At 32.6% G+C, this 55,119-nt stretch overlaps 8 protein-coding genes and 1 pseudogene across 12 annotated transcripts; 4 read left to right on the forward strand and 5 right to left on the reverse strand.

The window, feature by feature from the left end:
• Positions 1-1,659: 1,659 nt before the first annotated feature.
• LOC114399807 (universal stress protein A-like protein) lies at positions 1,660-4,888 on the forward strand. The gene is made up of 4 exons (XM_028362020.1): positions 1,660-2,357; positions 2,433-2,527; positions 3,879-4,000; positions 4,482-4,888. Exons 1-4 carry the CDS (start codon positions 2,171-2,173, stop codon positions 4,567-4,569), a joined length of 492 nt encoding a protein of 163 aa, XP_028217821.1. The 5' UTR covers positions 1,660-2,170; the 3' UTR covers positions 4,570-4,888.
• A 2,437-nt stretch (positions 4,889-7,325) lies between these two features.
• On the reverse strand, positions 7,326-13,183 carry LOC114399808 (serine/arginine-rich-splicing factor SR34-like). Of its 3 annotated transcripts, XR_003663833.1 has the most exons (16): positions 13,032-13,183; positions 12,696-12,790; positions 11,768-11,833; positions 11,614-11,688; positions 10,628-10,736; positions 10,499-10,545; positions 10,339-10,396; positions 10,047-10,096; positions 9,873-9,929; positions 9,660-9,787; positions 9,418-9,558; positions 8,649-8,736; positions 8,348-8,558; positions 8,118-8,151; positions 7,732-7,808; positions 7,326-7,595 (listed from the first exon to the last, which is right to left on the reverse strand). XR_003663833.1 is itself a non-coding variant. In XM_028362022.1 (14 exons), exons 2-14 carry the CDS (start codon positions 12,780-12,782, stop codon positions 7,585-7,587), a joined length of 930 nt encoding a protein of 309 aa, XP_028217823.1. In that variant the 5' UTR covers positions 12,783-12,790; positions 13,032-13,183; the 3' UTR covers positions 7,326-7,584. The 3 variants fall into 3 exon arrangements, 2 of the variants coding, with proteins under 2 accessions (XP_028217823.1, XP_028217822.1); XM_028362022.1 differs by lacking the exons at positions 8,348-8,558; positions 8,649-8,736 and having other exon boundaries at positions 7,742-7,808; XM_028362021.1 differs by lacking the exons at positions 8,348-8,558; positions 8,649-8,736.
• Positions 13,184-14,826: 1,643 nt separating this feature from the next.
• LOC114399809 (NADH dehydrogenase [ubiquinone] iron-sulfur protein 5-B-like) lies at positions 14,827-18,044 on the reverse strand. Its single transcript, XM_028362024.1, has 2 exons — positions 17,813-18,044; positions 14,827-15,205 (listed from the first exon to the last, which is right to left on the reverse strand). The coding sequence occupies exons 1-2, from the start codon at positions 17,960-17,962 to the stop codon at positions 15,107-15,109; spliced, it is 249 nt and encodes an 82-aa protein (XP_028217825.1). The 5' UTR covers positions 17,963-18,044; the 3' UTR covers positions 14,827-15,106.
• A 6,676-nt stretch (positions 18,045-24,720) lies between these two features.
• On the forward strand, positions 24,721-29,057 carry LOC114398045 (UDP-glucuronic acid decarboxylase 2-like). The gene is made up of 7 exons (XM_028360158.1): positions 24,721-25,444; positions 25,543-25,690; positions 26,642-26,721; positions 26,819-26,902; positions 27,012-27,086; positions 27,861-27,953; positions 28,517-29,057. Exons 1-7 carry the CDS (start codon positions 24,875-24,877, stop codon positions 28,727-28,729), a joined length of 1,263 nt encoding a protein of 420 aa, XP_028215959.1. The 5' UTR covers positions 24,721-24,874; the 3' UTR covers positions 28,730-29,057.
• A 386-nt stretch (positions 29,058-29,443) lies between these two features.
• LOC114398882 lies at positions 29,444-32,121 on the reverse strand (annotated as a pseudogene).
• Positions 32,122-33,848: 1,727 nt separating this feature from the next.
• On the forward strand, positions 33,849-36,587 carry LOC114399451 (putative S-adenosyl-L-methionine-dependent methyltransferase MSMEG_1480/MSMEI_1444). Of its 2 annotated transcripts, none has more exons than XM_028361640.1 (7): positions 33,849-34,125; positions 34,650-34,801; positions 34,944-35,064; positions 35,575-35,705; positions 35,824-35,952; positions 36,048-36,212; positions 36,294-36,587. In XM_028361640.1, exons 1-7 carry the CDS (start codon positions 33,948-33,950, stop codon positions 36,363-36,365), a joined length of 948 nt encoding a protein of 315 aa, XP_028217441.1. In that variant the 5' UTR covers positions 33,849-33,947; the 3' UTR covers positions 36,366-36,587. The 2 variants fall into 2 exon arrangements, with proteins under 2 accessions (XP_028217441.1, XP_028217442.1); XM_028361641.1 differs by having other exon boundaries at positions 33,851-34,125; positions 35,581-35,705.
• A 1,644-nt stretch (positions 36,588-38,231) lies between these two features.
• Positions 38,232-44,955, reverse strand: LOC114400197 (U3 small nucleolar RNA-associated protein 14). 2 transcript variants are annotated; one of them, XM_028362530.1, is made up of 11 exons: positions 44,414-44,955; positions 44,062-44,221; positions 42,719-43,209; positions 41,633-41,854; positions 41,166-41,492; positions 40,554-40,907; positions 40,385-40,465; positions 40,195-40,269; positions 39,732-40,115; positions 39,129-39,260; positions 38,232-38,846 (listed from the first exon to the last, which is right to left on the reverse strand). In XM_028362530.1, exons 1-11 carry the CDS (start codon positions 44,693-44,695, stop codon positions 38,682-38,684), a joined length of 2,673 nt encoding a protein of 890 aa, XP_028218331.1. In that variant the 5' UTR covers positions 44,696-44,955; the 3' UTR covers positions 38,232-38,681. The 2 variants fall into 2 exon arrangements, with proteins under 2 accessions (XP_028218331.1, XP_028218330.1); XM_028362529.1 differs by having other exon boundaries at positions 40,195-40,272.
• A 2,498-nt stretch (positions 44,956-47,453) lies between these two features.
• Positions 47,454-48,376, forward strand: LOC114399354 (indole-3-acetic acid-induced protein ARG2-like). The gene is made up of 2 exons (XM_028361537.1): positions 47,454-47,651; positions 47,905-48,376. Exons 1-2 carry the CDS (start codon positions 47,578-47,580, stop codon positions 48,125-48,127), a joined length of 297 nt encoding a protein of 98 aa, XP_028217338.1. The 5' UTR covers positions 47,454-47,577; the 3' UTR covers positions 48,128-48,376.
• Positions 48,377-53,862: 5,486 nt separating this feature from the next.
• On the reverse strand, positions 53,863-54,737 carry LOC114399469 (uncharacterized protein At5g01610-like). Its single transcript, XM_028361671.1, has one exon. It carries the CDS (start codon positions 54,560-54,562, stop codon positions 54,104-54,106), a length of 459 nt encoding a protein of 152 aa, XP_028217472.1. The 5' UTR covers positions 54,563-54,737; the 3' UTR covers positions 53,863-54,103.
• Between the last annotated feature and the right edge of the window lie 382 nt (positions 54,738-55,119).

Genomic DNA, 55,119 nt, shown 5'->3' on the forward strand with positions numbered 1-55,119 from the left:
GTACATCCTTGGTCCAATTGATCGCCTTGCTTGGGCTACTGGGCTCACCTTGATGATATATGATCACTAAATATGAAAGCTGGGGGGAGTCAAACTGTTAATAAGAGCTTAAATCAAGCCAATTTTTTTTAAGCTGCAAAATTTTTTTCTCTATTGCATTGGTTTAAACTTGAAGTCTTGAACAGTTACCCATCAGAGCCGGCTAATGAAGGATTTGTGGAATTTACATGAAATTATAGGTTCAGACTTTGTTGTTATTATTATACAACACAAAAAAAAGACTTGTCGAGCTTTGTTTCTTCTTGTCATTTTTGTAAGTTCACATAAGAAGGAGAATTATTGATAGAAGAAGCATATCATAGCTTTAGATGGCATCATTTCTTTTATAATTGAACAAGAAACAATAATCTTTACCTAACGAGAATATAAATATTCTCTTATATTATAAAGAGATTAATTTTATTTTTATTGTTAAAATTAAATATTATAAACATTGAAGAGGAATTCACCTTATTGCAATATACTAATATCATATTAATAGAAAAGATGACATAATGAAGTGATTAAATCGTCAAGGGATCTAATTCTGATCGAATAGAGTGCATAAGTTATTGCAAGCATCCTGGCACGGTCTTTGATTACCAATAAAAAAAAATAAAGTGATGAAATCTTATTAGATGCATCTAAAGGTGTTTCACATTTGTTAATATATAAATTAAACTCTATAATAAACTCAAATTACTAAAATATTACATGTAGGATGATATCACGTTTGTTGTTTTTTTTTAAACCTGTTTCTAAACCTATCAAATTAATATTTTTTCCTTAATTCGTAATTTAGCCCAAGATTATTTTTCCTTTAATCAACATTATATTTACAAATCATAACTAAATTAACCTTAGATCAATTAAAAAAAATTTAAAAAAAATTAAGCCTAAAAATTTCAAATGGTTATATTTCATATTTTATTGATAAAGCAATATTTCATTAATCAAATTGTTATTTTATTAAATATTTTACTTATATTTAAAATTACTAGTTAACATGAGGTTAGTTTAAGTAAAATTGAGTTGCATTCTTTTATACAATGTCTCAAGTTCAAACATTATAAATAAAAAAACATAATTGAAAGGAAATCAATCAAGTTCTTTACACAAATTAGTTATTAGTAGAATTGATACATTGATGATACGTGTCCTTTTCGAGCAAGGGAAGCTCCAGAGAAATTTAGGAAGAGGAAGAGAACGTAGCAAGCTAAACTGAATTCATTATTTTCTGATTTTTTTGACAGCACCGTTACAATCCATCTACATAACCGTATACTACACTAAGAACAGAATGAAGTAGGAATGCTAACAATTGTCAAATGCTTTCTAGAACCTACTTGCTTATTTACTTGGGCCTAGGCCTAATATCTAACGGTGAACATATGAAAATATTGGGCTGGACTCATGACCACCACTCATGTGCATACCCAACAGTGGTCGTATGATACATGCTCTACGTCAATTGAAAAAAAAAAAACACTAGTATTATATGCAAAATATCTATCAATAAATGTGTTTATTTCATGAATATCTCAGGAACCTGAAATTCCAGACGATTCCTTTCTTTATTTTTATTTTTATAATATTAAATTTGACATATAGCCTAAGCCGGTGAGAAAGACATATACCAAATGTAGGTTCATATCAACATAACAGAGTTTCTGCATAATTTACCTTCTTTTTTTTTCTGTCCTCCCCAAGATGGATCTTTCTTCGACCAAAAAAAGAGCAATGCCAATTGGAAACAACTAGAGCTTCGCATCAATCATGGTTAATAACAGGTTTATGACTCATTCGGTACAAAAAAAAGAAGAAAATAACTTACGTGGTCGGTTTAGGTTGGTGAAGTAAAAAGCGTGCGGTCCGTAATCCACTGTCCAGTTTCCACCTAGTGAAGTCTAGAACAGAATCCCGAATAGTACGACGCTGTTTGTTCCACGAACCCGATTCAAATGCTCCTGTAGTTGTAGCTTCTATATAACGCTTCCTTTGAATGCGAATAAATTCCAACATCAAGTAGCGCAAATCGCCACATGGTAGTAAAGTTAGCGTAGCACGCAAGTAACTCCCTTCCGTAATTAACATAAACACAGAATCCAAGAGGTATTGCAACTGGAATTCCATGGCGACGAGTGGGTCAGAGACAAAGCAAGTGATGGTGATTGGAATCGACGACAGTGATTTCAGCACGTACGCTCTCCAATGGACTCTGGATCACTTGCTATCCCCTGCAAATGTTCCTAAGTTCAAGATTTTTCTTGTTTATGCCAAGCCTTCTGTTGCCTCTGCTGTCGGTTTTGTTGGCCCTGGTAACTAACCCTTCATTGTCGTTCTTGTTGTTCATGGTGTTGGTTTCGTAATTAACGATGATGTTTTGCTTGCAGGAGCCGCTGAGGTGTTACCTGTTGTTGAGGCCGATTTGAGAAAAACAGCTGCCAAAATCACTGAACGTGCTACAGAACTATGCAAGAAGAAATCCGTATGCTATTTAATTTGATCCGATCGGTTTCTATTTCCAAACTTTAATTTGCATGTTTTTCAACCTTGTTTATGCACATATTTGTACGCTGTTTGCTTGCATGCATGCCACTTGTTTGGATATAGTAGAAAAGGTTAACAACGGAGAGAAGTAGACAAAGAACATAATAATCCATTACTATATAATTAATGTATTTTGTTAGTATGTGTTCTTCGGATGTGTGTTAAATGATTATAAAAAAGAAAAGCAGTATAAAACAAACAAAATAAATGATTAATACTAATTTCAATCCTTAACAATTTTTTTTTCCTGAAAGGCTAATCCTTAACATATTACGTAATAATACGTATGTATAAAGAAAATATTTTTTTGATACTCCTATTCTACCTGCTCGCTTAATTGGTAGTTATCATCTTTAATTGTACAGTTTTGATACGTTTATGTTAATTTTTTTTTTTTTAAAAAAAAACACCAGACTATAGTATAGTAGACATGCATGTACAAACAAATTTTTTTTTGAGCAAAGACAATTGGGATCACCTCTTTTGATTTCTTATCTCATTTCTTGTTCCCCCAATTAAAAAATGACATGATAGATTTTGTTTTTTTTTTTAAGAGTTATTCCCTAATCGAGGTTTGATTTCCATGATAAATCTTGTTTATTTAAGAATTTGAAAGTAATTAACCCTTTCTTACCCGAATCCTTCTGTGATCTTCATGCTTCCCTTGGAATTTGGAAGGAAGTAAGGGGGAAAAAGTATGAAAATTCTTATTTCTCATATATTGCCTAATGCCTGTCGGGTTTATTTTGCGTTTATAAATTAATTCTGTGACTTGTGAGGCATATATACCATATCCTCTGGTTCTGGACCCACGCTAACAATCTTCGTTGTGCTCCACGTGGGACATGATTGGATCTCACTCTATGGTACCAACAAGATGTAGCAGTAGTAGTTCAGTACTATATATGCTGTTCCAATTTTAACTTAATGATGCATCATTCTCAGAGCTGCAGAGTGGTACCTCAAATACCTTTTGTCTTCGTTTAATGAAAGAAGCTAATATCATTGTCAGGATCCGTCACATCCTAGTTCCTAAGCCATGCCCAAGTTGCATCTCATGGTTCATTAATTTTAATTAATGGCTTCAATAGTGCACCCATCCTTCTAGGAAAATGTGATTTGCCTTTTTAGTTTTCCAGTTTGAGGGAAAAAAACAAAAATACAGATAAGATATAATGTTGTATCAATTTACTTCATTTTTTATGTTGAAGAACAACAAAATTTTATATATTATAATGCGTGGCCTGTGTATACCTGTGCAATTACTATCCGATGGCTAATTTAAACAGGTAAATGACGTAGCAGTGGAAGTGCTAGAAGGTGATCCTAGAAATGTTCTTTGCGAGGCAGTGGAAAAGCACCAAGCTTCAATGTTGGTTGTGGGTAGTCATGGTTATGGGACTTTAAAAAGGTACAAATTCATTAATTTTGGTCCTAGTAATTATTTTTATGTTGCTTTGTAATGATATAGGTCATATAAGAGTATGACAATTTTTTTTTATGAAATTTGTGAACGGGCTAAGATATAATTCCATGAATATAGTAAATTGTGTTCTAACATTCTCAAAAAAACCAACATCATGCAAACTAAATTTGCCAAGAACATGAGTAAGATATTAGTTATCACACCTTAAATCCATGGGAATTATTGGCCGCTCCTTTGTTTTATTGTTTGTTTTTTTGCTGCAGAAGCCAGATTGGCAGTTTTAGTCTTCGTAGTTAGCACATAGTATAGTTTTTGGGCTCATCTTTAACAGATATCTACAATCATTGTCACTTCAATTCATGGAAACTTTTTCACACGCTAGCTATTTTAGTTGTTTTATGAAAGCCAGGTCTTCACTTCAAAATATCTTAATTCAGCTTTGCTTTGACACTACCTTTATTTGCAGAGCGGTTTTAGGTAGTGTAAGTGACTATTGTGCTCATCATGCTCACTGCACTGTCATGATCGTGAAGAAACCAAAGCACAAACACTGATCTCAATCGTTGGCTCCGATTAAATAGCAGTGCACATAAATCTTTTCAGCAACAGGGAAAATAAATGTTCTTAAGAATTCATAATATTGTTTTCTGCATGCCTAGCTGACTTTGTGGTTTAAGGTTCATTTACTTTTTTATTTTCAAAGTTACAACCCACAAATAATGTATGTAAGCACAATACTTTTTCCTTCACGGCCACTGGTGGTGCTTGGTTTATTTTGTTCAAGAGCAATTTATTTAAATAAATGTCACTGTTGTGTGTGTATAACTCATGAAAGTTGTGAATTTGTCGCATTAAATTGACTTGTTTTTTTTTTTTTTCTTCTCATTTCTCGTATATAAAATTTATGAATAGGGTCGATTCAATCGACAATTGCCAATTGGTCATGTAGTTTAGTTTTTTATGGTAAAATGGTGGTAATGAGATTTTGAAGTTATTCAAATGTTCGAACCCTTCATTCCTAATGACTTAATTTATCATGCAGTATAATTCAGAAACTAATTTCCTCTGATTCAGAACTTCTAATTATAGCCTCAAAGCTTTTTTTTATTATTATAAAATTAAGGTTAGAGTGGTGAGAGACGAAAGGGAAATCCCAACTAAATTGTATTCCCCGAAAGATCTCATACACACACAAACTCAAAAGAAAATAAGAAAAAAGTTAAAAATTTGGAGGACTATATCAAAACCCATAAGAAAACTAACGAACCTTAGAGTTAGATAAAAATTGTCTCTCTCTAAAAAATTCGTCCTTTAGATTTTATTAACGTTGTTGTAAATTTCTTGATGCAGTGAATATAGTATAGTTTTTATTATGAGATTTTCTGTCAAGTTAAAAAATTTAATCTCCTTTTATGTTATAAATATTTAATTACTCTTCTGTTCCTTGTATTTATTATAATTAAATTATTATGTTATATTATTTTTAAATAAAATTAATATTCATCTGGTATTTCAAATAAAGTTTGATAGCATTCCAAATTTGAAACTAACATGGAAAATCTAATCAAATAGTGACCTTAAGAATCAGATAAATGAATTAACCACACTTGAATCAATAAACAAAATAAGATAACTACTCTTAATCTTAATGGCATAAGTTAAGAGATATCTTCAAAATATTCATGAATCTTGTTTATTGTTGAGCAAACAACTCCAAAGATACTCATGGGGATAAGAAATGATGATCTACTTGAATAATTTATTGCTTATTAGCTTTGATCGATCACATTTACTACTGTCGATTAAATTTGTAAGAATTTTTTTAGGAGTGAATTTAAGATATTTAAATCTAATTATTAGAAATAGTGTGTCTTGTGCAACACTAGTTTATTTCTTTTTTATCCACAGTGAAATAGTGTGCCAAGAGAGATAGAAGGAAGTCAGAGACATAGGTGAAATGAGTAACAGAAAAAAAGAAAGGGGTCCATGAGTGATGAAGGACCAAAGGAGGAGTGAAGAGGAACAGCACATGACATGAAATTAAGATAAAGCAGAACCACACAAGGACAAGCCAACAACCACCAGTGAATGTGATGCTTCGTCATCAGTCACCCTTCCCTACTTTTAATTCAACTTGTCCCTTCATGCCATCCCCCTCTAGCACTTCATTTCCTTATCTCGACAATCTCCATAAAACACGCAATCTCTTGTCCAAATATGAGCAACAAAAACACACAAACGCCTTTGATATCAAAACTCAGTTACTTTCACCCCCATACAAAAAAATAAAAATCATTGGCTCAAAGAGAATAATACACAACCATCTTTCAAGTCGGAATTGAGTGATTTCTATTTTTCACCTTTGCCAAAAATAAAACATTTTGATCTTCTGTTTCATTCTTTTTGTTTCAATCATTATATTTTTCACTCATTTGAATTTTAGTCCTTACACTCAACGCACTAATTTTAGTCCATACATTTTCACTCGGCTGAAAAATAAAAATGTCATGATAACTCGACGCCTGCCTAATATTTACGGGTTTTATTATATAGAGAGATAGATATGGAACATAACCCCGAGAGAAAAACTCGATTGATCAAAACGTAAATGGATTATAGAAGCATTTTATGGGAGATAAAAAAGTGATACAAAATTTGTTTAGACAAGGACCATGGTGGGCAGAAACAGAGACTCAATTAAATATAAGGATTTCGCCTACACGTTCGAACGAGTTTATTATCCCAAATTTATTTGTAAAAAAAACTTACGGACTCTTATTGTTATTCAAATCAAATCCAACTAGTAAAGTTTTCGGGTCTTTTAATAAAGTGTGAAATTATACACACACAATGTAGAGGGGGACCGGGACTCATCAAGGGAGAGAAATAAATAAATCTTTAACCATTTCATATAAATAAACATAACTAACTTCACAATTTAATTTTAACCCTCAAAAAATACTTCTCTAACTTCTCTATATCATACATTCATCTCACATTTGTAAATTCAAACCATTCAATCATACATAAAAGGTCAATATTTAAAACTAATCAATCATAGCATGTTATCATCTAAGTAACTTAAACCAATTTTTTTTTAGTAACTATATTATTGATTCAAAGTATCTATTGATTTTACCGATGATTAATCCCTATCGGAAAACTTAGCTTATCACTTTTAGTGAGATTCACCCATCCTTCCAATCACTGATTTTTCATCCACAAAACTCGAATTTGAGACCTTTACTTAAATAGACCGAGTCCAATACCACTTGAACCAACAACTACTTTGAAAACCAAATTATACTTATAAATATAAGACAATATCAAATAAACTGGCATAATTAACCAAATAGCACATGTTTTTGACATTTAACAGTCTATTACAGAAATCTAGGGTCCTTCAAATCCTCAATATTAAAACTAAGACGCCAATAGGTCAGAAGTCTCAAGTTCAATTAAAAAGAAGATCAAATATAAAACCCAAATGCCTTTTTTGGCTAATGTCAATTTTACTAGAAAAACTTGGTAGCACTCACCATCATCCACAACTTCTTCAATTGCAACAATCAGAGCTTACCTGCCAGACAAAGGCCCAATTAAATCAAAACAAGTTTGAGTATAAATCCAACACCCAAACAAAATTTAAATTGACTAAGCCAAAGAACGCAAAGGTAAAATCATCCAGAAAAATATCAGCAATTTAAGATAGAGACCGAGACAAACTCTTGCTCCTGCTCCTGCTCCTACTTGGACTCCTGCTAGCACTGCGTTTTTTGGGGCTTTTATTACGCTGGCAAAGAACACAATTAATTGGGGAAGGCATAAGATTGACCCAGTGTACCAAAACTGTACAGAAAAACTTCAAAATATGCTTTCTAACGCACTATACAATACCCACCCTCCACAGTAATACCAAAATTTCTTTGAAGCCACAAGAATTCACCATGTTAAAAAGCCCACATGTTTTGCCATTATACATGGCTTAAAAGAGTAAAAAACCAAGCAACACATTCTATTATGCAAATCACATCATCTGACTCAGTCAAGACAAGACATTCAATATAATAATGTTCAATCGATGTTGAGAAAATTCACTCACCGGAGGCAATGGAGACCTGGACCTGGACCGTGATCTGCAAAAGTTCCACAAACAACAGAATTTAAAATCCACAAGTTCCCTTATCAAATTGATCCGACAGCCTTGATGCCTCTCCCATGTCACAGTTAACATATCCAAGGAGGTAAAAACAAGCATCATAAAATATAAAACAGACTAACAAAGAGAAGACAAAAAAAATAGACATTGATGGAAAAGTAATGAAAATAGACCATCTCAGTGTGACATTAAGGCACCAATTATCGGGAGAAAAGAAATCTTCCCTACAGCACCACAAAATCCAGAGAATCCAGATAGTGCATCCTATTGGCTTGGCAAATCCAGATAGTCCCTATTGCTCATTGGTGGTGATTTTCAAATCCAATTGCCTTTATACACAATCCAGCTCTAAAATGGCAATCCATGATCTCCTTGGTTCCCAATCTAGCACCCATGGACATTTACATGCTAAAAGTATTAGAACAGATGTACTGTGAAGGTATCCAAAGTCGCCCATTCTAAAAAATATCATACCTCCACAACAAAATGAGTTGCAGACAATTGAACCAAATCCCACCAAGATCCTAATTTCCAATTTCCAGTATGCTGCAAGTTTCCATATCTAAGAAAAAAAAACATAGGAATCTTCACAAAAACAAAAAGGAAACTGAGAGAACACTCCGACACCGAGGCAAGTTTCACTAAGTTTCGCACGAACAAAGAAAGACAGGGAAAAATTGACAGGGAGGGAATGTGAAGAGAGCAACAGTTTTGTGTCTGGAAAAATTATTGAATCTGAAGTTCATAGAGAAAAAATGATAAATAATAATTTGTTTACAGGCAAGGTTCTGATGACTTTCAATTTCAACGAAAGAAGGGTGTAAATGAAACAAGTTCCAGCCTTTGATGCCTTTCAACACAAACAACAGACTGTTAAACAAATGACCTCAGCCAGACAAATCAAATGAAATTAAGTTTGTTCATGCTAAAAGTTTGCTATAGGATATGTTTTAACTTAATAAATTCATGATTGAATCTCTTATTTACTCCTATTCTATTAATTATCATCACTCATAATTCCCTAAGTTAGCCACGTGCAATCTATTAAAATGCCTCTTCAAGTGGGCCCTTTTCATCCCTGCAAATACTGAAGAGGCTAAGAAACTCTAAATAGATCAGTAAAGGGATCAAGTAGCTCAACCATACGAAATAATTTTACCAATAAAAAAATACTTTGAAAGATAAGTAACCAGACAAATAGTACTAGACAAAAAAAACTAAACACATTCAAAACATTTCATACCCTGATAACGAACGGGACCTTGACCTTGAGCGAGAACGAGAGGGAGATCTTGATGGAGATTTAGCAGGTGAACGCTGTGAAGACTTTCCTTTTGGAGATTTAGCAGGTGAACGCTGTGAAGACTTTCCTTTTGGAGATTTGCTGCATAAATACAAGAAATTGATTGAGAAAAAAATCAACAGTTTAACAATGAATCTTAATATAAGGAATGATTTTTAATTTAAAATACATATTGCAAAGACCTTTGGCTCCGGTCCCGACTGTAACTATGGCTACGGCTACGACTGCGGCTATAGCTCCTTCCTCTAGAATGAGATGGGCCATGACTAGGACTTCTAGAAGAATCCCGCCTTGAATCATATTCCCTCACCTAAATGGAGATAAAGAGAAAAATATCAGTATAAGTAACATGCACTACAAAATAAATAAATCAAAATATCAAATTCATGACATACCCGAACATATCCCTTGGAAAATGCATTCCGGAACTCAGAGTCATCAAGCTTCTTAATCTGCAGCAAAGCAAAATACCAGAATTGAAAGTTATTTAGGTATTTATTAGAGATGACATTGTGCAAAGCTTCCTTTAAAATAAATAAATAGTCCATAGATGTAAATAAGTAACTCACAGCATATTTCATATCATCATAATTTGTGTAATCCACAATACCGGTAGTACCTGCAAGCCAATAATTATACATCAAAGAATCCAGCAGACAATATAAACTAAAATCTAACAAAAAAAAAACTCAGACTCTTTGTAAATACTCAAATGCCATCTCTCAAAAAAAGAATCGAGACAAGAGAAGAAAGGACTAAGGAGGCAGAAAAATAGAGCAGTTTAAAAACTGATAAACTACCAATACATTCAAGCAATAGAGTATTATTAAGAACCAGAAACTTCATCCAAATATTCTGTACCCCTTCCATCATGAAAAACTTGAGAAAAGCAAACATCCCCTGCCTTGCGCATGTGATCCTGCATTTAAAGAAAATCAGTGTTTTGAGACAATTTATCCATAAACTCCCTAAAAATAATCTGAAAGAACTGAAATGAAGACAACTCTGTTTAACAACTCACCTTAAGATCCTGCCAGGATGCCGAAGAGGGCAATCCAGTGACTAGAACTGCAAAAGGATATACGAAAAATTTAGGAGCACACCCAAATAGTCCTAATAAAATTAATAACTATTCCAAATATCTACACACCACGATATTCAGAGCGCCTAGATACCCCACGTCCACCTCGGCCATTGCTGTGACTATTGTGCCGATCTTTTGAGGATGAATGACCACGCCCACCATGGGCAGGCTCCACCTATAAAGATTCAAGTTAAACAGTCTTGGTGAGTTATTTTCAGTCATCTTACTAATTGGCCACCCTAAATACGCTATACCAGGATAACCACTATTGTGCAGTCTAGAAAACAATATACATAATTTATAATTTTATATCATACACATAAAAACTGAAAAATAGAAAAATACACAAAATTAAAGAGCAGGTGAAAAGGTTTGAAAGATTAAAAAAAAACAATAATTGATCATAATTGAAAAGGTTTAAATCAAAATTGGGACAGAGTTTTAAAAGACAATAATCGATAGAGGCACGGGGTAAAAAAAATATACAATTATTTTAAAAGACAGTAATAGATAGGGGGCATTACTGCATAAAACTGAATTGATAGTTGAGTCATTACCAAAGACTAAAGAAGGGGGGCTAAAAAAATTAACAAAATTTTACAAAACCATAATTAGTTGCATACAAAAAACAAATCCTTTTCCTTTGAAGAGACAATAATTGATGAAGGAGGTGGTAGAGAGGGGGAATGTGTGCATAACTGAACAGTTTTATACTTTAAATGATGAAAAATAGATTATATAAACAGATAAGAAAAAAGATACAAAATTCAAAAAAAAAATCTGAAATGGTAATCGCCCCTGATTCAAGTGCAATTGAAAAAGGAAAAAAATGATTTTATCAGAAAATGGCAATCGTGCCCAGTTCCATGCAAAGCTAACGCAATCTTCCAAAATATATGGCTGCAACCATTGCTATCATGAACCTGAGTCACACCACAGAATCACGTTGCACAAGCTTCAAAACCACTAACACTTTTCACATTTCACTGCTAACGCAGCGCTATTAACTACTTAACTTAGATTAAAGCATGTAGTTGTAAGATATAACCAACCCGTAACCGGTGGCCATCAAAATCATAGCCATCACGACCACGAATTGCATCCTCAGCATCTTGAGCATCTTCAAACTGCAATAATCAGTCATCAATCAGGATAGAGGGTGGAAAAAATGGAATTTTATGACAAACTGAATGGCTCCAAACTCACCTCTACAAATGCATAACCAGGTGGTCTTGGGGGAACCTTTAGGTCGATGTGTGTTATGTGTCCGTACTACAAAGTGAAATTTATGCATAAACAACAACCAACTTCATAATTATGAAAGAGTGAAAGAACCAACATTTGCACTAAACATTAATCACATGGTACATACAACAGAAAATCATTAACAGTCACATGTACATATCAGGAGCACATTCAACCTAAAATGTCCTAAAGGGGACCATGAAAAATGGTATCTTACTGCAATTACCATTCATTGCTATACCTTAATTTTAACCCACCACCTTAACCGTAAGCATTGATCACTTAAGCCCACAATCACTTTAGTCCCTTGACTTCACAATACCCTCACAATAGTCCCTCCCTATGAAGCACAGACACTCCAGTCCCTTGCCGTGTCTGTGTCCGACACGCGTCCGTGTCAGTGTCCGACACGACACCCGTACTACGTTCTATATTTTGGACATTACAGGTGTCCACGTGTCCGTGTCGTGTCCAGTGTCCGTGTCGGTGTTGGTGCTTCATAGGTCCCTCCTGACTTGGCAAAACATCATTCACTTGAGTTGTTTTAACTACATTTTTCATTGACATTAAAGACAAAAGTGAATGACATTTTACAAAAGTCAAGAACCAAAGTGATGACTTGCAAAGTCATAGCTTACAATCTTAGGGACTAAAATGGAGTTCACTCCCCACTTTAACAAATATAAACCAAACGAACTCCTCAAATAACAGAAGAATGGAAATGTAGGTATAGATCATAGCAAGCAAATGACTTTCAATCCCAAATACATGTAATATTAATCCCAAACGAAACCCTTATCTAGTTAGGTGTAACCCACATCCCTAAGCTTACAGCAAGTACCAAATTTTAGATCAAAATGCAGACAAAACAAAAAAAAAATCAAAGCACCTTCAGAAACAAATCTTCAACTTCTCTTTCACGGATATCACCGGGTAGATTCCCAACGTAGACAGTTCTGCTCGAGCGTCTACTCATTTTCTTTTCTGCGACACAAAGAAAAATCGAAAAATAAGCAACAGCATGCTACAATTAAAAAACTAAATATTATTTTCCAAGCCCTAGCGCCCATTATAAGACCCATGTTGTGAAGATGAAAACCACAGTAGAGCTAATTCAACGAGAAATTTAAAATTCTGAATAGAACAAAAATATCGCAGCAAAAGGGGAACAAAGCAGTTAGAGTAAAGAAGCAATAAGGTGTGTAATTGGGGGACAGGAACTCGCCTTTGATTAGTGGAGATAGGGAATCGGTGGCGATGCGGTGAAAGGTTCAGAAGTTAGGGTTTTTTATTTTAGAGAAGAAGACACGACACGACACGGGAGAGGGAAATTGGATGACAAAAAGCGTGTAATCTTATACTACGACGCCTTTGAGAGACCATGGTCACGCCTGATTCTTGATATTTTAGTAGTAAATTTTTCGTATATTATACGAATTTTTAATTTAAATAATAATATTCTGAAAATTAAATATTAATTTAAAAAAATATATTTTGGAAATGTAAATATTGGGATTAAGAAAAAAAAAGGATGAAATCTTACATTAAAAAAATAATTTACTGTTCTTATATTAAAAATAATCTTGGGAGTATGTTGAAGAAAGAAAGAAAAAAATAATGCATGTGCTTATGTTAAAAAAGAGAAATTAAATTTATAATATATAATTTAATTTTTTTTACAAATTGATTTTTTTTACTGAATAATTGAACAGCTTAATGCAAGCTAAGGTAAAACCAAAAAACAAGGATAAAATGCATACATACAATTCCTTTAAGAAAGTATTGTTAAATTTAAGGGTTAAATTTTCATTATGTAGTTAAGAACGCTAATGAAAAAACAATTTAAAACAAATGCTCAAATTTATAAAGTTAAGAATCAAATTCAACAACCAAAGCGATGACTTGCAAGTTACAAAATCATAGCTTACAATCTTAGGGATTAAAATGGAGTTCAGTCCCGACATTAATGTAACCAAACAAAATCGACTCAAAGTGATTGATTAATAAATTATAATGAAATTATTTTTATTTTCAATGTACTAATAATCCCTTATAATTATAACTTTGTGTACAGTGAGAATGTATTGTGAAGGTGCGATTAACACGTGATTAAGTATATACTATAGATACAGATTTATCATATTTTATTATTATGTAACTTTTTGAGAAATAACTAATTAAACACTCTCATAAAAAATTGATATTACATTAATAATAACTATTCCCTTTTAACTCATATATAAATAAATTTAACTTATTTTATCTTTTTTAATAATATCATTTTTAAAACACCCTTCCTTTAGTTTTAATTTTATTTTCAATGTCTTTTTTATTTATGGTAACAGGTTCTAATGAAGAGTATTTTAAAAATAACCTTATATTTTACTCATAATTAAAAAATTAATTAAAGTCAACTAATTTTTGTTATTTTTGCTTATATATGAATTTGGAGGAAATACATTATATATTAGTGTGTTGTTATTCATATTAATTGTTATACACTACACTGCTAGTTTTATGCTTATGCCAACTATTTATTTGGGTACCACATCAATATTAGAATTTTGGTGATATAAGATTTAGGGTGTTTTGAATTTTCAGTGAAAGTATCTAAAAGCATGTTTGAGAAAAATATTAATTTGGGGTCAGGTTTGGTTACTTCCCAAAAATATGTTTGAATGTAAAACCTTATCTAAAAACTCAGTTTCAGAAAAACAAAATTTGATATACTTTCACAAACTAAGCTAGTAAACTTAAGTTTAACCCAATTTTAAAATTAAAAACTTTAATCTAAATGTGTTGCTCGTCGAGGAAGAAATAAATATTTGGCAAAGTACTAAGACCAAAAATAATAAACACATTGCTATTCAAATATTCAATTAGAGAGATAAAGCAGAATCCTTGATAATAATCACGAAGAGCATGGGAAGATTTAGCCTTAATCCATTGTTCTTAAGATTTTGATGAATCCACCCTTTTTGTAAAATTAGAAATGTAGTCCTACGCTCTTCCTCACAATCAAGATTTTAATTTGTTGATCTTTTTCATTTAGAGAATTTCAATCCTTTTAACCCATGTTTACATCTCAAAGACATTTACCAAATTCACTCAGCAAACTTATAGTGAAATTTGCAGTCCTAAGTTGACTTCTGAATTTATTGCACAGGGAAAAGAAGCCCGCAACATCAAAAGTATAAAATATGGGCTCACAGAACATGCAGGAATACCGATCCAAGCAAATCACAAACATTTTATCAAAATAATTGTTCAGAAGCTTAGATTGAAAATTAACTCCAGGTTCTAATGATGATGTTCATTAACCCCATCCTCCTGGCCTTTCCTGGTAGCAGCCCTTAGTTTGCGCTGCTCCTCCTTGTAAATCCGGTTTCGTCGTTGAAACTGCATTAAACAAACAAAATCAACATCAGCAATTTAGTAGCCTATCAAAATCTTGTATCTGAAGAAGGAAGTTAATTTTCATCAGTGGCAAAGTAAAACTGACAATTTTTAATAATATGGCATTCTCAAATACCAGTATATACTTCTGTCACCAAAGTAAGCTTCATTGAGAAAACATTATAAATAGGATAGCTATGTAATCAGGAATTCTTTATACTAAAAGCTAAACACTGGTAATTTTCAATCCTCCCATATTACCCTTAGTATCCCAAACAAGTTATACAACTTTCACCCCATATTCTGATTCTTGCCAAAAGCAACGTCTTCACTGCTCCCAAACATAAGAGTTTTCCTTTTAAATAAATAAAATAAGCACTCCATGAGTGTGCTTTTGATGCCGAGGGACTATATAAACAGCAAAATACAAATAGTTGAGTTACAATTCAACTTTTTGACTTTTTGTTCTATTTTCTATTTGGTGGATAATGCATAGCATAAACAATTTTGAGGGAGAATTAGGGATGAAAGGTTGGAGGACAAAGACTGTGAAAGAGAAAGGGTTGGGTATTTTTTATTTTTGAATGGTATTGTGTGTGACACAAGGTTATCCCATGGCTCAGAATTGCTGTGATGCATCTTTTGTTTTGTCATGTCCCATGGCTATGTTAGAAACCAAACATGGAATAAGAATTGCTGTGTTGTCCAATCCTTTATCCATTAGCAAATCAATTCAATCCCAAGAGTATACATAATACACAGTACCTGATTACTAGATCAAACCATACAAATGATAAACTTGACTACATTAGACAACAGGCTTTAACCAGATAATAGCAACAAGAAAAAAAAAAGGGACAACTTTATCACTCTTGTAAATTTTATTTAATATTTTCATTAATGATATACCACTATGTATAGTGTTGTGAATATAATGACTCAGAACGATGGTTAACCTGTGTAATTTTTCACCAGAAGTTTGAAATTCATACACTAGATTAGTTATTAGGAGTGGACGAACAGCAAAGTGTCTAACCATGTGATTAAGCAGCATTATATGATAACAGCATAAAATTTCAGAAACTAACCACCATCTTATTGTCAACCACATGATTATACATTGTCAGAGTTGTATCTTGACTATATGAATAATTTTAAGCCAATCAGTTCAGCTAAATAGCTAACAAACAACTGATATCTCATTATCCATTGTTAATTGAGTAAAACCACCGTATGAGCTACAAAATAGATAGATAAAATATGTTGTGAAAGTAAGAGAAGAAATTAAGTTTAGAAACTTCAAAGGCTTACAGTCAAATCAAATATTGAAAGTCCAGTTGTAATTCAAAGTTCACAATCCATGGCCAAATTCTGTTAAGCAACAAATACCATTGGTCACTAGCAACAAAATGAACATAGTTGTCATAAAAGAGAAACACAAACGAAATCAGAGAATCCAAAGTAGTCAGCACAAACCCAATGTTGTTTTCATAGGGAACTCAGACTGAAATAGAATGTAGATTAAAATATGATTGCTGCAGGGAAAAGGCAAATAAAATTTCAAGATTTAAAGGAAACAGTATGTTGAAATCTTCAAAATCACCAATAAAGTTTTATATTAAAATCAGGTCAAAATATAACATAAGTTAACTGCAAAATATACAAAATTTGAATTGGAGCATAATGGACTCAGGAAGCATAGAATACAGACATATCACTACCCATACTTTACTCGCTATGTCCTGATGGCTTCATTCGGGAGAGGCAAACATTAGACACAGAATAAATGGAGTGAAATTAGCAGTGCAAGAAATTGAATGTATTACAATAGTTTGCAAGTCCTTTCACAGGAAACTCTCCATTTCAGTTAACTCACCGTGTTGATTTATTAAACTGCTATTAGGTAACAAGCACACACACACACACACAAAAAAAAGATAACAGTAAGGCTTTACCAAGTCCATAGTCTCTAACTTATTGAATGGACATGTTTTCTCAAACAACCAAATGCCTTTACAGATGAGCAACAAATATAAAGGGGGAAAAAAGAAAGATCTGACTAGTTTTAGATCAATTCTAAGCGCAGAGCTAAAAGAATTTTTTTGTTTTTTCTTAATGCTGCTGTAGTAGAATGATATTCCACAACAACTACAACAGATAGTGAAAAGTTTTACTTTTTACAGTAACAGTGGCCAATTCAATCACTTACCATTCACCTATTATTAGGACTTTCCTTTTCACAATAAATAAATGAGGTGTAAGTCCAGTTCCTTCCTTCTTGAGAAGTTCTTAGAAGCCACATTCATCTTCATTTGATGTGGATATAAGCAGAAGAGGGAATTTGCAAATTCAACTCTAGCTTAAACACTTCCACAGATGTCTCCTTTCAATACAGTAAATTGAATCATCAAATAATTTAAGATCCCAAACACAGGACAAACTTCAGTCCGTCAGATTAATGCACTGAACCACAAAAGTCGATCTAAGTAAAATGAAAGAGACAAGATGTGAAAGTCGCGTAATCGATAGGGTTCGTAAACGAGGGGAATGAATGCATATGAGTAGAAATTAGGGTTTCGAAAAATGAAAGGGAGTGGTTAAGGAAAAGACCTCTTTGGAATGGTGGAGGCACTCGAGGTAGTCTTCGCGGAGAAAAGCACAGTCCTTGGGCTCACGGCAGCGAGACATGCACTCGCTGAAATCCATCCAGAAATCGTAGCAGCGACCTTTGTTTCCGGTAATTCCCCAGCCCGACGCCATCTCTCTCTCTCTCTCTCTTTCTCTTTCGCTGTTTCTACACCCAATTTCTCCTCAGCTCTCTCGTTGATGTGACAAATTGCTCCTAAAAGAGGAATATTTCATATTTAATAGCTATACAAAATCCATGATAAAATAGTGCTGAAGTAATTTAATAATAAATTAGTTTTTAAATTTTTAAGTTAATGTTAATTTAATCTTAAAAAATATAACTTGTTTTAAATAATAATAAAATAATCTCATATGACTAATTTAATAAATATGATTAATTTATTTTATTTGTTTATATTTTTAGAGATTAATTTTGTATTTTTTTTTATGATCAATTTTATCATCGCATGATATTTTCAAACACAAATTTGATTTTTTTTTCTTTTTTTCACCGTGCTGTTTTTTTAATTAAATTGATAAATTTAAATTTAATTAAATATATATATGAATAATGAAAATATATTTTATACTACTATTATCATCTATTCTTATATTAAGATTAGAATACATGATATTCTTATATTAAGATTAGAATACATGAAAAACAAAAAGAGGTTTTCCGTGTGAGTTAAACATTTTTTTTCATTTATAAGTAGGCATGGCAATGGGTCCGAATCCGTGGGACCTGCTCCGGACCCGCCTCAATTTTGACGGGAAAGATCCGAGTTGACCGGGGTCGGGGTCGGATTTTTCCCGATAACCAACATCGATTTCGGGGCGGGGATTGATTCTCCCATCCCCGACCCCGAAACAGTACTCGAACCCGTCCCGCTAATTATTAATATATATCACACATTGAAATATGAAACTATTAGATTAAATTTTATGCTAGTATTGAATTAAATTTTATGTTTTATTTAAAATTATATTTTTTAATTAAATTTTATAAAAATGTCGGGGACGGAACGGGGTGGGGAAAACCCAACCCCATCAAGGACAGGGATGGGATGTAAATATACCCCCGTCGATTTCGGGGACAGGGGCGGGTAGGGAAATGGGGAGTTGGGGCGGGGGTGAGGTAAACAAAACCTGACCCTGACCCGCCCCGCCCCGTTGTCATGCCTATTTATAAGTGCATTTCACACTCAATCTTCACAACTAATCAAACATTTTTTCTCACAACTAATCAATGAATCATTGTACTCTTACCGTTGATTTCAGGTAAATGTTAACAATACACTCTTTTAAAAAATTAAATAGAACTATTCTTTTAAAACAAATTTTGCTCATCATATTATATTTTTTTAATAAATTTTAACAATAAAAAAAGTATGTTAGAAGAAATATATTATTCGCAGTCATCTAGTTTGTTTATTTGCTCATTTTAGATATCTATTCCTTTTGTTATACGATATAGATATGCAAAAATTTAGAAAGACAATTCAACCACCCGTGTTTATTCTCTCTTATTTACATCAACAATGCAAATTAAATAAAGTAAATATCTTAAAATAATCCTAATATAATCAAGAAAAATCAAACTAGAGGTTATCTTCGATGTTACTCTCAGTAAACCGATTCCCAGATGGAATTTAATATTGATTGGCCTGTTAATGTTGCGATATGAATAAAATCAAAGAGTCCAGAGCAAAACTTCTCTATCTGTCTAGAATGAATGTGTCTCCTGCCTTAGGTAATTAATGAAGAGAATTACAAGAGATCGATCATTCTTAATTAGAATCCTGAGAATGTGACCCCTACCCAAGTAGTATAGGTTGTCATATCAAATATGGACGACCAAGATAACACTGTAAGTTGAAGAGGGATTCCTCCTGAGAATAACATTACCATTGGTGACATGGTGAATACGAGTGTAGGTGTAGCTTGATCAAGCGGGTGATGTGGTTAGAACACTCTACAACTCTCAAGTACCAAACCTCAAAGGTGAAGACAGTATGATTTTTTTCAACATAAATAAAATATTCATACAAAAGAGGAGGAAAAGAAAAAGAAAATATAGAAATTATATATTATATATGTAACATCCTAGTTCCTTCGTACATAAGATAAACGGGGTTAGCACATAACATTGATAGATCAAAATAGGAAATTGTTTTTGTACCCTTCGGTGTACTCCAATTGTTTTTAGCCGAAATTCACACATTTAGTTTCTTTATTCTATAATGTTTGAGATTGAGAGGATGTATATTATTTGTTCTAATTAGGTTGATCTATCAAAGAGTATTGACTCAAATCCGGAATAATCTGTTGCATATATAATATTATTATATAACTCATACTAGATCTAAAATAGGAGACACACTTAAATGTTTTATTTTTTCTGAGACACTATTTAAAGATTTCCTCACATGAGAGGTAGCAGTCCCTCAGAACGAAGACGGTCTGCCACCTCTACTTTACTAGCATATATATACTTAATTTGGACGAAAGAGATAGACGCGTCTCTCATAACCTGTCCTGTGATAGCTCTTAATAAATTAAGAATGCTTAGCTTAGTTGAAAGCTGGCTTATAGATGCAGCTTTTATGGGCCTCATGATGTCAAACTTTGATTGCGTTGAGCCTAGGATGTACTAGTAACGTGTGAATAAGTTCAGTCGACAAACCAGAATGGGAAAGTAAGTAATTACAAGTCCAAAATAGGAGCCAACAAACACTCTCACTAGTCACTAGCAGCTTCTCATACCAAAAAGCCTCTCTCTATTAGTGTGGGCGTTAGGTGTTTAATAATAATTAATTAAATAGCTTCGTAATTTATTTTGGACCTTCCTTCCTTTCCCTTCGCTTGAAGCAAAGGCTCGTAGTACACCATTTACACCAAATCAGTTTTTATGCAAGTTAGTAGTTTCCCAAAGCTGTGATCAATCATGAATCCCACACCCTGTTATTATACAATTCCACCTTTTCATTCTTACGACCAAATCTTTTCTCGTCAACTAATCAAACTTTTATCCTCATAGATTTTTTTTCAGGATCGGAAATTAATTCAAAAGACGCTAAGAATGAGTTTTTTTAGTGAACAAGGAGAAAAAGTTAACTATTTCTCGTCAACTATTTCGTTATTATATTTTTTATATTAAAATTTGTTTTTTTTTTATTTCTTTTTTCTCAGAATATGAGAATTTTTTAAATCATAATTTTTACTTTTAAAAATAAATGATTTTAAAATTAATTTTGTATTGTTAATTTTAAAATTATAAAAATCCATTTTTAAAAATAGATTTATAATTATGTGGCATTTCCAGTTTTTTCTACTTTTAGTTTTCTAAAATTTATTAATTTTTTTTTTAAAAAAAAAAAAAAATTAAAAAAAGAATTCTGCTTTTATTTTTCTAAATTTACTCTAAAATTTATCATAATTTTAAAAAGAAGTCAATACTTTAAATTTACTTTTTCTTTTAAAAATATTTTTCATTTAACTAAAACGGTGGATTAAACTCACTTCCACAGTTATGGGTATGTAGTTTTAAAATCTATTTAATTTTAAAAAAGAAAGAAAACTTTAAAGCTTGAAAATTGAATCGGATGAAGATGTAGTTTTTTGTTGATCCTGATTCAGTTTTAAAATTAAAATCATAATTTTTACTTTTTAAATGAAAATTAAAAAATTCATTCTTAAGAGTTGGTTTTAAATCATGTTGCATTTCAAACGTTTTATTTTGGATATGTCAAGTGAAAACAAGTAATAAAATACTAATTTTGATACTATATATAGGTGCCTAAAACAAAAATAGAATGTAAAAAAGAAAAAACTAATAAAACTAATAATAGAAGAGTACAATGACACTCTTTTTCCATCGTTCATCAAGATCCATGTTTCTTGTTTCCATTGAAAAGGTTCTTCGGGATATTTGTTTTTTTAGCAAATCAAGATGCATTTCTTTTTTTCGGTTTAACTCATAATGTACAAAAAAATCATTTTATTTTTTAAATATAAAACAACGTTGCACATACCTTTTATTTTTTCCAATGTGATTTCTTTCATTGTTTAGACATGCTTTTGTTTAAGAGGTTTTCACCGTTCCCTGTAAATGTTTCAAATTGATGAGATAGAGACTAATCAAATTCTCCTTTATGAGTAAAATAAAATATCTTAAATCCAAATTAAAAATTTGGGAACAGGAAGTCTAAAATGAAATATTGGAGGAAGTACAATACCAAAATTTGATGTCCTAAAATGCAATAGATCTTAAGATGTTTATTAGTTCAGCCCAACCTCTTTATATTGTTTCATTTGTACATGTAAATACAAAAATTGACTTGAGTTAAAACTAAGGTAAAAGAACACTAAAATTATGCAAATAGAACAAGAAAAAGTTGAAGAAAGATATTAAAGTTGAAATAGCTACCATGTTTAATCCAACCATAATAAATCCAAATAAAAATGCTTCAAAAAATCGTGTACTTACATGGAACAAAATGTTTTTAAAAACAAAATAAAAATCACAAAGTTCATTAGATAAAAATAGAAATGGATAAAAAAAAATAACAAATATAACAATATTATGTTTTGCGATTCGAGTTGTGCAAGATGAAGTGTGAGAGATGAAAAACTTTATATCATTTATGAAAGTAAGAGAAAATAATTAAATTAAAAGTGAGAGAAAATTAAAAGATAATGTGTGGTTATTTGGGAGAGAATGATGATATGCAGTTAGTTAATGTTGGAGGAAATATAGGGTGCCGTTATTTGCTTTGGTTAATAATATATCACGAAGTGGTCGGACTGAAATTTTGATACTTCTTTTTGAGGAAATTGGGTCAGTTACTTATTACATCAAATTCACTTTTACTTTACCTTTTTTTCCTTTTTATCCTTAACTAAAAACAGAGATTTATTTATGAAGATAATTTATACATGGACATAAATGTCTTGTAAAAAGAGAAACAAAAAAAAAAATGATTAGAGGTGGCATCTTTTTTATCTATTGTAAACACAGGGATTTATTGGTTTCATTAATTTTAAAAGAGTTATTGTTTTTTAACAACTTTTTCATGACTCGTTTTTTCTTTATTTTTATTTTCATCATATTATTCGTTTTATTTCATTTCTTTCTTTCTATCTGTACTTATATATCATTGATTTGTTTAAAAGCATTAGTGTAGACTACCAATTAACATGTATTTCACACATAATTACATGTAGGCAATTTTTAATACGCAAAAAAAAAATACAGTTAAAAGGAAAATCTTTAATATTATAAAATTATATATAATTAATTTAAATAAATATAATGACAAATAACCAAATTTCAATACATTAGGCCAGGGCTAGTTATATGAAACAAATGACACCGTATTTTAATCCGACTATACATCAAACTATTAAAAATACTTTGTTGAATTATTCCTAAAAATATTTTTTTACTTGAACCAACAAAATCTGGTTCCAGTTTAAAATTCTTTCAAACTCAACCTAAGCCATATTTCTCCCTAGTAAAAGTATTAGTCTTTAAAACCCGCTAAATACTTCAATAAACAATGATAATTATTACACACAAGTACAAGTTGATTATAGATTTAATGTTGTTCTTATTGCTAAAATGAGGGTAAAATTATCATAGCATCTGGTACAGTGGATTGACAGCCATTTAGAAATCGTTTCTATATATTCTATAATTATTCTTATTTTCTCTATTAGGAATTAGGAATGGGAACTTTTCATTTTCATGTCACTTCTAAAATTGTTAAAATATATTTTTTTTTTATCATGCGGTCATTTTAAGTTACCACTTATTGTAAAGATCTCTCCTAATTCTTTACTTAATCATTTAACCTAAGATTTTTTAAATTTAATAATTATTTTAAGAAAATAATAATTTTATGATCAATGTTTAGTATAATAAAATATTCACAAAATGACTGGAACAACATAATAGGATGTTATTAATTAAAGGAAAATAATCCATAGACATCTAATATGTCATATGACACTTAGTGAGAGTGAAGAAAAATAATATAAATTATATATAATGGGAGAGAGAGAGGAATAGAGAGAAATGATGAATATTGATTAGATGTTTTAAAAAAATGAATGTCCATTTATTATTATTCTTAATTAAACTAGTATTTTAAAAATAAGTAATGATATTTGAATACATTTGTATTTTAAACATCCCAATATAACTTTTTTTCATATTTCTTCCTATCACAATTATTCACTTATCAATTATCATATCTATACTTTTTTTTCATTTTCTATTTATGTCAAATAACATTTGAATCTTTAATTATCTTTTCAATAATAATACATAAATCACTATTAATCTTAAACACTTAACCAACATCTTTTATTTTTTTTTATTTTTCTATTCCTATCAAATCATAAATTTTATTATATCTACTTTTTTTTTTCTTTCTATATTCGTAGGTATAGTAAGATAACATATGGATGTATATCAAATGTTTTTCATATCTTATTCCTTTACATGTTTTCTGTCATATATATATATATATGAGATAAAATTACATTGATAACAATTATTTTATTATTTTATAATTTTTAATTGAAAAATATTTTCTTAGTTTTATTAAATTAAAAGTTTATTTCACACAAATTAATTATGTAACATTTTATATTAATTCAAAATTATTTTATATATTATTCTTATAGATTAAAGTCAACATAATATAAATATTTCATAATATATTAAAATATGAATAATTTGATTACTTTTTCTTATTATTTAATTTTAATAAATATTTGATATAAATATAAATTTAATGATTGAATGAATAAAAATGATAAAATGATAGTATAATTTAATCTCGTCTGGTACTTCTTAGTATATATCTACATGGGACGATGGAGCATAAAAGCTGGTCAGTTTATAAAGACCAAAACGCACGCACCCCTACCTTGGATCTGATGAGGTGACTCTCCCTCCCTCCCCGCCTTCTCCGCATTCATTATTTCTTTCTTGGTATCAAATTCAGATTGGAGATTGTGAATTAGCTGGCGAGAATGTCTTCGTCTACGGGCTTGATTTTCCGAGGGCACGAGGCCCAACCCATGGACGACGCCTATTACCCGAAGCCGCAGAAGCCATGGCTCTCCTTCCGCTACCTCCTACGCGAACAGCGTCTCCACTTCCTCCTCCTGGGCATTGTCCTCGCCACCCTCTTCTTCTTCCTCCTCCCCTCTGGCCTCCACGACCCATTCCCCACTCCTTACTTGGAGCCCACCCGCTGGCCCACCAACTCCCCAAGCTACGACGTCGTCTCCGTGCATTCCGTCGGAAAAATCCCTCTGGGGATTAAGCGGAAGGGTCTCCGGATCGTTGTGACCGGTGGGGCCGGGTTCGTCGGTTCCCACTTGGTGGATCGCTTGATTGCCCGCGGAGACAGCGTCATCGTCGTCGACAATTTCTTCACCGGAAGGAAAGAAAACGTCATGCACCATTTCGGCAACCCCAACTTCGAGCTCATTCGACACGACGTCGTTGAGCCTCTCCTGTTAGAGGTCGACCAGATCTACCATCTCGCCTGCCCCGCCTCCCCTGTCCATTACAAGTTTAACCCAGTCAAGACTATCATATCCTTTTCTTACATTCTATTCATGTTTCTTAATTATGCTTAACAATTTTATTTGTTTCTTTTGGAATATTCTTAATTGAGCTAGTGTTAATTCACAAGACCAACGTGGTGGGAACGTTGAACATGCTGGGACTGGCTAAAAGAGTGGGGGCCAGGTTCTTGCTGACCAGTACCAGTGAGGTTTACGGAGATCCTCTGGAACATCCTCAGAAGGAGACCTATTGGGGCAACGTTAATCCCATTGGTCAGTTCCAACCTCTCTCTTCTTTTCTTTTTCTTATTCTGGACTGTACTTTAAGCAATACCCTATGGTCCGAGATTCACATGCTCTGAACCATAGTAGTTAGTTTTTTAGATTAGACTTATTGCGTCACGTGAGAACCACGGTGTTGCGACACCACACCTCTGTTTGTGTGTTTTCCTTTTCAAACTAGGTGAATTGAGGAAAGGAGAGTCAAACCAACCGAGGTTTTTGGCTTGTGAGACACGTGGGACATCATGAGAGGACCACGTTTCCCATACCCTGTCAAAATTCTCATGGGCAACGAGGAATCCCTCACTCCAGGGTCCACCCAACGGAGGGTTCAGACTTCAGATCTTCGTTCCTTGTTCTATAAGATCGTATATAATTCGAATTGCAATCATCACAGTACGTTTCACTATAAAAAATCCTTATCGCCAAAGGTGAAAAACTGAAAAGGGTTGGTACTTGGCTTTTTCACTACCATAGCGGCTAACCTACATACATAATGTTTGGTGCGGTAAAACGAAAAAGAAAGAAATACTAATACAGTATTCATTATATCAACGAAAAAGAAAAAGGAGAGATACAATTATATTTGAGAAAAACATTACATATTTAATAGTGTAAAACAGGTATAAAAGTGTTTTATGCTACTAGTACGTACATATTAAACTCATTAAATAAAAATGAGATTAATTAGGCTTTTTTTTTTGGCAGTATTACGTTTTCGTGTTATAAGAATAGAAATGTGCGTGAATAAAGTATATGTAAAATACGTCATAAAAATATATACTTCCCATTTCATCTTTAGTTTCCAAATTAGAAGGATTAGAAATTGAAGGCTTGGCCAAACTTTGACTTCAAATTATTTGTTTTCCTTGTTAAATAGTACTTCATCCTCTCATTCATTTTCTTTAGTATTAAAACGGCATACCAAATATTAATTGATAGGTGTTCGAAGCTGCTATGATGAGGGAAAGCGTACTGCTGAGACGTTGACCATGGACTACCACAGAGGAGCTGGAGTCGAGGTCATTTAAGTGTTTGATTTTCTTTGCTAATCAATTTCATTGTTCTAGCAAATAAAAAATAATCACAAATTTTTCTTTTGTATTTTATTTTTTTCAGGTGAGAATAGCTAGGATTTTCAACACCTACGGGCCACGAATGTGCTTAGATGATGGTCGCGTTGTTAGTAACTTCGTTGCTCAGGTAATTAAACCAATTGTTTTCAAGTTTGGAAATGCACCTTTCGTTACAGAATGGAATGCATATCGTGGCTTTCTTAGTCAAGTGTCGCTAATTGGTGGCGTTAATGCAGGCACTGAGGAAGGAACCTTTGACCGTTTATGGGGATGGGAAGCAGACTAGGAGTTTCCAATATGTTTCTGACTTGGTAAGTCATATACTTCTTTTTCTCTCTCATCTATTAGTAATTAGTATGCTGATAAAACTAAGTCTTATCTAATAAGTTTTGTGTAATCAAATATAAATTTTAGTACTTTCACACACACACACACATATATATATATATGCTTTATTTGGAAGTAGCTTGACTTTCAATCCAGAAACACGTGAACTTTCCCCTGTGCATACTGCATATATACACAACAAACAATTCTTTTCTTCCGGGATCCATTCACTTGTGAAAGTAGAATTATGGTTGAGAATCGTAATTTCAATTCTAATTCAAGAGAAGTGATGGTGGACGCAAGGGTACGTGGTGACAATTACAATTAACGGTAACAGTGATAACAACATTTTGATGATAATACTGACTGTCACATCAATAGTAGTTGTGGACCAATGGTGATGGAGACGAAGAGTAGTTGTGTAATTTGTAGTAAGTTAAAAATTGTAATTTAAATGGAAGGGATTAGGAATTGAGAATGGTCAATTTAGTTATATTACAATTCTATAGAATTGTATTTTGAAATTGCCATTTTAATTTTAAAAAAGACTTCAAAGTTTCATAATTAAAATTATGGTTAAATTATAATTTCAAACCTTGATTTCATGCTCTTTGCAAAGGGCCGAAGGCTACACCGTGTGTTAAGGCCTAGATCAGTACCAGTGAGATTACTGGTACCTTGTAGTACATTTGGACCATTAGCTGTAGAGCCCATATGCTTCTTTTTGCTGGATTAATGAGGTGTTTATGTTTGCACAGGTGGAGGGGCTGATGCGCCTTATGGAAGGAGAACATGTGGGACCTTTCAATCTTGGAAATCCGGGTGAATTCACCATGCTTGAACTTGCCAAGGTAAAGTTTAGATTCTTGCTCTTATATAAACTGATAAGAGGATGCTTCCTTTTTTTTGGTGAATAAAACTTTCTTATTTTTCACTATGCTTGTAATAATTCCAAGAGAAATTGGCTACAGAAATAATTGTCTAAGGGCTATGAAGGAATATAAAACTACTCATGATCATGCACATTACGTGGACAAAACCAAAAGTCAGAATCATACCTCTATATGTTAAATGAAACGAAGCTTACATATAAGAGGAAAGCATTTAGGTATCATTCTTAGCAAGGACGCCAGTTTATTCTGCTATTCTTGTCTCCTTTTCCTATTCTCTTAACAAGGAATAGATGACACTTGATGCAATTTGTCAAATTGTCTTATTTGCCTTGTCGTTTTCCCACCAAATCGTTTATTCATACACATTTCGATGAATTGCTGTGCCAAACAAATGGCTCTACTAACCCACCCACACAAATATAAATGAAGAATGCCAATTGGGAAGAAAAGAATTGTTGTTGTGATAAGATGTTCTATGGTTTACGAGGGATAATATTATATATCTGGTGATGTCGATGCAGGTGGTCCAAGAAACAATAGATCCAGAGGCTAAGATAGAGTACAGGCCCAACACTGAGGATGACCCGCACAAGAGAAAGCCTGATATTAGTAGGGCCAAGGAGCAACTGGGTTGGGAACCCAAGGTGGACCTACGCAAGGGACTCCCTCTAATGGTTTCTGACTTCCGACAACGCATTTTTGGGGACCAAAAGGAAGGAACAACCTCTGCCTAATTCTTGCTAGGATAATGGAAATTGGAGTTTGTTCTACAAAATATACCTCAGATTGAGTGCAAAAGGGGATTGTAGTTTTGCATTTTCATAGCATTAGCCAGAAAACAGTTAGTGGGATTTCCCATCTCTTCATAGTTCATTAGTCAGCTATATATACATAAATTTCCCCTTTATCGTTTGTCCTTTATAAATTTTTATTGTATGTGCTATTGATGTCCATATTGATATCCAGTGATGATTATATTCCTAAAATTCGGTACAAAGTATAGGAGAAAGTTTATAAACGTCTAATGATTAATTGTGAAACGGAAATATGTCTGAGAATTTACCTTTGGAATGAGTTGCAACTACATTGAACATCATGGATATGTGCCACATATCGACTTATTCTTATAAAACAGACACAGGATAGTTTTAATTCTCTTTTCGTCTGCATCTTTGTTATTGCTTTATGGGGTCTTATAGATTGCTTTTGCTGGTGTTATTATAACTTTATAAGCTTATTAGCCTAGTTATAATATCACTCAATCTTATTATCGATGTTCCATGTGAAAATTTTGTGAAACGATGCTACTTGGAGCTTTGCCACATTTTGTAAACAATTTAGACTCCTATCAATTAGGCAACCACGGGAAAATGGCCATAATAGAACGATATATAGGTACATGCCACAAGGTCACAGTCCCTAACTCCCTACCATAGTACGACTACAATTTAAATTGCTGAGTGGTATTGCAAACGGTTTCCTTTCAACCCACAAAGATAGCTTCTTAGCCCGTTTGCTTGCTTTACAATCTTTGTTGATGATGCAACTGTTGTAAATCTCTCAATGCCATAGTTGTAAGTCTCAATTTGTTGTGATGAAGCATGAGTGCCATTGCTCGTGTGCTTGTCTAGCCACATTATAATGTCTGCAAAGACTTTTTCGATGTTCTCATCGGTCTCCCCCGATGTTAAGCCATGCCACATTCCTGGGTACAATTTTATGGTCTTGTCTTTGCTACTGGCTCGCTCATATAATGCTCAGCTTACTTCTGGCTAGCTCAAAACTCAGCCAATGAACCGAACAAAATCAGGTATAATAAGTATATTTAAGAAGTGGTAATTTGATCGTGAACTAGATTCAATATAAAAACGAACGACTTTATAACCTTATAGCTGTCTTCAAGGCTCATGCTGATTCTCAACATTTCTAATGCTGTTTTCAACCTGGGCTTGACCTGGGTAAACGGATCTAGGTCCATGGACTGGTCCGTGAGGTTCACGGTCTGCCCGGGTTACGAACCAATTTTTTAAACGGTACATGATTATGTCATATTTTTTTGTTCGCCCCGCTTAACCCGCAGACTATGCGGGTTTGGCCTGCGAGATCCGCGGGTTGTCCGGCAGTTCGCATTAGGTTTGATTGGTGTGGTCTAACTCAATTATATTAGGTTTGATTTTCTCTTTTTCACTTTAAACTTTTCTTTTAAAATAACAGATAAAAAAATATATTAGATAAGATAAAGATTTAAAGATAAAAACAAAAGATTTAAATTAAAAAATGATAAAGATAAAAAAGGATAAGATAAGAAAAATAAAAGAACAAAAATCAAAGATTAAGATAAAAAAAGATAAATGATAACATGCTAAAAATCTTTCTTTTTGATATTTTCTCTTTTTTTTTCTTTTAATCAATCTTTTTCATATCTGCAAGTCATAAATAATAAAAATATCAATTCTTATCATTTAAGCTAAAAATAATTGTTAAATAAATATTTTTAAAGACATTTCAATATATTTTTATTATAAAAAATAGCTCACATCATATTTAACCGTTTTCTCCTCACGGTTTTCCTCCACCACGCAATCATGTATGCGCACAAGTCATACAACTCTTTCCATTACAAGAAAAACAAAACGCGACTCACACTCACGCAGTCACGCGACACACTACATCGGCATAGTCTCGGCCCACCACGCAAAGTACATCTCTTCTCTCTCTAGAATTTGTTTTTATCTTATTTTTGTTGGGATGAATTCATTGTTGTTGTACTCTTAAATGTGAAGATGGAGAAGACTCAAGCTACTTCAAATATGGAATCATTTGTTGTTGGAGATGTTTAAATTTCATATTTTAGATTTATTGCTTAGATTTTCTTTTGTTAAGACATTCTTTATTTTACTAATGTAATTGAGTAATTATTTAGATTTTATTTACATTTGCATTTAACTTTTTATTAAAATTAAAATTCTTTTAAAACTAGGCCGGCGAATCTGCTCGTTTGATTCGCGGGATCCACGGGACAGAGGTGGACCCACCAATTTATTTCGTCCGTGTAAAAAGTGGGGCGGACTGATCCGATCTGCTACAAATGCAGACTTATGTGAACGAGTCTTACACGGAACGGGCCAACCCGCTTACCCACCCTTAGGAATGACCCTCAAAGGAAGAGGCACATTAATTAACTCTAGCACTAAATCAACAAGATTTCAAGTCATTTAAGTAAGCATCTCAATTACAATATAAACTTCACCCTTTCACGTTTGACAGGGTCTTTGAAGGTTGAATTTGATCCGATCTGCTACAAATGCAGACTTATGCAAACGAGTCTTACACGGAACGGGCCAACCCGCTTACTCACCCTTAGGAATGACCCTCAAAGGAAGAGGCACATTAATTAACTCTAGCACTAAATCAACAAGATTTCAAGTCATTTAAGTAAGCATCTCAATTACAATATAAACCTCACCCTTTCACGTTTGGCAGGGTCTTTCAAGGCTGAATTGATGGCATCCTTTGTGTGAACTATCTTTCACTTTGGGATTATATCTTCCACTTTAGTCAATATGTTGACCACCACCGGGTATGGCTTCACCACCGGATATCTGGCTTATTGTTCCAACATTTGAATAAGCCATGTTCAATTTTTACGTAGCAAAAAGTACTATTCAATTAATGGAGTTGATAGAGTTACTCGAATTAATTTTATACCATTGGCATGATCTATTTTTCTATACTAAAATATTGTTAAAAACATTCATTCCTTACACATGGGTGCGACGAGAACTGCACCGTCCCAGAATAATGAAGGGTCCTTTTTATGTAAAACTAGGCTCACTGCCCCTCCCATACAAGAATCTAGCCTTACCCTTATACTCTTGTAGCTCTGAAATATGCAAAGGAATCATAAAGCTGAGCAGAAATGTCTCAGGTTTCAATAGAGTTGAGAATTTAAATTATTTGGATCCATACCGCTAACTGACTTGAAAAAGTTATAACAATTGTTAACGATGTTATCAATTTTTTTAATGTAACAACGAGCACCTTCAGAACGTCCATGCTCCTCATAATCAATACCGAACAGAGCATATTCGTCACACGCTAGCCGTACACCACATTCTACACCCATCATGCAAGCAAACCAACAAATTAATTAACTGTATTATTAGTTTTAATTCTAACATATGCACATTCATAACGATATGCTTTTCTCCGCACAAATGCACATTAAGTCTAATGGTTGGCTAAATTAGTTAGGTTTGGGCCAGACATTTTTTATTTGGTCCAATCTCGCGTTTTTGTCATGCAAGAGTGTTGTTCTAGATTGGCGAACACATTATGGTCATTTGATACTTTTTTAACAATGCATACTTGTGAAAAGAAATAATAGCAACAATCTTAATTATTCCCCATCTTCACTTAAAGCCTTCCATATATATTATTGTCAATGTTTGCTTAAAATATCATTTCAATTATTCAACACATAAAATATAAATTAAATAAAAAATTCAGTTATAACTTTTGATATAAGTGTAAATTTTTCACGTACTGTTGATGTAAATATTCTTACATTACTAATTGATAAAAAAAAATGTTAAAATTATTTATATATAACTAAAAAATTTCGTATACACTGTACAAATATAGTTGCTAGTGATAAAATGATATGACTAGCGCCTTCTGTGGGCTTTACTCGCGCTGCCTCTCTCTTTTTGCCCTCTTGTTTTAATAATAATAATAATAATAATAGTTTTACGAAAATAGTATTAAGTTTCCCTCTAATTGTTGAGTCAGGAAGGAAAAGAAAAATAAATTCTTATAGGATAAGACCTCGGTCCACTACCAATCTGCCATTGGCATGTTGTCTATCTCTGCCCACAAAAATGACGAGCACGACCCACTAAGATGAAAATGCAATAAGTATTTTCAGTACGTATAATACATCATTCTTTGTGCTAGCGAAAAATATTACTATCACAGTTTTTCAAAATTTCTTTAACTTGATTTTTCATTGGTTGAATTATACATGTGTGCTATTAAATATATAAAATGTGAGTGTAAAATATTAAACATTTAGTGAGATGCATAAATAAAGTATTAAAAATATATTTCCTGCTACTTGTCAAACTTTTGTATATAATTTTTTTAAAAAAAAACATAATTAAACATACATAGCTACCTATTTTTTCATAGTACTGTAAATTTTAGGTTTTCGTTTGTGATGAAAGAGAACTGAAAATAAATTAAATGAACAATAAAATAAAATATAATTTATATTTTTTATATTCTATTTTAATTCAAAATTTTCATTTTAAAATTCATGTTCATCTAATTTCATTTTATTGAACGAACTCTTAGTTGGATGATCCAGTACCATAGATCTATGCAACATGCACCAATACCATAAATAATCCTTTTCAGTCCAACTGTACCCTACGTGGCTCAATGGTGTTATTATTATACATGAAAAATGGGATGGCACACCAACCAAATTGCATATATATATATATATATATATATATATATATATATATATATATATATATATATATATATATTTTGTAGTATATGTTATACAGTATAATCTTTTGGCTTAAATATACTTTTGCTGTTTATAAAATATTTTTGTTCATTTTTAATTTTTATAGCACGAACTTATAAAAATTATAAATAAAAAAAATTAAAATTTTGAAGGGATTAAAATTAATTTTTTTTACAAGAATTAAAATTAAAAAAATAAATTTATAAATAAAAAATTAAAAAAGCGTTCACTTATCGAACAAAAGCATAATTTAGTCAAACTTTTGGAGACATTTTTACAACACTACTTTTCCTTTATTTATTTTCCCATTACATGGATTATCTTATCTTAGCTCTTCTTATTTCTATTTGGTGCTTAAAAATACATACATGCAGTGTATCTAGGAATCCTTCTCCTCTGTAAACTCTTCATTCATGGGTTGTGTAGAAGCTTTCCCCGTAACTTATTATATTAATATGCATCCCTCACTCATATGCACCTCTAAGAGGAAACTGTGTGTTTCTACTGCGAAACTCAACGGCGACAATGACCCATTGCTCCTTGCTGCCACTGCCTCTGCTTCTCTTCGTCACCAGGAAACTCTTCGACCAGGCAAATTAACCCATCTCCCCCTCTCATTCCATCACACGTTTTTTAGAAAATGCTATCTCTTTTAGACATTTCATCGAGCATTTCAAGGGTGATCATGAATATAATACATGAGTGCGGTTGAGTTTTCATGCTTCAAAGTACAAACCTATATCTCTATACAGAATTGTTCAAGAAACGGTAGGTGTAGGTTCATCGTGCTAAGCTAGCATTTTATAGCCCACCATTCGAAGCAGGTTGTTTTAACACTTAGAGAAAGAAACAGAGAGAAGAGAGAAATGTAGGTATGATAGATAATATGATGTGATAAAAACAGATATATGAACAGAAATTATAAGTATTGATTGTTTTTGATATACAGAAGTGTCTATATATCATTACTCGTGTATGTATATTCTCCGCCATTGTTATTTATTACATATTTGGAAAATAAAAATAAAATTATGCCATTTATATGCTACATTTTGTCATGTCACATAGTGGACAAGATCAACATGTCTCATAGTATCACTTCTTTGCAAGTGCAGAGCCTCTGTTTCTAGATCCATATGCTGGTTGTTTTGTCCCTCATAATAGTCCCAAGGATGTGATTCAGGACTTGCATCCCTATTGTCTTGCAACCAAGTTCATTGATGATAAGCTGCTTCATACAGTGAGCCTTATTGACGGACTAAAGCAGGTACTTGCTCAGCGTATGTATGTTTATGAGAATAATTCTATATCCTCTTAAATTACTATTTTTCATTTAATATTTTAAGTACTCAGGCGGTTTATTTGAGGATATTGCATAGTTTGATTTGGAATTTTCCTTTTAATTGCAGCTAATTTTGTTGACTGATGGCATGGACACACGGCCATACAGACTTCAGTTGCCCTCTTCGATCCTAATATTTGACATATCCCCAGAAAGTGTATTTAGAATTGCAGCTGAGAAACTTAAAGGTGACATTAGTTGATTTAGTGAACGATGATCTTTTAAGCATGTATCATTGCCAAAATTAAATATCATTAGGCAAAGTTTATCATAGGGACAATAGTGAGCAGAAAAGCTGGTAAGTACACATGCAAGCTAGATGTGCCAGGATTTGGATTCTCTTAGTCAGGTTTTTAAATGATTACATCATTTGAAAAGAAAAACAGGCACAAAGTATCCCAAAATGTGTTATGCAATATATGTCTATTTTTCTCTCATGTAAGGGGAAAAGCTTAGGAAACAATCCAAATCCAATTGGAAACTGTTCTTCAGACTACAACATTATTATTATTATAAATTCAACAAAACCAGGTAGTGCTTAGTTAAAAGAGTTATGCCTCACAAAACTCTGTAAATAAGGCTTGTAGCTTGTTTTCACAATTTCATGCATGTCATTCTCCGCACCTTTCATCTTTATTTCCTTTTATTTTTGTAGTGTGCGATCTAAGACGAAAACATCTAATTGTGTCTTTTTAAAGCTTCAGGTGTTGGGGCTAAGATGCCCAAAGGTTGCATATTCTACCATATTCCACTGGAATCATCTGACATAGAGCAGGCTATGCAATTTAAAGGCTATAATGGTAGTAGACCTAGTATATGGGCCTTACAGGTGATTAATTCTATCATTTTTCTTCCAATTAGTAAAGTCTTGGAATCAAAAGCAAAGTGTTGGGGGAAAAAGGAGTCTTTGCAAGAGAAGTTAGTCATACGGGTTTATTCATGCTCAGGGATTTCCAGTGATGACACTGGCAAATTTTGAAGAGGTTTTGTCAATGATAAGCAGTTTGGCCATGAAAGGATCTCTTTTTGTGGGAGAACTTCCTGCCTGCGTAGCTGAGACAGACATAGAAATTAAGGTTAGTGTGCAACTAATTTAATTAGTTTATTAAAATAATTTTCTTCTTCCAGAAATAGAAAGGAAAAATAGAATCTTTTCTGGTCCCTTGCACAGTCCAATACAAGGCAATGGGTGGATAAACTATTCATGAGCAAGGGTTTTCGGGTGGAAATTATCAACTACAAAGGGTTTGCAGAGAGAAGTGGTAAAGATTTTGTATCAGGACACTACAATAATATACTATTTGTTGCAGAACAGCTGCTACATTCTGATGATCAGGTGAGGCACTTCCTGTTCAAATTGACATGCTATTGCATAGTATTTTGTATAAAGCATAACCAAGCATTGATATTCTGGCAGATGGAGTCATGGAGACGAGAATTTCAAAGGATAGAAAATGAAGGAGATGAAGAAGGTTTTGAAGAGTTATAGAAGAGCATATAAGCTTCACCACACCCTCATTAGCCTTAAAAGGATATCTCTCTATTGCTACTAGGGTCTAAACTTAGTAGCATTGTCCTCTATACAATTGTCTGTATGCTTGTATATCTTGAAGGAGAGTGTTCAGATATGAATTCAAGTGCAATATAATTTAGCTTAGCAGATTCAAATTATTAATAATCAAATACAGTAGCAGGTTATATCTGCACGTCAGTAAGCTTCATCATGACCCACAAATGATTGTAAAATTTGTTGTCCATAGATGAGTCCATGTGCCAGGCCGAAATTGTTTACACCACTGTGAATTATGCACCTTAACCTATAAAAATGTGCTCCCCAGATCCAACTCTTGAATAGAGCAACAGAATGTAACAAAGGCTTCTCAGTGTCTCAACTCTCATAAATGATTGAACCATGTAGGAAAAACCATGTTAATGTTGAAATCCATATGCACTATACACCGTGGATCACTGCTCACCCCTACAAAGAAAAAGTGGGGAAGACAATAAAAGTGATCCACCAATCACTTAGAAGCAAAGACATGATCTACAAATCACTTACCAGTGTCAACAGTAAAATAAAAGCTTAATTGTAAATTAGATCTTTTTATTTATCTCAGCTCACGAATTTAGTCCTGAATTTAGTCCTACTGGTATTTAATTCACAAATTGAGTCTTTCGTTTTTTTGTAATCTAATAATTTTAGTCCCTAACCCTGAATGTTGATCGTTAATTGCTTACGTTGACAGTCACGTGAATTGAGATAAATAGGAATACTAAATTTGTAATTAAGCCTAAAACAAATTAGCTAGGATAAGAACTACCAGTTTTTCAAAACGATGGTTGTTTGAAAATGGTCAAACAAAGTTATACTCAAACAGATAATAACTTGTCCTACAAACAAAACGGGAAGAGGTGGAATTGACTCGACCAAAGGTCCCAAAGGTCACATGCCAGAACGTTACACGTAGAAAAAGACGGAGCAATTCGAACTCGTGGTTCAAGAACATTTAGCACCCCTCTTGGTATTGGTTTAACTTCAACAACACACATATTACTAAATTTTCACATCTAATTTACGGAAACGCCGAAGCAACAAATGGAAGCGTTGATATTGATGCAGATCAGAGTCATCCAACACCAAACCAAACACAAGGTCAGTACTTAGTATTAATTGAGCAAAACAGTGGCACCTCCATCCGGTTGATTTACCAAATACCACCACTGCAATTGATACTAACATTTAATTGTTTCCATTTTTCAATTCAGTTGTATGATTCATTACTTTTTTTTGGCACAATATCTCAAGTATTTTTCATGAAAACAATCCTGCTTAGCCGAACAAGACTACTTCTGAGTTAAGGTAAATACCAGTAAGATGTATTTCTTGCAGGGTCTAGTTCTTCTAAAGTAGTTAAAAAAGAGTTTGATTCATATGCATTACGATTGCAGAATTTTTTTTAAACAAATCTTTCTCTATTATTACATCATATTAACGAATAAAATAATATGGCTATAGAGGAAATTTCTACTGAATATCTATTAAGTATACTTATTTTCAGTAGAATACGCTAAGAGATAAAGATTGTTTAAATAAATTTTAACAAAACATTTTTTAATACGATATTATTTCATATGAATCCCATTAAGGGATAATACCAACATACCAATGAATCCTATATAATTAATAAGTCTCATAAATTGACTTTAAGAAAAAAAAAATTACTATGACATTTCAACTTCGATAATTTTAAACTAAAGTAATGGTTAATAAAATTTTAAAAACAGTGCATAAATGGTACAGATGTTAAAACTTAAAAGCTATGCTAGAGTACATCTGTAGAAAAGCCTGAGAACTGAGAAGAGGGATAATCTATAAAAAAAAATAAAAAATTACAATGAAACAATGAAATCTGACGGCATCTAGAAAGAGAAGAAATCTGTCAAAGATAAATAACACTCTTTTCCACTTCCTTGGGATATTTATATCAATTGGGGACAAAATTAAAAAATAGCATTTTCGTTGGGTGTGAAAATAATGAATAAATAACTCACCAAAAAAAAAATGAATAATTCAACCTGAACGATAATGCAAAAGGAGAAACACCCCCGCCACCCCCACACAAAAACAAAACTCTTGCTCTTAAATTCTGTTTTCTTCAATTTCTTGCATGCCATAAGCCTCCGTGCCTACTAAATTCTCCTCCTTTTTCATTCTTTTTTCTTTTAACCTGGCACAGTTTATTCTCTCCAAAAGACAAAACTGAGAATATTTCTAGAACTGGAACAGAACCAAAACTCCTGTCAATTAACTTTTTCGTCCCACCTTCCCCTTTTTCATGGGATTGTCAGCATTGACTTTATTTTTCTTAAACTTACGCTTATCTCCTCCACTCCGTTGCTCTGTTTTTTCATGAGGATTCACTTCTTCGAACTCTATTGGTTTTATAATAACACCTGGTCTCTTCACCACCTGCACATGGAAGATTATATTTACAAGACAACTAGAAAAAAATGCACATGCATCTTATAGTATTTTTCCTGAATAGTATCATTAGGTAAAAAGACAAGGAACCCACTATAACCTACTAACAGTATCCAATAAACTAAGGTCTTCCCTCCCCCAAGAGAGAGCAAGACTGTCTAAATATTATTTTCAATTACTATAAATAAAAGCTATAGCATGATACTTTTTAACACAAGAAAAAAAATCAAGGATAGAAAGTTTGCCAATCAAGTGTTAGAAAGCACTTACTTCCGGCCGGTTAAGAGGACCAATTGCAGTTGCTGGATTAAATTCAGGTCCGATGGGCACACGCATGCTCTGTTCAAAGACCTCTTGGGAAGTAAAAGGGTATGGCAATGATTTAGTATGTAGTTTCTCAGCCTGCCATATTCAAAAGTTAGAATAAAATTAAAATCAGCTCAATTTACTGGACAGAAAAAAAAAATTAGGAACAAGTGGCAGCTGGCAACATTATTTGAGCCACTAAATTATAATACTATAATTAGAGCATGAAGATCTAACGAAAAGAAAAATTGAAGCAAGAAGAAAACACCAAAAAATAAATACAGGAGTTTTGATTCTTTGGAATAATGAGGTAGGAGTGAGCAATTCACTAATAAGAAGAAGAAGAAGAAGAAGAAGGATATCCATTAATAACTATAATTACAAATCATAATCTGGAAGAAGGATATGCAAAGTGCAAACACCAATGATTAAAAATATGCTGACCCAGAACAACTCCACAAATTTCTTATACGAAAACAAAGATAGTTGTGCACATTGAATCAAGTTGATATCTATAATCTGAAAAGAGTACCAAAGGTTCAAAACCTTGTATTTAATGGCACTAACCTTCTTGTCTATCTTCTCAGATATAATCACATTTTTTAGCTGAGCATCCTTCCTTTTTTTGAGGGCTTCTGCCCTTTTTTTCTGGGCATCTTCATGTTTTTTCAGCATCCAAGATGGTAAACCTTTCTTTTGCTGTACATGTGTCCACTGGCCCCAGCCAGGAAGTAATAGAGGCTTCTCTGGCTCAGGATTTTCTTCGTTGAGGATCTCCTGCTTATCTTTTTCAAAATCATCATCTACATCATCCCCAGCAAAAGCTTGCCGAATGAGCTCCTCTTGAGAAGGAAGTTCATAAGGTACTTTAGAAACAGAAGACAGAATTCCATCCACCATCTGTCCTTCACAATCTGTATCACTATCCTCTCCAAATTCCTTTTCAGTAACCTAAGACATAAAAGGACAAAGGTATAAGGCTAAACCAACAATGCGCTTTATACTCTTAACAAATAGAAAGAGTTCATACTTTTATAGCTTGCATATCTAGTTCTGTAAGCTTCGGAGACTTCTTGATAGTCATGTCTTCATTTTTGTTTTTTGCCTGCTAATCATAAATACATCAGTCCAACAGAACGCCCACTTCAAAAATGAAAGATATTTCTCTTCGATAAAAGATTAAATTTTAAAACAAAACAATATATTAAAAGCATTTGAACCTTTTTCCATGTATCTGAAACAAATATGGAAACATCATATGTAGTTTTTGGCCCAGGATTTTTAATAATCTCATCAATATTCTGTGAACAAAAAAATGCATTGTGTCACATATCTATCCAGAAAGATATTAACTTAAGAAAAAAGTTCAAAAGTTAAGAATTTCATCACCTTAAAAACTGATTCCCGGTGAGTATCAGTGTCATCTTGAATTACAACCAAATCCTTGTTTACATCCGTATGCAAAAGGTCGCTTCCCTCATTCTCTATATTGCCACTTTTGCTGATCCCCAAGTCATCCTCACTATCACTGCCATCATAGCAATTATCTGATTTTACCTTATTACTGGTATCAGACATCTGGGCTTTAGCCATTCCAAATACTCTTCTGCCACTGGTAGAAGCAGCTTTCAGATCTTCTGAGCCACCAGTATTCTCCAACTTCTTCAAGGAATCTTCATATTCGTGGAAAGCAAGGTTGGCTTCTTCAACAGCTGCCTCTTTTCTTTTCTCCAATCCACGCCTCTACATCCGAACAAATCAAGGGAAGACCACAAACCAATAAGAAAAACTTCCCCGGTGACAAATTTCAATCTCTAAATTGGATACTAAAGAATATATAAAAACAAAAGTAACAGAAGCCAAAGGTAATAATTCATTTAACAAGATAGTAATTCATGTAAAAATAATTGAGGTATTTATCAGTCTTCTCAAGCTAGGTTACACTAAAATTTCCTTCAGGGAAAAAGGGAAAAGGAAGAAGAGAGCAGGAATGGATATTACCATAAAAGGCAAAGAAAGCAATCCTGATTTGGGAACTTCATCCTCTTCCTCCAACACTTTCACTGTTTTTTCTTTAGCTTTTCCCAAAATCTTGTAATCCCTATCCTGATCAGAACCAGCAGAGTTGTCATCCTCATCCTCATCACTGCTATCTTCACTGCTACTGCTGCTACCCTTCATAGACTTCATTTTTCTAGTCAATTCAGCATGCCTTTGAAGTTGTTCATGTATGGCAGCACGAGTTCCTTCATCTTGGTTATGTAAACCACGCTGGATAATACGTGCAGCCCACGGATTATGGTTTTTGTGTTTCAGCGTCATGCGTTCCTGTAGCAAGTTGGGAAGTGAGAGAAGGATTAATAGAAATAATTTTTCCATTTTAATCATGAAGATACAAGATATATCAGTAAACAGCATATGTTAAGAAAATTTTCTTGATCTCTTATTTCTCAGGGATGATGATATACCTCAGCCCTTTGACGCTCTTGTTTCATGGCATATTCTTTAGCAGCTTCAGGGTCCATTTGCATCTGAGAAGCTTCTGCCTTTAATCTATCTTTCTTCAACAAACGATGAAATGTTCTAGACTTAATCTTTTTAATATGCTTTGCCTTCATTTCATGACGAAAAAGAAGGCTCCGCATTTTAGCAATCCGATTTTGCCTATCCTTCTCATCTTCAATAGAGACCTGTCAGACATAATAAACAATACAAAACAATTAAAAAGCACTAAAACACCAATAGTTCCATGCCATATTGCATAAAAACATGGGTTAAGAAGAATCAGTAAACAGACCTTTAAAGGTGTAGTCAGTGCAAATTTTATTCTTAAACTCCAACAGGCACACAAGGAAACATTGTATGGCACTTAAAAGTTAAAAATAAAACTGAGATAAATTGAAGGCATCACTCTAGTTGAGACATATGGTTTATCTACCTCCATATCTATTGCTAGAATCATAAAAAGTGGTGAGGACTTATAGTTGAACTTTATGAACAAGCCCGATCAAAGTCTCCACTGTACGGAAAGTGATTGGACTTGTGGGACTGAGCTTCATGTTGTTACTTTATCCAAAATGCCTAAGGCAATTGGACTTGTGCACCTCCAGCTTATATATAAATCCAATCTTTTTAAGCCCATCACTGAAACAAGTCCGGCACCACTCACCCCACCCCCTCCCACACACAAAAAAACAGTTCAGTCCAGAAAAAATACCATTTAGTTACTTCCTCAGACCCTCAATCATGTCAGTTAGGTTGAATTGACCTATTTTAAATCTTAATAGGCAGAAGAAAAAACTTATTTGAATCAAATGTATTTCACAACAACATCCAAGCACTTTTATTTAACAAACAAATTCAAGTTTGACTGTTTGAAACTAAGTATGCCAAACCACAACTGATTCAACTTTATGAATGACTAATCAGAACATTGCCACATTGGTATCATACAACAGACACATGGAAAGCATGGGAATCAGAACAAGACAACTTAAATCAGATTCTAAATTCAATGATCAGCTATTATCAGTAATATCAACTAATATTCATACCTTGTTCATTTCAAGAAGCTTAGAACCATCCTTTTTATGAGCTTCCATAACTTCCTCATCATAAACTAGTGCAGCAATTTTCTTCTCAAATTCAGTTCTGGGTTCAAATTCAGAAGCTATTGCTCCTACAGTTGAAAACCCTAAATTTACATTTTCATCAAAGAAAATAGTTGGGGCCTCTCTATTTCTCTGAATAATATGCTGCCACTTGGTGACATCTTTCTTTGATATTTCATATGCTGCCTTCCTCTCTACCTTAGCTTGAACTGCCTTTGAAAGTGGCACATGAATAATTTTAGCATTCTTCTCAATTTGTTGATATCTCTTCCTAAGTTTTCCATAACCAGATTTTTCACGAAGAGGATTCAGTAGGTCTTCTATGCTAATGCGTCCGTCACCATCCACAACATCACGACTAGGATTATATTCAGACTCTGGATATAGCTCTGGTATAACAGTGTCCTTCATCACCTTCTTTTTCTTCTTATTCTCTGCATAGTTATTAAAATTTTCAAGTGTATCATATCACGGTTTTGAAAACAAAATAGAAAGGGCAACAACAGCAGGATTCTCTCTGCTGTGGGAATCATTCATGTACAAATCTGCTTTGGCATTCATGAAAAATTAAAGCAAAGATATATGTGTGAGTGTGTGAGTGTGTGTGTAAAGGATTAATTGACACCAAGTGTCAAACTTGACAAAAATGACGCCTTCTATAACTTTGTATCAATCCAACTGTTGCATAGAAAGTTCTCATGAAAAAGATCAAGTCTATAATTTCATATCATTTCAAAATTGATATTTCATTACATCACTTTATTTTGAAATGTTACTTAAATATATAAGTTTTCTACCGATAGATTACATGTCTATGAATAAACTTCGTACCCCATTGCTCAGAGGCTCTTCGCTATGCGAAAGTATGGGGGAGGGATATTGTACGCAGCCTTACCCTTGCATATGCAAAGAGGCTGTTTCCGGATTCGAACCCATGACCAACAAGTCACCAAGGCACAACTTTACCGCTGCACCAGGGCTCGCCCTCAGATTACATGTCTATGAATGTCTAAATTATTTAAAATTTGGTATACATGACCATTAGTATATTATCGTATAATTCAATAGTTGCATCAATAGAACTTAACATTTGTATAAAGCTATTAAATTAAAATGTGTCAAGTCAAAAACTATAATGTGATATTAAAAACTTCTTCATATGCATCTCTAATAACTAATTATGATTTCCAATCTATACAGAAGAAAATTAGCAGCATGCATGCTTATAAGTCTAAGTTCTAACAAAAATAATGGATAACACAAAAGTTTAACAGCAGTTTTCTTACCTTCAAAAGCCTCACTCGGCATGCCAGTAATTGCTTGTAGCATCCTTGCATGCCTATCATCGTCTTCCTCTCCAGAATCGTCACTTGGAGCATTTTCATTCCTCTTTGTCCCGGTGTAATCATCATCCTCACTTTCATCATCAGATTGCACATTCTCATCCTAAAATGCAATTGAACACGTGTATCACAATTATCCAGTACATGGATAAGTTGAAAATTGTAATATATAAATTTAATAATCAAGTGGTAAAATGAGCTTAATCTAGATGTTTCAAATGCTGAAACAAAATACGAACACTAATTAAATTTCAAATGAAGAGTTTATATTGCTGAAAAAAATAAAAATAAAAACCTCAATATCTTGAGCAAGGTCATCGTCGACGGATGCAGGGTCGTAACGCTTGTTTTTCTTGGACTCCTCCTCAGCCCGTTCTTCCTCGTACTCGTAAACGTCATTGTCGTCATCGGAATCGACGCTGTCGAAGGAAGTGGTGGGGTTTAAACGGTGGAGCTGTTTCTGAAGAGATGAGGGCAAACGAGGGCCTCTCTTCTTCCATTGAGTGTTTGGCTTCTTCTTCGGCTTCAGTCTTTGGCGGTTGCCTTCGTCCCTCTCCTTCCGCTTCTTCTCTGTCATGTTTGCGCCTACTTGGTGGTTACTTTCTATAATAATTATGTTAGTTTTAATCTTAATCTTTCGTTTAGGTTGTTGGTGTGGATGGTATTGTTTTGTTTTGAAGGTTGTGTGTGAGACAGTGAGGTTTCCCGCGACAGAGGTAAAGTAAAACCCTAGTTCTACTCTACAAGGCGGGGACGGAGCAGGTGACTTCCAAAACTATTGGCCTGTTTTGGTGTGGGCTAATAATCTCTATTTTGTTTTGAAGGTTGTGTGTGAGACTGTGAGGTTTCCCTAGTTCTACTCTCCAAGGCCACGGCGCAGGTGACTTCCAAAACTATGGCCTGTTTTGGTCTGGGCTAATAATCTCTATTTGTAGATTAACTCTCTGGCCCAACTACTGACTAAGATTAAGAAATTTTGTTGCCAATATATTTGTGGTGTGGGCTAATGATTTGTGCCAATATATTTGTTACTTTCTAAGATTAAGAAATTTTTTAATTATTTGTTTAAAACTTTCTTATTTATTGATATCTCATTTAAATACTTAATTCATTACTAATGAGTGTTGGATATAGGGGAAGAGATTACTCCCCTTGTCCAATGATAATTGTCATCTAAGAAAAAAAAATTAAAATATTTGTTATTTTAATTTTTCAAAATAATATTAGTGATTATTGTTCACTTATATCTTTTATAATATAGACAATGAACAATAAAAATCTAATCTTTTATAATATAGACAATGAACAATAAAAATCTATAAATAAATTGATGATAATAAAGTAAATTTTGTGAAATTGTCACTCTCTTTTAATATTTATTAATTTTTATTGGTTTGTATAAAAAAAATCTAAGATGACAAATATCATGAAATGAGAAAAATAATTATTTATAATGTGGCAAATCAAAGTTTTAATTCTTTATAATTAGAGAAATTGAGTAATTTGGGATCATGATATCTAAAAAAAAAATGATTTGGGACCATCATATCCCAAGCAAATTCTATATAACACAATCAAATATTATTTTTTTTCCCATGTAAATTGAAAAGCTAAAACATGCGGGTCATGTAGATATTGACTATAAACATATAGACATGTATGTGGTGACACATGATTATCTAATAATGTATCCTCTATGAGAAGTATCTGTGTTTAACACCCAACAATATTTCAAACAAGATTACCTAAATTATTATTTGACTAAAGCTAATCACCATAAGTAGTATGATTGAAACCATATTTTACTCGATTTAAAACATATTTAATTTTTGTAGGAATATTTTTTAAGGTCATCATCTCTTCACGAGATATTTAGAAAATTGTCCCATGATGTTGCGAGTAGCAAAAAAAATAATTTTTTGTTTTATCAACACCTATTTAATTTGTGATGTTTCATAATTTTTTTAATCAAATATGAAACAAAAAATATTTATTATATCCAGTATCATATTTTTTTATAAAATCTAACAAACCCATATATCATAACTTCAAAATATCCTCACATTGAATTTAAATTTTAATAATAATTGTTTTAGTTCACAATCACATTAATTTTAAATTCCATTTTTCAAATTTGAGGAGTCATTAGTTTTTTTTAAGTAAAGTATTTTTGGGTTAATGTAAAATTTGAAAAATATTATTTGGATCCTCATAAAATTTTTCATATTAATTTGTTCCCTATAAAAATAAAACATATTTTTTATAATCTCAATGATAATTTTATTAAATGGATTCTCTTAAGTAACTAATGACTTAATTACTTTTTCTCTTTATTCTTTTAAACACACTCATAAAACACCAAAACTCATTATTGCTCTATCTTTTCCTCTAATTTCATTAAAAAGTGACAAAAAGTTATAATTTTTGAAGAGTTTTAGCAACATTTTTTTTTAATTCATTTAAAAAGTTTTAACCGTCACAAATTGCTTAATTCATTTGTAATCAGATCGTACCTATAAGTTTATTAGACATACTACTATTTAACAAGATCAAATTAATACAATTTTTTATAATAATCAAATTAATATTTTTTAAATTTTACATGAATCTAAACCTATTTTACCATTTATTTTATTACCCATAAAAGCTCTAATACTTAAATCAGTGCAAGTCAGACTTAAGCGATAAGAGCAAGAGAGAATAATATGTTTTGTATATATTGGCTAATTTAAGATATTTGTAATCTCGTCAACCTTATCATTAAAAAAAATTGTTATATGTATCTTACCATTAGAGATGAATTGATTATCTATATGTTATTGTTAATTAGAGGAGAAGATAATCGTTCAGATCTTATTATATTATAGATATGTTTGTTATTAGAAGAAATAGATAAGTTTCTTATTTATGCTTTTTCATTAGAGATCGAACCTGTTTGGCAAGTATGTTGGTTTAGTGGACCATTATAGACTGAGATTGAAACATATTTGTTTCTTTATTCACATCAACAAAAGTATTCTTTTATAAAAAAAAATATCAGCAAATGTTCCATGCTTTAAATAAGTATTAAATAAAAATAAAAGTATGTATCACAAAAAAAGTTTTAATATCCTAAAAATTCAAATTTATAACAAGAACTGATTCTCCCATTTGCCATATTATTATCTTTTTGAAAACCGTAGCTGGCTTTCCTTAGATTAGTTTGAGCGAATTTGCCAGGTGGCGGCAAACCATAGGTTCCAGATGAATATTTTTTATATTTTGACTCGCTTAACCATTCACTGAGATTATCTTTTACTTAATCGTATCCATTCTCTGCCCTATAAATAAAGGCCCCTCCCTACAACTCAAATTCAAGAGAGAGCGAGTCTTCCACAGTGGGAAGCTTCTTTTTCTGATATCTTTTACGTGCCCATCAAACAAATAAGCTCTCCACTCTATTTCAGTCACCAATCACCAATGACTCCTTCTTTCACTAACGTCAAAATCTTCTCTTCTCTCGTCCTAGACGGATTCTTCAACGCTCTCACCAGGTACCGTAATTGTTTCTTTCACTTTAAAATTGTGTTTTTGTTCTTATGTCAATGACTTTTTTTTGGTTGTAACCATGTTATTGGTCGATTTTGTTGATTTTTAATTTGTATTAAAAAAAACTTAATCACTTTTAGTGAAACCTGTTTTCTTGATTATGTTATTTTTTGCCTCTCATGTATAAGACTTGAATATGAGATTTGAGTCAAAGGATACGTATTCAGTTTCACACTCTGACTAATATGATTTAATCAGACGCGGGTACGCGGTGGCATCACAAAGCGCAACAAAGGAAGGAGTGGGCTTTATGAGCGGCAAGATGGCACCAAAGTCAGGGGAAGACAACAAAGGGGTGTCTACGTACAAGGTTTCGTGGGTGCCAGATCCTGTCACTGGTTACTACAAACCCGAGAACATCAACGAGATTGACCCTGCAGAATTGCGCGCGATGCTTCTCGGCAAAAAAATCGACAACTAATCCCAACCCAATTAAAGAAATATTGCTTCCATTTAGTTAGTTCAAAATATATGGGATTAATGGCCACGGAATATTGATGCTGATATGCTCTGTTCTCTTCTTCATGAAGAGAAGAAGACCTTGATTCACGTTTGTGTTCATTTATTTGCTTTAGTTTTAGAAGTCAAGCGGAATGAATGGCCATTAGCAGCTTATTGTAATGTCTTCTAATTCTGATTTTATTAAATATTGATTATATCAACTTTCGAATTTTTCAAATTATTTTCATTGTGATGGGATTCCAGCTTGCAGTCTTGCGGATCATAAACACGTTAAGGATAGATTATTCATTTTTTTTTTTTTTTTGCCGAGATCCTTTTTTATGGCCGAGATACGGATAGATTATTTACTCCAAAAGATAAAATACGACGGAATTGATAACATATAAGTCTGTATAACTATAAGGCTATCACTCAGTTTAAAAAAATATATATAAGACTGTATAACTGTAAGTACTAGTTCATTTGGATTAAATACAACGGAATTGATAACACTCACATGTCAATTCATAATTTGAATTGATGAGAAAAAGTATTGTTGAAATTTAAAGATATAATCTTAATTATAGGTATTTTTTCTTTTAAAATTAAGATACAATTTCTATAAAAGAAAAAGATGAGAAAAGCAATCCAGTTTATAAAGAAGATCGTTATTAAGTGAAGAAGATAAAGTGAAGGAAGTATTTTTTAAGTTTGTCCGTACCTAAAAGGGAATGTTTCTCAAATTTTGTCTAAAAACCTGTAATCAAAAGAGTTTTCTCAAGTTTATTTAAAAATTTGTAATATGATTTTAAATAATAAATATTAAGATATTTTGTGGATATAGTCAAAAGTATCAAATCGTATTAAATGTTATTATCTTTTACTTTTGGTGTCATAGTCTTTTTATCATGTTTCTTCGTTGCAAACTAGCGATGCAGAGCTTTCCTTCTCCTTCAAACATAATTGGGGCCTAAGGCTAAAATGTCAAATGACTTATGGTTTCGGGACCAATTTTGCTAGACTCCATTTGTTTTAGTAATTTTTATTTACTTGCTAGCGGACATTGCTGCAAAATGAAATGGATTTTGTGATAATCAACACTGCAATTTCGTTTACCACACGAAAATTAATGTTGATTATTTATTTTCATACACAATCTGAAAGACACAAACCTGGTATTCCGTAATATTGTATTGTTTTCTTCTATTTATGATATAAATTAACACGTGACTTAACTTATGATTAACCAACAAACGATTTATGATTGAAGCAATTGGTTTGACCGGAAAAAAAGAAATAGCATGTGATTTACCAGCTTTTACATGTTTTTTGAACAAATAAAATGAAAACTAAAGAAAAGAGTTAAAAGGCAAATGGGAAACAGTTATCGTTTTGTTGGCCACTGGCCATGGCCGGTAATATTAATATTAAATAAATGGCATAGTAGACGAAGCGTGCGTGGCAAGTAAGTGTAAGATGAAGTGAATTGTTGAGGCATTCAGTCGTTTTCAATATGATTATAGATTCTGGCTCGGACGATACAAACGAACATAGAACAAATACTATTCAATAAAAGAATTTGACAGTCACAATGATATAGGGCAGTGACAGCAAGCATGAGGAGGTGATGTAGTTATCTTTACTTGAAGCTGCCCAAGCAAGAAACAAACCCAGCTACAATAGTTTAATGGGATTCCATTTTCTAACTCATGCATGTGATAAAGCTGCACTTGTTGTCCAAAAAATCAACTATGCCTCAGCTAGTACTACTTTGTTTTTTAACTCTAAATGGAGAATAAAAAGAGACAACAAGATGAGAAAATCTGATATGCCGATTCTTGGTTCAACTTGAAATCAATATGCCACCATAAATTGGGAGTTTTTCGTGGGATGTTTTCTCATGTGTCAGAAATTAATTGCTAAGATTGATAGTTTTGCTTTTATGTTCACATTCGATGCATGAATAGAGAATATATTTTCTTGCTTTGTTGGTTGTGCCGTGTCGTGTATTCAATTTAATTTGTTGAGTATTTTTAATTTTTTTCACAAGTAACCTTAGATCCTTTCAGAAGCAATTCGGTTTAAAATACAGGTTATGTTTAGATTTAATTTTGAAAAGTATTTTTTATCATTTCAATATATAATAACCAATTCCAATATATCAAATGAAGAAGAAAAAACCAAGGCAAAAAATGCGATGATTCTCATTGCTGTTACCAATTGGTTCAGCAGATTAAAGAGTTTGTGAACAAAGGTGGCTCTTATTCTTGGTGTCATATCTATAGAGAGGCCAATCAAGTGACCACGGGCTTGTAAAGTTTGGTCTCTCTGTAGACAGGGAAGGAAAAAATTTCGATTTTTGTGCTCAGTTTATTTGTACTCATGTTTTGGTTAATGTAGTTGGTGTTTCTTTCCCGCGAGAATTTTAATAATATCTCTTCTTTGGGGGCTTTAACCTCCTTTTTTACAAACAAAAAATGAAAAAAATTGTTACTTCTTAAATAATTTTATTTTTATGAAATTTTAGTTTTCACAACTTTAATTCAAACCTACGCAGTGTGTCATTGGGGCTTCTTGCAGTGGAGGTTAGAATCTTAACTCATCATATTCTAAGGAGTAATATTTTTCACTAGACTCAATTCTATTGGTTTAACTCTTAGAACTCGAGCATTATGCATATGCCTAAACCGCTACACCTTTTTAACTTTGTTATATGCTTATGCCTAAAATATGCGATGCAATCTAATTTTGGTTACATATCTATGTATGATTAAATTTGCTAACACTACTTTCGAATATATTAGTTTTAGCAAAATTTCGCATGGGGTATGGTTTGGCACTGCATGTACTCACGAGAAATGAAAATCAATTGACGGACAAATCGACGGGCAGTAAGCACCATTCAATAGAAATAGAATTTAATGACTCGGTAGTCATTCCCACCAGTCTGTGTCACCTAAAACTTGGGAACCTATCTGAAACGATTTTTTATCTGAACTAACTTAAGGGCCATGTCATGTTTGCACAAATAGTGGACAGGAATGTCGAGAGTGAGATTCACTCGTATGTAATAATTGGCAACCCCGCAAGTTTGAAAAGATTGTGAAACAAAGACACAAAGACCACAAGGAAATTATGCGTGATTAATACAAAATGGAATCTTAAAGGAAAGGAAAAGGATAAAGAAGGAAAAAAGAAGTGAAAGTAAAACTTTCAACATTGACGGCTTTGATGCTAATTGCTAAGAACCAATGATATTTCAGATGCTCTAGGTTTTATATACAACAATACATGAGATATAAGATGAATTGATTGGTTAACAAAGAAAGAAAAGAAAATCGATTTTAATCAAATTAACATTCTAATAATTAACATATATCAATAAATAAATGATATACAGCCATACGTAACTCAGGCCTCTATTTTGGAATTTTTATTATTATAAAATATGCCATGCAGTAAAAACAGTATACTATTTATTCATACGAAAACAGATAAAATCAAACTTAACAGAAGAAAGAAGGCATAACCATTGAAGAGGATGGAGAAGTTAAAAATTATTTTCCAATAGAATTATAACATGTTTGATTGGTACAAATTCTTGTGATAAATCTGCACATGTGGCATCAACGGGGATTAAATCTAGTGAAATAGATTAGTTTTCACAATATTAAATTCCTAATGAAATATGTGTTCGTATTTAATGCCCCGTCATGTAATTATTTCCAAAGAAAGACAAACATGGGAAAAAAATATATATATACCTTTTATCATTTCCCAACTTTTTATGTCTTGAAGAGAAATTCTACAAGGGTTGATTCCGGGAGCGGGGACTTGGGGGAAGGGATCAAAGCATTACACCAATCACAACACAAAGATACATTTCAATGGCCCACTTAATTGCTATGAAAGTAATTAACTTCGGCTATGTTTGGATTAAAAATTAAAAAGTATTTTTTAATGCACAATAAAAAAATTAATTCACTAAGCAAAGAAGAAAAATTATTATTTCTAGAATAAAATTACTTTTAAATTCTCCTAACTTTAATCTAAATACGCACCTCATCAGTTTAATATGATGTGAAGTGTGAACGCATTAGGGTCTCGTTTTATTCATTCGGGTATAAAGCACAAAATTGAGATATTTGTTCATTCTATCAAATCAGGTCAAAACAAAAGGCAAGTCAGCAAGAATGGAGAAAGAAAGAAAAAGAGGCAAAAAGCCCTGAAAGATGCTTTGCAAAAACAGACCTTTCTTTTGTCCAAACCAACCCTGTTTTTACCTTTTCACGTTGAGACGAGTCATCTTGTATGCTATCTATCTAATGAAACCCAAAATCGTTAAAAGCACGAGCACGATGCCATATCCGTAGTTATCGTCCATGCCGAACTTTAAAATTAGACAAGCTGCATCTACGTCCATCAAGCACTGACCAAGATTTGTTCAACTTATGAACAAATTATTAATATCCACAATTTATTGTTGACACATTCATAAAACAGTATCCTAAGTATTTTTCTGCTCGTCACTCACAATGAATTTAAGGAAAAGCTAAACATGTTACACATGTTTGCTAATTATATAATTTTATTCTTTTGTAACGGAAATCTATTTTGGTTTTTCATAAGAAGAAAAACAAAATGGGCAGTTTTATATTAGTTTATGAGCAAACTCATTGTTTCCCCCCCTAAAAATACTTACGAAAAATTTATCCAAACAAGCCAAACTACATATTTTGAACCACTTTTATATAAGATAATTTCAATAGTTGATCACTTTTGATATTATTTTTTTATCACAAATTAAAATCTTCAACTTAGATTTCATCTTCACTTTGTGAAACTATAGCAAACGAACAATTACAAAAAATATTGACTTTCATGAAAATAACTTCAATGTAAGATAAAGTTTATCCTTATATTTTGTTTATGATCATGGCAAAAGGTACAAAGAAAAAAGAAATAGATATATTTAAAATTTCAATGATTAACAACTTTAAAAGTTATACTGATAGAAATTTCTTATTGATTAACAATGTAAAATTGTTTAAGATGACTGTGCATAGTTATTAAAATCTTGCAAATACTTAGACTTTAAATGCACTTAACAGAAAATTGAAAGATAATTGATTTATTTTAGAGAAAATATTTTAAATTCAAATAATTTTGTTTTCGGATACAAATTAAATTTTCATATAATATTATAGGGTTAAAAAAATGTTTCATGATTTTTTTGAAATTTTCTGTTTAAATTGTAGGAATTTAGAGTAATTTTTCATTCTTTCTTAACTTCGAAGTTATGATCCCCATTTGTCTATAGGAAGAGCATTTTGATTCTTAATCGAATAAGTTGTTAAGCCCAAATTTTCTTTTAAGCCCATGTAATTGCTACTTTTTTTTTCTTCTTTTCATGAACTAGGTCCACGTGTTAAGGGAATTGTTATTCTTACCCTACGTTATGCTATTCTCACCCACATGTGTTTAAATATTTATTTTCTTGCTCTTTGAATGAAAATATATTTCTGAAGTAAAAAAAAAATATAATACAATAAAAATTAAAGAATGCTAAACAGATATTTATGTAATATTAGTATAAGAGTAATGTTATATTTTTCTTTTTAAAAAATTCTTACTATTTTATAAAAAAAAATATCATATAAAAACAAATATATTTAATGTTTTGAAAATACAAAACGAGATCCATAAAGCAAGAGATTAATAAGAGAATTTAGAATGATTAGAGGATATCCATGTTATCTAAAAACCCAGGGACAAGGTTAGCTGAGAAAAGTAAAACTTGACGACAAGCCAAATTGGGGATGCAGCCAATGCTAGTTGTCTTACATCAATTTGTCTGGTGTCTACCATAGTCATAATTTACGCAAAGGAAAACAACATGATGATGCTGTTCAATAATTAATTAAGGACGGAAAAAACATAGTAACAGATCCGAATTCTAAAGAGAAGAAACATCACCATTTTGATTGAAATTGTCGCAAGCGAATCCACAGCCACACTGGGGGCTCTCGGAGAAGCTGTCGACGCTGAAGCCAGCAGAGGCAACACCCACCGAGAATTGGAGGTCATCGCCGTCGCGAGTTAGCTCCACGATTTTGAGCCACAACACTTCAATCTTCACACTAACACCTTTCAGCTTCGACAACTTGCCCTTGGAGATCACTCCCTTGATGGTGGACTTGTACTTTAGCTCATACGACTCTATGCTGAAGTAGCATGTTCCATTCAAATACGCTGTGAAGTGCCCGTTTTTTTCGTTTAATTCATACCCTGTGGCACCTTTTGGAAGAAGCCCAACTGGGAGATCGTATTTCTCAAGAACGTCGTAAGCTGACAATTCCGCAGCTACCACGTTCAGATACACCAGAATGCAAAGAAATATGATTGAAGACCTCATCTTCTTTTATATATTCTTAATTTGTTAGCGTATGATATGGAAAATGGGGAGATTGAACTTTAAAGTGTTAAGATCTGTGAGGAACAAATATTAAACGAAACTCGTAAACCAATCAATAACGTGAAATGATATAACTCTTAACTTCAATAGGAAGTGTTTGCTTCACTATTTCCCTTTGAAGCTTTTCGTCCCTACGTAATAATGTTAATATTCTAATAGTTAATGCGTGCAACTCGCGTAGCACGTGCAAAGCTTTTTAAAGTCCACATTTGTGCTTAAAATGGATTGGAATATGCTAGAAGAGAAGGGGGGAGTACGGAGCTCACATGTAGCCGAAGAAGATTTTTTGGTCCAATATTTAAATGTAAGAATTATAAATGGGTGAAGTATTGTTGAAAAAAAAACGCTTATAAAAATATGGATAAAAGAATATAACACAAACAAACAATGTCACACTAGAAATAACAATAGACAAGCGTTTTGACACCTTTCTGCTTTCACCAGAACATCTTAACAAATAATTCAATATCTTAATAAAATTACAATTTTTCTAGACA

This window comes from Glycine soja, chromosome 19, assembly GCF_004193775.1.
Source record: "Glycine soja cultivar W05 chromosome 19, ASM419377v2, whole genome shotgun sequence".
NCBI lineage: Eukaryota > Viridiplantae > Streptophyta > Magnoliopsida > Fabales > Fabaceae > Glycine > Glycine soja.

Bases quoted from the DNA above. Each gene is read 5' to 3' on its own strand.
- LOC114399807 (XM_028362020.1), top strand. From the start codon at position 2,171: ATGGCGACGAGTGGGTCAGAGACAAAGCAAGTGATGGTGATTGGAATC. The intron at 2,358-2,432 runs GTAACTAACCCT...TTTTGCTTGCAG, and splicing joins TGTCGGTTTTGTTGGCCCTG to GAGCCGCTGAGGTGTTACCT. The intron at 4,001-4,481 runs GTACAAATTCAT...CTTTATTTGCAG, and splicing joins GGTTATGGGACTTTAAAAAG to AGCGGTTTTAGGTAGTGTAA.
- LOC114399808 (XM_028362021.1), bottom strand. From the start codon at position 12,782: ATGAGTAGACGCTCGAGCAGAACTGTCTACGTTGGGAATCTACCCGGT. The intron at 10,737-11,613 runs GTTGGTTATATC...GAATCTTTATAG, and splicing joins TTGATGGCCACCGGTTACGG to GTGGAGCCTGCCCATGGTGG. The intron at 7,809-8,117 runs GTGAGTGAATTT...GTTCTTTGCCAG, and splicing joins CCAGGTCTCCATTGCCTCCG to CGTAATAAAAGCCCCAAAAA.
- LOC114399809 (XM_028362024.1), bottom strand. From the start codon at position 17,962: ATGGCGTCGGGCTGGGGAATTACCGGAAACAAAGGTCGCTGCTACGAT. The intron at 15,206-17,812 runs GTCTTTTCCTTA...TGTTTAATGCAG, and splicing joins GCCTCCACCATTCCAAAGAG to TTTCAACGACGAAACCGGAT.
- LOC114398045 (XM_028360158.1), top strand. From the start codon at position 24,875: ATGTCTTCGTCTACGGGCTTGATTTTCCGAGGGCACGAGGCCCAACCC. The intron at 25,445-25,542 runs ATATCCTTTTCT...GTGTTAATTCAC, and splicing joins TTAACCCAGTCAAGACTATC to AAGACCAACGTGGTGGGAAC. The intron at 27,954-28,516 runs GTAAAGTTTAGA...ATGTCGATGCAG, and splicing joins CCATGCTTGAACTTGCCAAG to GTGGTCCAAGAAACAATAGA.
- LOC114399451 (XM_028361640.1), top strand. From the start codon at position 33,948: ATGGGTTGTGTAGAAGCTTTCCCCGTAACTTATTATATTAATATGCAT. The intron at 35,065-35,574 runs GTGACATTAGTT...GTCTTTTTAAAG, and splicing joins TGCAGCTGAGAAACTTAAAG to CTTCAGGTGTTGGGGCTAAG. The intron at 35,953-36,047 runs GTTAGTGTGCAA...TCCCTTGCACAG, and splicing joins AGACAGACATAGAAATTAAG to TCCAATACAAGGCAATGGGT.
- LOC114400197 (XM_028362529.1), bottom strand. From the start codon at position 44,695: ATGACAGAGAAGAAGCGGAAGGAGAGGGACGAAGGCAACCGCCAAAGA. The intron at 43,210-44,061 runs GTAAGAAAACTG...ATAACTATGCAG, and splicing joins GCCGAGTGAGGCTTTTGAAG to AGAATAAGAAGAAAAAGAAG. The intron at 38,847-39,128 runs GTAAGTGCTTTC...TTCCATGTGCAG, and splicing joins GTCCTCTTAACCGGCCGGAA to GTGGTGAAGAGACCAGGTGT.
- LOC114399354 (XM_028361537.1), top strand. From the start codon at position 47,578: ATGACTCCTTCTTTCACTAACGTCAAAATCTTCTCTTCTCTCGTCCTA. The intron at 47,652-47,904 runs GTACCGTAATTG...TGATTTAATCAG, and splicing joins TTCTTCAACGCTCTCACCAG to ACGCGGGTACGCGGTGGCAT.
- LOC114399469 (XM_028361671.1), bottom strand. From the start codon at position 54,562: ATGAGGTCTTCAATCATATTTCTTTGCATTCTGGTGTATCTGAACGTG.